We start from the raw sequence: 72,089 nt of genomic DNA, 5'->3' as shown, positions 1-72,089 counted from the left end.
GCTTCATTAATTAGCAATTTATATACTTATTAAATCTCAATAAAGGCCATTTAAACAATCAATTGATCATGAGCTGAAGTACAAGAGCTGTGTCATTTTAAAAAAGTAAACACCGTCTTCACGCCCTTGGATAATATATTCTGGAAGAGGCAGGTTTCTATGCCCAGTATTACATGTTATTACCAAGTACCACCTATGCAACACAGCATTGTCTCACCTGGCCACTGGCCTTTTCCACTCAAATACACTATAAAGTGTCTTATATTCTGCATTTTTCCAATTAGATTCAATGTGGATTGCATCACAAGAAGTCCTCTAATTAGAGAAAAGTTACAGTCCTTAGCAGTTTCTATAGAATGTTAAAAATAACAAAATATAACATTTTCTTTCAAAGCAGTAGCACTACAAAATCCTGAGTGGAGTAGAACCAGTGGTTCGAGTTTATTTTTTTACTCCATCAACAATTAGAAAGACTCAATGAAGTTACATGAAAATACCCTTAAGACCAAGAGGAAGAAATATTTTTTCACTCAGAGAATAGTTAAGCTGTGGAACTTGTTGCCAGAGGATGTAGTAGCAGTGGTTAGCATAGCTGGGTTTAAAGAAAGGTTGGGACAAGTTCCTGGAGGAAAAGTTCAAATTCTGCCGAGACAGACATGGGGGAAGCCACCGCTTGCACTGGATTGGAAGCATGGAATCTTGCCACTCTTTGGGATTCCACATGGAATGCTGCTATTCTTTGGGGATTCTGCATGGAATTTTGCTACTCTTTGTGTTTGTCAGGCCCCTTCATGAGACACAGCTCAGCCTTGAAAGTTAGAGCCCAGGTCAAAGTATATAAACAAAGCAGGTGGACAAATATAAAAACGAGGCCTGTTGAGAACAAGATCCATTAAATCTTTTTTCAGCAAGAGCTCAGTGAGGCATGCACACTGCAAATACATTTAACAGCAGAGGAAGGTAGTTAATGAAAATTATAGGTATGAGCTTTATAAGGTATATAACTAACTCAACATGGATGCCGAGTCCACCTCTTTGTCAGCACTACTCAGCAACGTATAGTACCTGCACAGAGCTATTCAAAGTTAAGAAAAGTCACTGATTATTACCTCCACAAATTTACCTGACTCAGTCATCCTGCTCAATTACTTAATGAGCCATTGGTGCCTCTCTTAGCCATTATCCTCATTTAATGCCTCATTGAGGCTGCAAAAGCCACACTCCTTCTCCCAGACCTAGTACAAATATTCTCCCAGAACATCTCTGCAGGAAATGCACTGAAACAGTCTGCTCCTGTACTTTGGCAACATGAAATGCACAGCTCAGGCCCATTCGTAGTTTTCAGAATAAAAGAGAGCAGAAATTGAAGAGAATCAGCCCTGCAAATCCAGTGTCCTGTCTTTTGCCGTGCAAGACTTTACTTTCTAATGGCGATTCCTTATCTCCAGTTAAACACACCCACTGTGTTTTATGCATGCAAAAGAAATGCTCTAAATAAGTTTATATTTTTTAATGCTTCTGTTTATCTGTCTTAATTGTGAAGAAAATGCTCCGAGAAAAACAAAAAAAAAGACTGTGGATATAGATGTTCTGAAAAATGATTTATTATCTCTCTTCACAATAAAATCATAAAACTACAAATGCAGTAGTCCAACCGGACCTTATGCGGTCCATGTTTCGGTGAAAATGCCTTCCTCAGGGGTCCAACTGATGTAAGATACACAAATAAAAAAAATGGACTAAAGGCAATATACTTGTCTTTGAGCAGATAGCCGGGAATGACTGGAGACAAGCAAAGTGTCGCGAAAAATCGCTATGAAAATGCTCCATCATTAACTTTATTCTAGATATATATTTGTTTATACAGTAAAATAAAGGAGCAAAAAATTAGATAGATAGATAGAGACCAGGTGCGGCAAAGCTGGGCTCAGCAAGTGGTCTAACCCAGTGCACAGCAACCTTGGCCAAGCGGATTAAGAGTTCAAAAAACAATGGTGTAATTTCTTTGTATAGTTTATTGTTCATACACCACAAACAAACTTTCAAAAGTGATTTTCCAGGTTTGTATCTTCTGTTCGTATTTTCCAATACAAACAAAACAATTCCAGTATAAGCCAAAATACCAGAAAAAAAAAAGCCCTATTCAAAATAAAAGCTTTTTCTTCTGCCAGGCAAAACTCCCTTGGGGTTAGGCTTAATGCCCCAAGGATGGGATCCTCTCCTATAATTTCCCTCAATGGATCAGCTTGGAAGATCCCCTCCCAAGATCCCAAAACAAAATGGCTGCCTGTGGCTTCTATTTTAAAGTTTAAAACAAAACTTCAGCTTTATAATAATCTTGTGCAGACTTTACTTTCATCCAGCCTCCTTTATCATCAAAACATCAACTTATTTCCATTCCTTCAGAGCTGGGCAAATCAGTTCCTTCTATTTCCATATCAAAGGAACTTTCACTATCAGCCATTTCAAAATCTGGCACAAAAACAGCGCTCTCATTAGCATTATTCTCTTTCTCACAAATTTCTACCTTAGTTTGCTACCATGGTGAGGACTGCTGCTTTCTGAGTCTCATAAGCTGTAGACTGCTGAATGGTGGCTGGAGCTGCCTCTGTGTGAAAGCTACTCCCTTTTCTTTCACTGCAGGGAGCTGATTAGCTCTCACTGCAAGTGTGTTACTCTGAAGCCTTCTAATCTGGCCTGAACCAGTATCAGTCTGATTGGGTGTGGCTTATATTCCATCCCTGCTTTTCCATTTCCTTGGCCCTGTGGCTGCCGGGATGTGTAGTCTTTCTGGCTGTTTCCTTACAGCTGGCTTGGGAAAAGCTAAACCAGTTCTGGATGTTTTAGGCATGGCTTGAGGAGGTTTTTCTATAGGAAGGCTTGGCTTTTGAGTACTCCTAGGTGCTGCTTTGGGAGCTAAATTAGCAGGCTTAGGATTACTTTTAATGTTTTTAACTTTACCTCTCTCTTTTGGCAAGGCTTCCTCACTAGGAACAGGGGCAGCCCTGTGACAATATGTATTGTTTCATGGTTTTGTTTTATTAAAATTTGATATACTGTTCCAGCTTCCAACAGTTCCAAGCGATATTGTTGATAGGAAAGTCAAAGGAAAGTAAACTGAAAACACATGATGGAGATTAAGAGAGACCCAAATTCTGGCCCAATATTTATGTAAATTTATGGAAATTCAGAATGAGGTCCACAGAATGGATGAACCCAGCAGTCTATAATGAGGCAACAGTGGATATAATCAACAAGCACAGCACATCATGATAAATATTCCATAAACGAACCACAGAATGAATTACATAACATAATACAATTAAGTAAACCAAAATACAATGTTCTAAGGCAATAAAGTGTCAAACAAATAGAAAAAATGGGATTGTAATCATCATAGCAACAGTGACTGCATGTAGCATATCAAAATATCGATCAAAACACTAAGGGACTCATAATCCAACTTAAACACGTCTAAAAACCAGCCCAAGTCAGCACTTGGATGACCTAAAAGACAGGTTGGCCAAGTGCTGATAATCAAACTGAATTTCTGGACATATCCAGGGACATTTTAGGCCTCTGAATACCACTGTGCACCCAGAACTGAGATGTATCTGGAGAAGTGGTTAGGGTGGTATTTGGGTGGGATGGGAGCCAACCAACACTTAGTCGACCTGCAGGGATAATCAAATATTTCATGAGACTTCCTGGACAAAACTAATATGTGACTTAGACGATGTAAAAGCAGGTATAAGTGTCAAAAAAATATCAAAAGTGACCAGATTACCACTGCAGAGACAAAGCAAAGACCCACACACACTCCCCCAGTGTTCATTGACCCTCTCATACCTCCACAAAGATCAGAATAAAAAAGTACATACCTGTCTCCAGAACATAAGCACCTGGTATTAGAAAGCCTAGTAGAGCTGCACACAGGTGTCTTAAGTAGTTGGGGGGGGGGGAGGGCTAGTGAACCATAGAGAGGAGGATCCATGCCCATAAGCCACTCTAACCACTACAGTACATTTATGGTGGAACATTCACCAGACCTGTCAAATAAGAGCTTTCCAAAATATGCCAGGAATCATAAGAATATAAGAACAGCCATACTAGGCCAAACCAACGGTCTATCTCGCCCAATATCCTATCTTCACAGTGGCCATTCCAGGTCACAAGTACCTGGCAAAAGTCCAAATAGTGGTAACATTCCATGCTACTGATCCAGGGTGAGCAGTGGCTTCCCCCATGTCTGTCTCAATAGCAGATTATGGACTTTTCCTCCAGGAACTTGTCCAAACCATTTTTAAACCCATCTATGTTAACCATTGTTACCACATCCTCTGGCAAGTTTTTCCAGAGCTTAACTATTCTGAGTAAAAAATATTTCCTCCTACTGGTTTCCAAAAGTTATCTCCTTGTAACTTCATCAAGTATCCCCCTAGTCTTTCTAATTTTTGATGGAGTAAAAAAATCGATCCACTTATACCCATTCTACACCACTGAGGATTTTGTAGACTTCAATCATATTTAAACTAAAAGTAAACAAACTTAATTTTATAAACCGGGTCAACAACCAATTTGGAGCTCAACTCAGTTAACATTAAGAATGAAGTAATACAGCCCTCTCTTTTCCAAGCTAAAAAGCCCTGACCTCTTTACTCTTTCCTAACATGAGAGGAGTTCCATCCCCTTTATCATCTTGGTCTCTTTTCTTTGAACCTTTTCTAATTCCTCTTCCATGAAGATAGAAAGTTAGTTTTAACATCTTGGTGCTCATCATATATTTATGTCTTCATAATCTCAGGGAATATTAGCCAATACTGAGATTTCATCAATTTTTCTAAAAAAATTTTGTTTTTTTCCATCTCTTATGACTTTATCCAGAAGTTTAGGTGTATTATGAAAAGATGAGTTTGGGCAGCATTTAGCCCATTATCCCTATCCCCCTTTCTTGTGGCTTGTTGTTAGGTGTCACTGACTCATGCTTGAGTTCTAGCAACTTGATGAATTGCAGATCTAAAAAGAAATCGTTTTTGTGCTAGTCCAGGAAGGTCTTCCAGTGTCATCTCTGTGGTTGCTTTCAACGTGTCCAGCCATCTGATTGCAGGTCGCCTTCTTCACCTGGTTCCTTCGATCTTCCCAAACATGATGTCCTTCTCCACTGATCTCTCTCTTCTGATGTGACCAAACTAAGACAGTCGTAACTTCATCATTTGGACTTCAAGTGACAAAGCTGGTTTGATGTCTTCCAGAATCGATTTGTTAGTTCTTCTGGTGGTCCACAGCACGCCTAAAATCTTGTGACTAACTACTCTTTTTCAGTTTTTAGCCTGAACAATGTTTACGTTTATAGTTGTCTGCCTTCTTTGATTTTATGGTGACATTCTTTTGAATGTTTGCTATAGAGATCTGCAAGCATCATCTTCTCTATTGATGATCACCACCTGCTCTCTATCTGCCTGTCTGAAATGCTTTTGTACTTTCCAATATTTGATTTATTCACTTTTTTAACCACCTTTCCATGAAATGCTCAAATAAGTCATTGGAAAATGTATTCATGCGTTGTTTAAATACCAGCTGTTTGTGTGTTCAACTTCCTACTGTGTAATTTTCTTTTCATTCTTATTATCGTTGCTTCAAAGGATATTGAGTTCTATGAGGCTTTTGGGGCCGGATTCTGAAACGGTGCCATTATCAGCAGTCGCCTAAAAAATGACCAGTCACACATCAGCACCATTTACAGAATCGCGGGCTTCATCAAGAGTTTTATAGGCCTACATTTTTGGTACCTTCCTTTGGCATTAATTGTTCTACAAAGGAGTCTTAAGATGCCCGAAGTCTTTTCCAGCATCAACCACACCTACTTTGACCTTGGGCATTCGAAGGAACCTCCATAGACATGATGAAGGCGCCATTTTTCTTGGCGGCGGTAGACACCTCAATTTTTGTTTTAAAAGGGTTTTTACTTTGCTTTTAAATGGCTTTACCTATTAAGTTTGGCGCTGGTAGGGCTAACTTAAGGCATTGTTGTATAGAATATGGACCTTAATGATTATCTTTTTAATGAATACCTGATTCTTTTCTCAGTAAGCAATTATCAACTCTATAGAGGGGCATTTTAAAAAAAAAAAGTCTACATCCAAAACAACCAGCTAATGTCCATCTCAGAGCTATAATCAAACAGGAAAAACATCTAGATTTCCTGTTTGATGGCTGTGAGGTGGACAATTATACACTGAAAACATCCAAAATTAGTAACCATTTCCCAAAGTGAAACATCCAACTACTGAATAACAAAAAAACAGGGACATGAATGTCTGTCTACTACTAATGAATGTCTGTCTACTATTAATTATTTCTATAGTGCTACCAAATGTACGCAGCACTGTATGGAGTCACGAAGGAGACAGTCCCTGCTCAAAAGAGCTTACAATCTAAACAGACAAACAGGATGTCATGGATATAGTTAAGGGGAAGCTGGCTGGGTTGGAGGGCAGTGGGGAGGAGGGTTATGGATTGAAGGCTATATCAAAAAGGTGGGTTTTCAGTCTGCTTTTAAACAAAGGGAAGGGAAGGGGCGTGGCAGACAAAGTCGGGTAATTTATTCCAGACATGGGGGGCAGCTAAATGAAAGGAACAAAGCCTGGAAGGGGCAGTGGAGGAGAAGGGTACAATTAAGAGCAGCTGATCTGAGGAACAGAGTTCTCTGGAAGGTGTATAAGGAGAGAGAGGAGAGATATTGAGGGGCAGCAGAATGAACACATTAGTAACAGAAGTTTGAACTGAACTGTATGTGAAGGCGGAGAGGGAGCCAGCGAAGTGATTTAAGGAGAGGGGAAACATGAGTGTAGCAAGGTTGGTAGAAAATAAATTGTGCAGCAGAGTTTTGCACAGATTGCAGGAGGGGGGGAAGAGGCGGAGCTGCGGGAGACAGTCTAGCCTCATTGTCAAAAATATGGCCTGACAAATATCCCTGAAGAGCAGAAGAGTAAACCAGTGGTTGGTGCAATGGATTGTAAACCAAGAGAAACAGGCCCAGGCCCTATAACAACTCCTTTTTCTGTAAATGTGATCCCTCCAGGACCTAAAAAATACCTTCCGTACATGTATGTCCACCACTTCAATAGCCCTCAGGCTTACAGGGGACTTATATATTTGGGTACAGTAGGTATTTTCCTGCTTCTTGAGACAAACCTGCAGCTGGCATAGAACCTAGTTTCCCTTTCCAGTTTCACTTTCAGGAGGGAAGGAAGGTGACAGCATAAGGCTACCAGACTTCCGGATTTCTCCAGACGGCTTTTCAAAACCTGGCACTTTGTCCGGGTTTTGAAAAGCCTCCTCGAATCGCATCAGGCAGGGAGGAAGTCCGCGCATGTGTGACATCCGTGCATGCGCAGACTTCCTCCCTGCCCAACGCAATTGGTGGACAAGAGCAGGCCGCTGGGGGCGGGATTAGGGTAGGGATGGGCAGACCTGGGGGCGGGTCTAGGGATCCAGATTTTCCGCTTGGAAAATCTGGCAACCCTATGACAGCAACCAATGGGGGATTAAGGGAGGGTCATACCTTAATCTCTTCAGGGGTCAGCTGCTCAATTAGAACAACCTTCTGTAACCTTGAAATTGACTAAAACAGGTCTAGATAAAAGCATCTTTCTTCTTTCCATCCAAAAATCCCCATTAGACATCCCTGTTGGACTTCTGGGTCCTCTCTAGTCCCACCCCCTCGTTATTTGGATGAAAAGCATCATGAAGCATCTAAATTCTGACCTTCCAGTATCAGGATCTGGACATTTTTAGCAGATGGATCCTTTCCTAAGCATTTTAAAACATCCGTCTGCTCTGAAAATGAGCGCAATTGTGTCACAAGAATGCCGGTACAAGAATAAATGGGGGAAATTTTCAGCAGTAAAGAGCCCAGATCACATCAGAAGCCGACGTTAAATTATACAAAAATGTTGAAAAGAGGAGAACTGCAAATTATTGCAAGACAATGAATGGTTCACGGTTCCAGATTGTCACGGGTAAGGTTGCGTCAGTACGTGCTGCGCTGTGCATGCCAGACAGCGCCTCAGTTGCTATCTCATTGGCAAGCAACAATGTATTCCCCTAACAGATTAGGCTTTTGACAGTTCAGTTTTCAGTCGTAGGCCAGCCTTTGATGCATTGTATGTTTATTCTTTTAACAGGTTGATTCTCTTATCACTTGCTCATTTTATTTTGTCATATTTCAGTGTGGTGTAGGACAGATGCATCATTTGAACAGTTATAACCCTTAAACAGCAATACATTTACAGGGACCAAGCTCAGCTGTAATTGCTTTCCCTCTGTTTAGCTCTGCTGTATTTTTTTTTTTTTTTGAGCATGGAAGGGTTTGTTTCTCCTGCATGTAATAATAAAGGAATTGACACACGCATGATTGTGCATTTCACATTATTCATATCATCTCCTTCTGCTGGATCTTTCGCTGATGGAGCTCTCGCTCATCCCACAGAAGCACTGGCCTCGTTTACGAGACCGGTTTTAAAAACACCATTTGCAATTGATTTACTGATCAGTTTCTTATTCCGCTTTGCCCTCCTCCCTCCCTTTCATTTTGGGGATCTGGACTTCTTGTAAACAAGGCGTTAGATCTTACTAGGGCCTTTATGTCAGAAAATGAGCCAAAAAGCTATTGACTCCTTCGCGGAAGAAACCTATTTTCTTTATGCTGAGAACATCAGCAAGTTCTTTTCCTTCCTCCCATGAAAAAATATCTTAGTTTACATTAGTGAACCTGTGATGATTTTTACATGAAGCCTGGATCTCTAATTACAGATTACTAATTATTAATCATGTACTAGAAAGTATTAAAACCAGCATGATAACATTAATTATCTACTAGTTTTCACACTGATAGGATATTGGGCTCTAACCCCAACATACAAGACTATTAATATGGAAAGTTACAGGGAAATACATTTAAAACCAATAGGAGGACATTTTTCACTGAGAGAATAGTTAAGCTCTGGAACACATTGCTAGAGGTTGAGGTAAGAGCGGATAGCATAGCTGGATTTAAGAAAGATTTGAACAAATTCCTGGAGGAAAAGTCCATTGTCTGTTATTGAGAAAGACATGGGGGAAGCCACCACTTGCCCTGGATCGGTAGCATGGAATGTTGCTACTCCTTGGGTTTTGGCAGGTACTAGTGACCTGGATTGGCCACCATGAGAACGGGCTGCTGGCCTTGATGGACCATTGGTCTGACCCAGTAACGGTAGTCTTATGTTCTTAAGTGTAGAAGCATCATCAAGTCCCGAAGGCAGACTGTATAGACATGGCTTCCCTATGCTAAGCAACTCAAAGTAAAAAGCAGCATGGGACACCTCCCTTATCCCCCACCCTGGGCAAATCCAACCTCCCCAAATAAAGAGATGGACCATCCCCCATCCCTCAGTTCTTCATTCAAGGCTTCCAGAACACCCCCACTGGGAAGGAAGCCAGTACCCGCTCGTTGTCTAGATATCCAAATTAATGGAAGGTAACGAATCATTAGAATGCGGCCGTTCATGGACATCACTGCTGGGGTGTCAAAGAGCATCATTTGGGCTTCTCGGACGTCGGTATTGAGAAATAACTCGAATTTGGGTTTTGCTCACAGTGGCTGCTGTGAAGAGGAAAACAGTACGAGTCATTTCAGTTCAACTAGGGCCAATTGTGAGGGTATTAAGTACCCTAAACAAACTGCTTGGCCTGGTAGCATGGAATGTCGCTACTATTTGGGGGATCCACATGGAATGCTGCTACTGTTTGGGATTCCGGAATCTCACTATTCTTTGAGATTCTAGAATGTCGCTACTATTTGGGGGATCCACATGGAATGCTGCTACTGTTTGGGATTCCGGAATCTCACTATTCTTTGAGATTCTAGAATGTCGCTACTATTTGGGGGATCCACATGGAATGCTGCTACTGTTTGGGATTCCGGAATCTCACTATTCTTTGAGATTCTAGAATGTCGCTACTATTTGGGGGTTTTTTGTCAGGTACTAGTGACCTGGATTGGCCACTGCAAAGACAGGCTACTAGGCGAGATGGACCACTGGGGTCTGACCTAATATGGCTATTCTTATGTTCTTAACTTTCAATTTTATCTCTCTCTTTCCCCCCATTAACTTTCAGGCCCATAAACTCCCTGTTGAAAATTTGATAATTAAACATAACAATTATTATCACTTCTTTTACTAAAGAATCTTGTAAAAAAAAAAAAAAAAAAACACCCAGAAAAAAAATCCCCACATCATTCTGTATCAGACTTTCAAAATATTAAACTTTCTTTCACAGCTAAATACACAAGTCCAATCCTATTTGCAGTGGTGCATGGTTAGGGCTTTTAGGGGATTCACCCAACCCCCTGAAGACCCTGAGGAAAGTGCTGAATTTGATTGGTTGAGCAAGCAGCAGGCAGAAGCTGCTCAACCAATCAAATTCAGATCAGTACTGTCAGGGCCTTCGGGGGGGTTTGGGGTGAATCCTCAGCCCTAGAGCCCTACTTTTATTTTTTGGTTTATATTTTGCTTGATGCAGTTTGACTGGTTGAGCAGGCTGACTGATCAATAAATCAAACTGCATGAAGCAAAAAATAGACAATTTTTTTTTTTTTTTTTAAAAGCAGGGCTGTAGAGTTGGGGATTCACTGAATCTCATGAAAGCCCTGACTGCACGCCACTGACACTTATCTCCTGCCCTCACCCCCCAGTACACACACAAACATGCTTGCTTATATTTACAAGTTAAATTAAATAACCTAATCTATTTCTGCATCGCTCATACCTAGGCAGGCTCAAGGCGACTTATAGAGAGGGGCGAGAAGGGGGAGAAGAGAAGAGGTAGGTAGGAGGGGGTAGGGAGAGGGGTGGAGATGGAAGGAGAGGACTCATGTGATTAAGTATCAAATAGATGAGTTTTCAGTTTCTTCCGGAATATGTTGTGGTTAGGTTCTGTTCTGGTCGTTTCTGTAAGGTCATTCTAAGTTTTTACTCCTAGAAAGGTGAGCATGGAATGGAAAACACGTTTGTATTGAAGATGTTTTATGGAAGGGCAATTTAAAAGTATTCTGTTGAGGGTTCTGTGGGAAGTAGACCATGCCTTGGAGAAGAGTTGGATGAGAGGAGCCGCGGAGTTTCCATAAAGTATGTGGTAAATGATGCATGAAGTTTTGAAGATTATTCGTGATGGGATGGGTAGCCAGTGCAGTTGCCTGGTGAAGGTTGTAATCAAGTCATATTTTCTCAGGTTAAAGATTAGTCTAACAGCAGTGTTTCGGAGGAGTTGCATTTTGTGAATTAGAGTGGTGTTGATTCCCATGTAGAAGGAGTTGCAGTAGTCCAGCTGCGATAGTATCATCAGTTTTACAATTAAGGCAAAGTGGTTTTGGTGAAAGTATGGTCTGATTAATCTTAGTTGTCTCAAGGTGTAGAGCAGGGGTGCCCAACACGTCGATCGCGATCGACCAGTAGCTCAGGAAGGCAACGCGAGTCGATCGCGGAGCCCATCCCGGGCTCCGTGATAGACTCGTGTTGCCGTCCTGATCTACTGGGCCGATCAGCCTTCCTCTCCAGTGTTCTCTCTAGGGCCTTTTAGCTGGGCGGTCCGCCCAGCTGTCATCTGCTGCTGCCGCCGCTGCTGAATATTAAAAAAAACAAAAAAAACGGCTTGGAGATTTCAGCCCCTAGCGAACTTATGCTCCGGGCTCTAACGTGTGCGTGCCGGCGTCTCTTCTCTTCCCTCCGAAACCGGAAGTTATGTCCGGGGGGGGGGGGAGCCGGCACGCACATGTTGAGAGCCCTGAAGCAAGCGTTCGCTACGGGCTAATGCGGGAGACAGGTAAGTGAAGCATTTGTTCTTCTTCCTGCCGGGTCCTGCCTACTTTCTGTTTCCGCGAAGGCAGGACCCGGCAGCATATCCCCAATAGGTCCATCGCGATCTTGGGCCAATCAGCCTTCCTCTCTCCGACGGCAGAATTGACGTCAGGGAGAGGAATGCTGGTCGGCCGAAGCAGGGACAGCTTGGGGCGGCGGCAGCTTTCGGGCCTGTTATTGGTGGCGGTTTGGGTCCTGGTCCCCGATGGCAGTGGCTTGGGGGAGGGCAGGGAGAAAGAAAGAAAAAGGGCAGGCAGGGAGACAGAAGGAAAGAAGAGAAACAGAAAAAAAAGAAAGGGAGGCAGAGAGAAAGAAAGGGCAGGGAGAGAGGAAGGAAAAGTTGGGGGAGGGAACGAGGTCTGGAGGAGAGGAAGCATACAGGCTAAAAGAAGGGAAGAAAGATTGGATGCACAGTCAGAAGAAGAAAGTGCAACCAGAGACTCATGAAATCACCAGACAAGGTAGGAAAAATGATTTTATTTTAAATTTAGTGATCAAAATGTATCTGAATTTATATCTGCTGTCTATATTTTACACTGTGGTCCCCTTTAGTAAACCTCAATAGAGGTTTTTAGCGCAGGGAGCCTATGAGCGTCGAGAGCAGCGCTGGGCATTCAGCGCAGCTCCCTGTGCTAAAAACTGCTATCGTGGTTTAGTAAAAAGGGAGGGGGGTATTTGTCTGTTTTTGTATGGTTGTTACTGAGGTGATAGTGCATAGAGTCATCTGCTTTGACCTCTTTGAAAAACCCTGGAATAGGAATGATAATTAACATTTTCTATGCGTACAATGTGCGTTGTGTTTTTTTAAAATTTTATTGTTGGTAGATCATTTTGACTTGGTCATTTTAAAAGTAGCTCGCAAGCCCAAAAAGTGTGGGCACCCCTGGTGTAGAGGGATTTCTTTCGGAGACTGGAGATTTGTGTTCCATGGTAAGTGTGGAATCGAGTATGCAACCCAGGATTTTGGAGGATTCTTCTACAGGGAGGGTCTTGCCTGATCGAAGAGTGATGCTTGTTGGTGCCATCTGTTGGGGTGTGTGGAAGCATAGAACTTTGGTTTTAGTTGTGTTTAATTTTAGTTTGTTGGTAGTTGCCCAGATTTGGATTCTTTCAAAATTTTGTGAGATTTTGTTGGTGATGTCCGAGTGATTGTTGTTTATGGGAATAAGATGAAAGATGTCATCTGCGTAGGACAATATGTTTTCATCTTCAAATTTGATGTTATCAAGAGAGCTCATGAAGAGGTTGAATAGGATGGGGGAGAGTGGGGAGCTCTGTGGCACACCACAGAAGGCCCTCCAGGGGATGGAGATCTCTCTGTTCATTTTGACGATGTATTCCCTGTTTTGTAGGACATCTGAGAACCATCTTAGCACTGTGCCTGTTATGCCAATTTCTTACAGTTTTGTCTGTAGCAGTCGGGTTTGCCAATAGTAAAGCCCGATTCGAAATAGCCAAGCAATTGTTAGTGAATCAATCGCTTGGCTATTTTGCATAGGGTTTTACTAATTTGCATGGAAGGATCGGGATCGGATCACTCTAGGCGTTAGTGAATGGGGTTGGAGGGAAATTTGGTCGCAAAGGGCTCGCAAACCGATCGGTACACAATCGGTTTGCTTAGTGACTCTAGCCCTATGGTTCCTTGTTTCTGTACTATCGCATGTCTCACTTCTTTTTCACTTTCCATTTCACTTCTTTTCTTTCTTTTCAGGCCTGTCATTTGTATTTAATGTGGTTTCACAGTTTCCATGTGAAAGTCTAGGATGTGGTCTCATTAGCGGGAAAGGCTGTGAAAGCTCACTCCAGTCAATCATGCTGACTAGTCCCAGGGTCAGAAAAAGTCCCAGGCTTCAGGATCAGAATCCCAGGGGTTTTGTTAGCGAGGTCCCATATGCAAACAAAAAAAAACCCCAGTTAAATAAGTGACATGAGCACTCCAGCAAAATGCTGTAGAGCTCTGACCTAAATAGAAGAGGCAAAACATGGCATATGTGATGGATTCAGTTACCGGTAGCGCCTGCATTTCCATATTTCTGGAGGCTAAATACAATTTGTGAAATGTGACGGAAGAGATATAATTAATGACACCCATAAGGATGATCGCAGCTATGAAGGTTCACTGATCATGCTGTCCTGCGAAAATGTGGAATAAGGAAGCCCCCTGACCCGGAATGCCGCCTTTCTATACCTCATCTCAAAATAGACTAAAACAGTTCTTGCAAACAAGCTACAATTTAATTTAAAAATCAGGCTATAAAATCTTGGGCTCTACTTATTTTTGCCTCGGAGTTGTCTCCGTGGTGGCAGCTCACCTTTGGCTTTCAGCTGCCAGAGGGAAGACTGGAGGACTCATCTTTCCCCTAAAGCAGTGTCAGTGGAGTTTTCAGCAAAATGTAATCCCTTCCCTTCTCCCCAGCTAATGAACTGAAAAGCGTAGCACAGTTGGCTTGCTTTTTCAGACGCCATGGATTTTTTTTAATGGCAGCTTTACAGGACCCTTGCAGAGAGAATGGCCATGAGGCCAGAGAAGACGGGTAGGGGGGGGATAGTCACTTCTGCTGCTCAAATGCAAAATATATTACATTGCATTAAAAAGTCTGAATGAATTAAACACAGGAGCAACCTGAGGGTCACCAAGAGCTCTAGATAAACAGTAATGATGGGCCAATGACTGAGATACCAAACACAGAACTTTGCAATAATTTTACTGTACAACCTGTTATGAAATATTTCAATACTGTACATAATCAAAAGCCTTTATTACTTTTTGGACTAATGGAACCCATTCCTGCTCCTTTATGCTTTGCACTTGGTTGGAATTATATTGCCTTCGGTCCCTCATTTTCCATCCCCCATTCTAACGATCAGCCAGAGTCACAAACGCATGCTGTGTTTCGAGTGTGAAATCATAGTGGGAGTGTGTGGCAAAGGGGTGAGATCTACAGCCTCAGCACCCTGAGGTTGTGGGTTCAAAACCCTCGCTGCTCCTTGTGACCCTGGGCAAGTCACTTAATCCACACACACACACACACACCCTAGCTGGTCCTGGAAATAGAGGCCTGCTCCAGAAATCTAAACTAAGGGGCCCTTTTACTAAGCTGTGGTAACAAGTGTCCTTAGCAGGCCCTTACGCAGGTCTTTCCTGCACGCTAAAGGCCATTTTTACCGCAGCCATAAAATCCTCAAAGCTTTCTATTTTTTTTCCACTAATGGTCATTAGCATTCAGCCATTTTTTAAAAATTTCTGCAGGAGCTCTTACCACCATCTGGTTTGTAGGCGGTAAGGGCTCCCACATTATTCCCCGCGCTAACCGGTTAGTGCGCAATAATATAGAGGCGCTAACTGGTCAATGCGTTAACCGGTTAGTGCGCAATAATATAGAGGCGCTAACTGGTCAATGCGTTAACCGGTTAGTGCGCAATAATATAGAGGCGCTAACTGGTCAATGCGCTAACCGGTTAGTGCGCAATAATATAGAGGCACTAACTGGCCAATGTAGGAAAGCCCATTCTCTGCCCGGATATACCCCCTCAAAAAATATTTAGTACATGGTTAGTGTACAGACACGACAGAATTATCGCAGAATACTTTAATGCATCTTAAAATAGGGTCAATTTTGCTGTGTCAGGCACATATTAACGTCTAATACAGCGTACTAAAAGGGTTCCTAAGTCTTCTGCATAAGTGTACGGCGCCTAGTCTCCGGGTTTGTCCAAAGCAAGAATGCAATGATTAACCCCATCATGTTTCGTGGCAATTAAACTCACAGAGATAATAATTTGCCCATGCCTTCTGTACAAAGAGAGTCTCGGCTAAGTGTGCTACAGAAGCGCGGACGGACTTTTAAAGTGAATGGGTTCATGTGGAAGTTTTCTGGAGTTATGGTGGACTCCACAAATGAGAGAAATAGGAACAATTATGGTTATTAAACGCCAGTACCGATTAGGTAAATTAGGACAGTGTTTCTCAAGTCGGTCCCGGAGTCCCCCCTTGCCAGTCAGGTTTTCAGGATATCCCCAATGAATATGCATGGAAAAGATTTGCATTCAATGAAGGTAATGTATGCAAACCAATCTCATACCTATTCATTGTGGATATCCTGAAAACCTGACTGGCAAGGGGGTACTCCAGGACCGACTTGAGAAACACTGAATTAGGATGAGTAATTACTCACTAGGGTGAGTAATTTAATTGAGTAAGCGACAATGTGAATGGAGTCACACGTCTCACGAATTTCCACCTGAACATCCTCCATCCACACATTTAAAGTCGCATCACCTGAAAAAGGTGAATTCTTGGAGGCTGCACCCGGTAGCCCTTTAACAAAGGAGAGAGAAAAATACTAGGCCAGCGGTTGGGGAAAACTTTTTAAAAAAGGGAAAGGTGCCCTTACCGTCCTATTTAGCTCTCCATATGGAAGACAGAAGCTCCTGGATTCATTCGCTGCTTCTATCTCATTCATCAAACTACCAACCCCAAACTTCACCTCCAGCCCAGCTGCTAACTGCACAGGGCTGTATTGCTGAGAAAGTGGTATCTTTTTGGCTGTCTACCTGCAACGTTTTCAACTATTTCTATTTGGAGAACTATATAACAGCTGTAACAGGAATTGCATTACATCAGCACCGACTTGTTGTAATTCGCTTAATCATTCAATAAAGCTCTGAGCAAGGAATTCTAAGTGAGGGTCAGCGTAATTTCTTAAAAGCACCAGCTCTTCGTTTCACCACTTATCTGTACCGTATTCCTCTGCCAAGGTTAACTAATCCTCAGCAAGAGCTGGGCGGTTGCACTCGCAGAGCTAGCATGAGAATGAATTATTGCCATTTGCAGATGGTTTTCTTTTCAGTGCATGTATCTTTGATGTTTCACTTGTTCTAGAACCCGGTGCCCTGCTATTAGGCATCAAGTATGCACGCAGTCTACAGAACGCTGGTGCTTGCGTACATCAGAAGCGCCGATAATGGAATTAATGCACCTAAGTGCTAGCCTTATTCTATAAAGAATGTTCCAGAGCCACTTAGCCCAGATTCTATACATGGTAGCCACATTCGAGTACTAAAATTCCGTGCATTCATGAGCAATTAACATAATTAATTGAGGTTAATCACTGAAATTCAATGGCATTAATTGGGATTTATAGTGCCCGCCTGCCTTGTGATTTTATTTATATAGTCCAAACCTCACACTCCTTCCGTACTAGAATGATAGAACATAGATCTTGTATACGCACGAAAAAGGAAGAGGCCCCTCCGTTGTACCATCATTAAACAACTAGACTTTTAATTAGAAGTGGTGATATGCACCGGCAACAACAAAGATTTTTGAATTACAAATGGCTGAACCGGCTGGCTTAAATGTTTCAATAGAATGGAAGACTTTTTTTAAAAATAAGAACTTATGTATTGTAACACCTTTACTGAAGCTCATGCAAACAGCTCAGAATTGGCAACCCAGTCATTAGTAGCGGTATATAAGCTTCCGAAAAACAATAATTAAATATGATTGATATGCATTGAGATATATTGAAAAGAAATAACAGAGATATAATACCCCTTTAAATACTGATCTGAAGGTCAGGATGCTGATGTTGACGTCAATGTTGGCGTCTTTAATGCTGTGGAGCCATGTTGCCAGACTAAAGCAGGGCGGAACTGGTCTAAAGCAGAACGGATTCGTGACTGTTCTCCTGATGCAGCAACAGGCGAAACAAGGTCTCTTGTCAAGAAATGTGTGAAATGAGAATTGTGAGAAATTGAACATAAGAAATTAAGGCTGATTTGCGAAGAAGAATGAAGAGCAAGTAATTGCAGAATCCACCGTTCTAGGATTTAAGGGTAAACTAGATGCACATCTCCTTAAAAGTGGCATAGAGTGATATGGGTAAGGGTAAATTAGATACACATCTCCCTTGAGAAGCATACAGTGATATGGGGACTAAAAACTATGTCAGGGTACACCTGGCGGGACCTCCGCATATGCGGATCACTGGACTTGATGGACCCAGGGTCTGATCCAGAGATGGCAATTCTTATGTTCTTATGAAAAACACTACTCCCAAGCTAAGTTTGGGATTGTTTTTTGTTTTGCTTGTTTGTTTTTTTCCTTGTTCTTGTCTGTTTCTCAGAAAATATAATTTGCGCTCAGTGTCTTTCATGAGCTTTTTGATATTGAACTCCGGTTCTTTGGTCTGAGAATTTTTTTCTCCTATTTGTTGAGTTTTTTTCTTATCTTATCTTTTCCCAAGTTAGGAACCAATGATAATACTGTAACTCTGGAGGGAGAGAATTCTTCCTCCTTAAGAGATTTGATCCTTTCGGATTCTGAGGCCTTTTTGATATACTGTAATTGATAAATCTGTAAATACTTTGGTATAGTCACTTTAGACAAATTATAGTTGGACACAATTTATTAATGTTCTACTATTAGGTAAAGTGTCCTGTCCTCTGATATTATTGACAGTTTTAACTCATGTCTGTCGAGTGGTCATGTTTTCATAAGCACATAAAGACCTTTTGTTCAGTCCCAAGCTGCCAAAATATTAGTAGAGTTAATGCTGGGCCTACCAGCAAGAGTCACAGCTTTAAGAAATCTCTGAGATTGCACCATTACCTTTTTATTACATGCATTATTTTTCTTCATTGAGCATAATTTGTCATACTTGCAGCATGCATAATTAAAGCATTTGGTAGGAAATTTCATCTAGACTAAAGAATGACACTGCTGAGAATGGTTCTGGATTACTTATTTCTCCAGCAGCGCTGAGAAGGAGGTTGCCAATCTGTTAAACAGAGAGCAGTGCAGACAGTTTTCTAATTGCTTTTCTTTAGGATCCGTCTCATTCCTTTCTTTTTTTTTTTTTTGCACTTATTACAAGGGCATGCAGGGTCATGACCCTCAGAGAGCTGTGTAGGGGGAGGGGGATGGACCCAGGAGAAAGGGCAAACTTAGACTGGACTGGGTTGTGATGAATGCCCATTTTGATTGTACAGTGTTAGACTTGTGAGAAATGACCCTGCAATACTAGTTATTTTTGTACATATGTGGAATTTTGTACAACATGAAAAATATTAAACTAGAAAATTAAATACAAAGAAGGGATATGGTCACAGCCCCAAAGTAGAAAGCCTGTGGGATCTTCAAGATATGAGAAGCACCAAACCTACTATCTAACACTTGAAGAATCCAAAATAAATGAAACTATGGAAATCCAATGTTCTTAACACTCATTTTATTCAGACATTCCTTGAAAACCCTGTCCACATTTGTCTTTGAACAACTCAACACGGGCCGTGTTTCGGCATAACACACCTTCCTCAGGGAAACAAGATGTTAAATACTGTTGAGTATGCAAATTTGGAATAACATTAATGGCTTGGCGAACCAAGTGAGAAAACCACTGGAGAAGCTAAACACTGACGTGCAAGAAGATGCTGTGAAGATAATGAAGAATCCACCAACCCAAGGAGAGAGAGAGATCAAATATGAGAATGAAAGCACCCAAGAAATAATTTCTTATTTCACTTCATTTCTTATCCACAGAGCAGAGCTCTCTACCTGCCTAGAGTCGTTTCTTCTTCATTCTTAAAACTTCGACAACTTCGTTCTGTTTAGTCTCTCCTAAACTGTAATTCTTTTCAGATTCTCTTATTTTCTTTGGTTCTCTCTAAGCTTGATTACTGTAACGCTCTTAATTGGTCTTCCCCAATATCAACTTCGTCGACTTCAACTTGTGCAAAACACTACACTCTGTCTACTTTATTGCTGCTCTAAATATGATCATTTAACTCCTTTACTCAAATCGGAACCTTTCAGATCCAGGGCTTCCCTCATTTTTGGCTATTTACCTAATCCCCTATTCAACTAAAAGGAATCTTCGTTCCTCTCATCAGTATTTGTTATCTGTGCCATCTTACATTAATCATGATTCTAGCTTTTCTGTCATGGTTCCTACATTGTGGAACTCTCTACCACTATATTTAAGGTCAGAAAAATCTTTCAAGAACTTTAAGTCACAATTAAAAGCCTATTATTCGTGTCAGGGATTTTTTTTTTTTTTTGTCCTGGTCTATTCACCCTGTCTGATCTTATTGATTTTTAACCATCGCTGTTTGTTTTATTATTGTAAACTGCTTTGGTTTAACATTTTTTGTTAATAATTGCAGTACATGAAATAAAATAATTGTAACTGTCTCCTCTCACTGGTAATGGCAAAGTGGTGGTGGTGGTGGGGGGGGGGGGGAACCGGTGGGCAATTTGTACAGGATGCAACGATAACTTACTACACTCCTGGAACAGAGATCGCGTCCCCATACTGGAATCTGCAATGGAATGATCATAGGGGATTGCATCTAGCATATTTTCTCAGATTGATATCAATTGAAGTGGCAGGTCAGGTGTCCTTTATTAGTCATTTAAACCCCTCTGAATCCAGAAATCTAAGTTTCATCACCACAGAGCTCTAATTGTCTCCTAAATCGTGATTCGTTTGCTTTACAAAATCACCTGGATGCCTTATAGTAAGCTAAGGATTTCTGAGCACCTACTGTGGTCATTAAAATCTTGTCGAACACCTCCAGATGCCTCCTTGACTCCGAGGCAGCTGCATAAATTGTTTCTAAGAGGAAAACACTTAATTAAAAAGTGAAACAATCTTCCCTGCACGCCACGTGTAGCTTGGTGGGAAAGTGAGGTCTTGACCAAACATTTTAAGCAGTAACCCCGGGATCTTCAAAAAACTAATTAGCAGCATTGTATTTATTTCTTGTCCAACAAAAGGCACACAAATGAATTTTTTAAAAAAGCAGAAAGAACCATCTGGTAGAGAAAAGACTGTAACTTTCGTGGTATCTTATTTCCATAAATTCATTCTGGCCAGTTTTAACTAATGAACAGTAATTTAGCTTAATATCAGCATTTATAGACTGCTTTCCTCCCCCCACCCCACCCCAAATGAGCAATTTACAAATTTAAAAGGAAAATAATAATCAAAGACCAATAATTAACATTTAGCCAACAAATTTCAAAATAAAACATCTGTATCTCATTGATGAACATCTGGCATGATAGCTCAGCTCTTTTTCTCTTCCCATTACAGACACCTATTACATAACATAATGTAACAACACTTCAGTTCTTATACACCACAAATAATCTATTCAGTTCCATACAGTTAACAGACGTCCAACGTCGGTCCCCAAGGGCCGCAATCCAATCGGGGTTCCAGGATTTTCCGCAATTAATTTGCATGAGATCTATTTGCGCGCACCGCTTCCATTGTATGTAAATAGATCTCATGCATATTCATTGGAGTTATTCAGAAAGGCCATGATAATTCAGAGCATTTGTTATCCAAATTTTGATTTATCTTGTATTCTTATGTTAAAATTTTTAGAATATGACTTTTGTTGTAATTCCTGGATTGTCGCAGTCATCTTATCCGCTAACCACATGGAACTGATATCAATTGAAGCAGCGGACCGGGTGTCCTGTATAAATCATTGCGACGCTTTGGGTTTTTGCCAGGTACTAGTGACTTGGATTGATCACTATGAGGAAGGGCTACTAGGAAAATGGAATAAAAGGTTACAGCTCTTCAGCTTGGAAAAGAGATGGCTGGGGGAGATATGATTGAAGTCTACAAAATCTTAAGTGGAGTAAAACGGGTACAGGTAGATCGATTTTTCACTCCATCAAAAAATACAAATAATAGGGGACACTTGAAATTACAGGGAAATACTTTTAGAACCATTAGGAGGAAATTTTTTGTCACTCAGAGAACGCATTGCTAGAGGTTGTGGTAAGAGCGGATAGCGTAGCTGGTTTTAAGAAAGGTTTGGACAATTTCCTGGAAGAAAAGTCCATAGTCTGTTATTGAGAAAGACATGGGGGAAGCCACTGCTTGCCATGGATCGGTAACATGGAATGTTGCTACTCTTTGGGAATCCGGAATCTTGCTATTCTTTGAGATTCTGCCTGGAATTTTGATACTTTTTGGGGTTCTAGAATCTTTTGTTACTCTTTAACAAAACATAACATAACTTTATTCTTCTATACCACCATTCTAGAATGTTGCTGCTCTTTGGGTTTTGGCCAGGTACTAGTGACCTGGATTGGACACCATGAGAACGGGCTACAGGGCTTGATGGACCATTGGTCTGACCTAGTAAGGCTAGTCTTATGTTCTTAGTAAAAGGAGGGGATAATTATAAACACAAAACTTAAAATTAACAAAATTCCATTCACTTCTAACTAAATTATATAAGTTCATTCACTCTCAAACAACCAGTTCACAACCTAGAAAATCCTACAGATCCAGCAACTAAGGTTCAATGTGGATAAGCGCAAAGTGATGCATGTCGGGAACAAAAATCTCATGCATGAATACAGGATGTCTGAGGTGGTACTTGAAGAGACCTCCCAGGAAAGGGACTTGGGAGTTCTGATCGACAAGTCCTTGAAACCATCTGCACAATGCGCTGTGGCGGCGAAAAGGGCAAACAGATTGCTAGGAATGATCAAGAAGGGGATCACGAACAGATCAGAGAAGGTTATCATGCCACTGTACCGGGCCATGGTACGCCCTCACCTGGAGTACTGCATCCAGCACTGGTCGTCGCACATGAAGAAGGACACGGTACTACTCGAAAGGGGCCAGAGAAGAGCAACTAAAATGGTTAAGGGGATGGAGGAGTTGCCGTACAGTGAGAGATTGGAGAAGCTGGGCCTCTTCTCCCTTGAAAAGAGGAGACTGCAAGGGGACATGATTGAAACATTCAAAATACTGAAGGGAATAGACTTAGTAGACTGTTCACCCTCTCCAAGGAAGGGAGAACGAGAGGACACTCTCTAAAGTTGAAAGGGGATACATTCCGTACAAACGTAAGGAAATTCTTTTTCACCCAGAGAGTGGTGGGAAACTGCAATGCTCTTCCATAGTCTGTTATAGGGGAAAACACCCTCCAGGGTTTCAAGACAAAGTTGGACAAGTTCATGCTAAACTGGTGAGACTGGACTCATTTGGAGCACTGGTCTTGACCTTGGGGGCGCCGCGTGAGCAGACTGCTGGGCAGGATGGACCATTAGTTTGACCCAGCAGTGGCAATTCTTATGTTCTTATGTAGATGTTCAAAAACAGTATGCTTATGGACTCCCGAAACCAATACAGGAACTACTTATTCATAAGGAGCAAACTTAGCATGGACTGGATTAGCTCTACAAGTAAGCATCCATAAACAGTTTGGGTTTCAACAGTTTCTTAAAACTAAAACGGTCAGTGCATAAACTTAAGTGTCCCGACAAATTATTCCAGAGAGACCCTCCAACAATTGAGAACGTTTTCGATTTTGTGGCCACATATCTCACACCTTCTTCTGTTTCTGCCTCTCCCAGGACTGCCATGCATTAATTATTCAGGTATCCATTATAAGGTTTTCAGTCATGGCTTCATATGTATCAGCTTTTCTACCTCAAATGGAGACACTTCATGACTTTGTCATTATTTTGTGATGGCCTCCTGATACAACATCAAGAGTGGGTTCTCCGGCGTCTACCACAACATGTGATTTTGGAGCGGGACCCTCTATTCCAGCCAGCCATGATTTTGGAAGAATCGAGGATGCCCTTCTTAACTACCACCACCACGACTAACCTCCACTCCACCCCTCAAGAGAAGTGGTCAACAAGCATTTGCTAGGTTCAGTAGGAAAGTTAAATCCACCTCTGTTTGCAATTACAGAAGAAACACATTGTTAGACAACCAGAGACATCTTTAGTTGCCAATAAAATTATGTGGTAGTCCATTACAGCTAGCACCAGAAATACACGTCTATGTATTTATTCTCTTTAACATAAAAATCACTGGATAAGTGCTCAGCAAGGACAGGATGGGCAGCAAACAAGATAAATATTTCCTTATGGTTATCACAGCGGGTTCAGCACTAATTATCCCCTGAGCTAGGGAGGAGGGGGCATCCTGGGCATTCTTTTCCCTTCATGTTTGCGTTACTACTCAGCTCCTCTGTCTTAGCTAAGGGATGGACCCCAGAATCCAAATAACAATGTTCTACACCATAATGAGAAGCCTGACAGGATTTTGTTCTATTTCGGCAGATACGAGCACATCAACTGTGGCAGCTCTTAGCCGGTTGCTTAGTGCAGTTGCTGAAGCCAAGAGAGATGAACCATGAACAATATTTCACAAACAATTGAAGGAGTAATTTTAAAGCCATTTATGCGCATAAAACAGAGGTATTTGCGTGGAAATAGCTTGCCATAAAATTGTCATTTAGAGGATAATTTTTATAGAGGAGGCATAAAGGTCCCTATTTCTTGTCAGCCTATTTTATAAGGACGACGGAGAAGCCTCTGCATAATTATTTATTTATATGATTCTCTGGGTAGCCCATCTTCCCAACAGCGCTCACAGTGGGTTCCAAAGGCAAAGGATATAGGCAGGTTTTAGAGAGGGGTGATACAGATGTCCAAATCAGGAGGTGTGAAGTCTCAAATTGTTTCCCCAAGAGTTTCTGCTAAACTTAGAGATTTTGTCAGCCGTAAGCCCGAGGTCATAATGCCATTGTATAGATCCATGGCGAGACCCCATCTAGAATACTGTGTATAATTCTGGAGGCCGCATTATCAAAAAGATGTGCGGAGAGTTGAGTCGGTTCAGCGAATGGCCACCAGGATGGTCTCAGGTCTCAAGAATCTCCCGTATGAGGAAAGGCTGGGTAAGTTGCAGCTATACTCACTCGAGGAACGTAGAGAGAGGGGAGACATGATCGAGACGTTCAAATATGTCATGGGCCGTATAGAGGTGGAAGATCTCTTTTTTCTTAAAGGACCCATGGCAACAAGAGGACATCCATAGTCTATCAGGAGTGGGAAAATCAGGAGTGGGAAATTTCATGGCGACACCAGAAAATATTTCTTCACCGAAAGGGTGGTTGATCGCTGGAATAATCTTCCACAACAGGTAATTGAGGCCAGCAGCATGCCAGATTTTAAGAAAAGATGGGATTGGCATGTGGGATCTCTTCATGGAGGTAGTTAGGGGGTGGGTCATTAGTAGGCAGACTAGATAGGCCGTGGCCCTTTTCTGCCGTCATTTTCTGTTTCTTCATGTACGGCGACCAGTACTGGATGCAGTATTCCAGGTGAGGGCCTACCATGGCCTGGTACAGCATGATAACATTCTCCGATCTGTTCGTGATCCCCTTCTTAATCATTCCTAGCATTCTGTTCGCCCTTTTCGCTGCCGCCATGCATTTGTCAGATGTCTTCATCGACTTGTCGACCAGTACTCCCAAGTCTGTCACATGGCGGGTCTCTCCAAGTACTGCCCCACCTTACACTTATCCATGTTGAACCTCATTTGTCATGTCACGGCCCATTTCTCGAGCGTGTTTATATCACGTTGCACATCTTCGCAGTCCTCCTGCGTCTTCACTACTCTGGATAACTTTGTATCATCTGCAAATTTAATCACCTCACTCGTCGTACCAATTTCCAGATCGTTTCTAAATATGTTGAAGAGCAAGGGTCCAAGCACCGAGAACTGCAGCACTCTGCTAGTGACACTTTTCCAGTCCGAGTATTGTCCATTTACCCTCACTCTCTGTTTCCTATCCGCCAGCCAGTTTTTAATCCACGTGAGTACTTCACCCTAGATTCCATGGCTCACAATTTTTCGAAGTAGTTGTTCATGCAGAACCTTGTCGAATGCCTTCTGAAAGTCCAGATATACAATGTCAACCAGGTCACCCTCGAAGAAGAGCAGCAAGTTCGTCAAGCAAGATCTTCCTTTGCTGAAGCCATGCTAGCTGGTCCTCATCAGATTGTGTCCGTCAGGGTGCTCAATGATGCGGTCCTTTATCAGCGCCTCTACCATCTTTCCCGGTAGAGAGGTCAGACTCACAGGTCTGTAGTTTCCCGGATCACCCTTTGAACCTTTCTTGATGATCGGCATAACATTCGTCACCTTCCATCTTCCGGAATCCTCCCTGATTTGATTGACAGATTGGCTATTAGTTGAAGCAGTTCAGCTATAGCCCCTTGATTACCCTCGGATGGATGCTATCCAGTACAGGGGATTTATCATTTTTAAGCCTATCAATCTGCTTGCATACCTCTTCTAGACTGACCATCAACCCTGTCAGTTTCCCATCTTCATTTCCTGTGTATAGCCTGTCAGCTTCCGGTATGTTGTGTACATCCTCTTCGGTAACCACGGATGCAAAAATGTCTTCAGTTTGTCGGCGATAGCTTTGTTCTCCCTTTATTCCATGGTGATCCAACAGCCCCACTGTTTCCTTTGCAGGTCGTTTCCCCTTAATATATTGAAAGAACTGCTTGACGTTTTTTGCCTCCTTGGCTATTTTTCCCTCATAGTCTCTTTTGGCCCCTCTTACCACCTTATGGCACCTGCTTTGATGCTGTTTGTGTTTTTTCCAGTTTTCGTCTGTTTTTTACCTTTTCCATTCCTTCAACGAAGCCTTCTTGTCTCTGATCGCTTCCTTCACCGCTACAGTGAGCCACGCGGGTTCCTTGTTCTTTTTCCTCTTGGATCCTTTGTTGATACGTGGTATATACAGATTTTGCAACTCGGTGACTGTGTCCTTAAAAAGGGACCATGCTTGCTCTAACGTCTTTACAGTGTTTATTCTCTTCTTAATCTTCTTCCCCACTATGAGTCTCATCCCTTCGTAATTCCCTTTTCGGAAGTTCAGCGCCATGGCTGTCGTTCTGGATCGATGTTTCGTTCTTGTGTCCAGGTCGAAGCGGATCATATTGCGATCACTGGTTCCCTCTACATTGGTGTCTTCTATCCCGCCAATACCTTTCAGTTCTAGGCAGTTTACAACATGAGTTGGCCTGGGCATTTCCAGGAAGAATACATGGTTAATAGATGTCGTATGCATCCGGATCTGTGGAGGATCAATCAGATTTACTTAGATCATTTGAGAAATTTCTTGAATAGAAAAGTTTTAAGTTCTTTCCTGAATGTTTTGTAGTTGGGCATCATAGTCAGCAGATAGGAGAGGTGGCGGTCTAGTTTCGCTGCTTTGGTGGCTAATAGTCCGTCGTATGCCTTACATGACTTCCACAGTAGTATGAGTGTTGGCATAATTTTTTTTTTTATTCAATTTTCTATACCATTCTCCCAGGAGAGCTCAAAATGGTTTACATAAGTTTATTCAGGTACTCAAACATTTTTCCCTCTCTGTCCTGGTGGGCTCACAATCTATCTAGTATACTTAGGGCAATGGGGGGGTTAAGTGACTTCCCCAGGGTTACAAGGAGCAGCGTAGGTTTGATCCCACAACCCCAGGGGGTGCTGAGGCTGTAGCTTTAACCATTGCACCACACTATCCCTCCTAATAAAATCTGATAATTTTAGTAGAGAGAATTAAAAAGTCCAGCAGAAACTGCTTGGCCATAAGATCCCCCCTCCCCCATCCCCACCACTGAATAAAGATAAAAATGTGAAATCTGTTTCTCTGCCAATTTACAAATTCCCATTTGATATGGGCATCTTTTCAGGCCTTTCCTCGGTGCATAAATCATTTACATGTCACTGCAGACCAAAGCAGGTAAAGGTAAAAGTCCAAGCAATAATCATAGCATTACTCAAAACGCTATTGTTCACCTCCAGAACCCGTCTGCTGTGGCTCGTGCTTTCAAATCATATCCTAACACTTTCCTCCGTTATCTAGGCCTTCAAGGGATTGCTCCAAGCAGTTTTGCATCATGTTTCTGATTGACTTAACAACAACAGAGCCACAGACATATGGCGAGAGGCACCTCTGATGGGAGCAGATAATGAGTCAAATCATTAATGCAAGACCTGCTCAAAAACGCATGGTTCCTTCAAGCCCTGGAGAATTCCTGGATGTATAAATAACTTGACTGATTGAAGCACGCCACTCTTACATCAAAACTGAAGATGTATAAATCATTCATAGCCGGTAATCAATAAAATGAAACCTACAAAGAAGGAAAGATACTGCTTGGACAAAATAAGTTGGATGCAATTAAAATATCTGCAGGAACATCTTAGTAATGAGGAGACAAGCTAATAGAAATTTGCCTCGACATGACATGCTCAATAATTGGTTAATGCTCCAGCGCATCACACAGCAGCAGCAGGAAAGATGTCATAATTTCTGCCATCCAGAGTATCGTCTCATGGTCAGTCTCAAAACAACAAATACCGGGGACTGAACTACACAAGGTTATCAGCCTTGGTCATACTTCAGGAAGCGTTGGGCAAGACTCTTCTCTCAAGAAGCATTTTATTACGTTTTAGAACTTTTTTGTGGAGTTTGGCTAATCTTTTGTTTAATGTATTTTATGAATATTTTTTTTAAAAAAACATACCGAGGCAAGCCACCTACACTGCAGGCATCTGTCACTGTTGAGGGAGATGCCTAGGAACGTTTAAGCTCTCCTAAGGCTCACCTAGGGCCACAAAAGGTGCCTGAAAGGTAGGCCAGCAAAATGCTAGTCTACATTCCAAATAGGTGCAGCCGCAATCAGTTTAGTGGCTGCAGCAGGAGCGGGGCAGGTACAGGAAAAGAACTCGCAGGGATGGGAAAATGAGTTCCCACGGGGATGGGGAAAAATTTGTCTCCGTGTCATTCTCTGCTGCAGACTCCAGAGCAACACCCTGAAGAAAGCCACAGCATGATGGAAATCATTTCAAAAGGGAGCCAGGCCGGCGTGAGCAGCAGTCCGGAGAAGTTGATTATGCTGGTAAAGATATAAAGACATATGGGGGCCATGAGCAGGGTGTGGAGGGTGGAAAGGTGCTGTCATCCCCACCAAAACAGCGCCCAGGGCAGCCCGCCCTTCCCCCCCTTACTACACCACTGTATGTGACAGAGCTTTTCTATCATTTACTGGATTCACTCTTTTGTCTTCTTGTTTAATCTTTTTTATAATTATTCATTGTACACCGTTGTCGTCTTCATTTAGAGCCAGGCAGTAGAGCAAGTTCAATGTACTGTAACCTATACAGTGCAAGCTCTTCAGATGATATGATAATACAGAGGAGTGTAAAAACGGCTCCCAGCCCGCAGTCTCATCTCATGGGCAGTAGCAAAGGCAGCAGGACAGACAGAGGGACACCAGTGGGCGAGTCACACACAAGATGCAACTCTCGCTCAGCCCTGTCCTGCCCAGATGGATGACTTTTGGCCAGATAGTGAGAGGTTGGACTATAAGCTATTCATTTGGTTTTAAATCAAGACAGATGCGTGGCTAGCATCAAATGCAAAGAGCACAAATGCTTCTGAGTATTGATTTATGTGCGTTTCCACTAGAATCCTAATTGCACGAGTAAAGAATAAACAGACCATTGCACACTTATGCAGGGCCGGCACAAGGAGCTTCCTGAACCCTCACTGCAAACGCTTCCACCACTGTGTGCCTTCTCCATCCTCCCTGCACCCTCTGTCATCCCTCCATGTGTCGTCAACCCCTAAACTTCCCTTGGGTTTCTGCAGCTCAAATGCATGACTTTGTATGTTTGTTTTATTAACATTTGATATACTGCTTAAGCATATGACAGATCTAAGCGGTTTACAATAAAATACAGATAAACTAGGAAAAGAACTCCATTAGAGATAGGAAAGCTAGAAATAAGATAGAGATTAAGTGGCTCAGGTCAGACCCATTGGTTGGAACTATGTACTAGATGCAGTTACATAACAATTCAATTAAAAAAGAGAAGAGAGTGTTGATTATGAAAGCTAATCTTTTTTTCCTTACCTTCTCAGCTACTACTTTTGAGAAGCAAAGTGGTTTTTCTTCCCCTTACTTTAACTTACAAAATGGTTTGTTGCCCTTACAATAGCTCCTTTCAGTTTTTCCCACTGCTTCCAGATGTTCCCATCTAAACAATTCCTTGACGTAACCCTCCCTCTGAACAAAGTTAGATTTTTAAAGTCCAGAACCTTTACTTTTGAATGAGCCCTCTCTATACCTGTCTTAATATTAAACCATTAAATATCCTCCAAAAAGTCGTGAAACACACAAAAAAACCTTAAAAAAGGCTAAATCGCAAGTAGGAAAGGATTCTAATAAGAGCTCAAGGAGAGTATAGAAAGGGTCTCAAGTGCTCACGGCTAAAAGCTCGATATGTCTTACAAGCTGATAACCATAGGGTGAGCTATCATCGATCTTTATTCACTGCTCCAATATGTGCTCCATATTATCAGAAACCCTCTATAGATAGTTTTTTTTCCAAAATTTTAATTTTAATGCTTCTATGAGATTCTATAAATTATGATTCTAAAATAGAACTGTCGGAGTTTATAACTTCCATATATAGATCTTAATATTAAACCATACCATGTGGTGGTCACTGGATGCCAGATGATCACTCACTATAACATCCGAAGCACTTTCTTCATTTGAAAGCACTAAGTCCAGTATGAGCCCATCCCATGCGGGTTTCCATGACCAACTGCTGGAACAGTTCTCCTTGTAGAGAATCCAAAATCTCCCTACTTCTAGGAGATCCTGCACTAGGGATACCCCAGTACACATCTGACCTTTTCATAATATACAGACCCATAAAAACATTTCAGTATAACCTGATCTTTACCAAAGCAAATATCTTTCAAAGAATACTTGATTCACTTTGTTCCTCGACACAATGGAGCTTTTTTTTTTTTTTTTTTAATGACTGCTATTGAAACTGATTTTGTATTTTGGTATATCTGAACTAAGCTTTGATGGAGTTTTATCAAGGACAAGTGATGGTGATTTTTCCCAGTATAATTTGTTCGTAATCTGGGTTTATAATCTGAAAATGACTAGTTAGCCCAGAACAAGGGATTTTAATCAGTCAGAAGCCATTTCTGGCCAGTTACACTGCATTGAATATCAATCCCTTAAATTTATTATCACATAAAATATCCCCCCCCCCTTTTTTTACTAAACCGCGATAGCAGTTACTAGCGCAGGAAGCCGACCTGAATGATCTGCGCTACTCCCGATGTTCATAGAATTTCTACGAGTATCAGGAGCAGCGCAGAGTATTCAGTGCAGCTCCCTGCACTAATAACCGCTATCATGGCTTAGTAAAAACAGGAAGGGGGGGTGTCACTTAGTTAATTTGTTTTCTATCATGTTTTCTCCAAAAGCTCAGAATGGGTTACAGGTTGAACGTACATAATATACACTTAATAGGTTACAATTTGACATAATTATAGAACAAGTTTACAATACAAGGTTGTATCCTAACTCGATAGAAACTAGGGGTGTAATATCAATAGAGAGTACATTATGTACAGTTTATAGATTAAAATTGCCATAGTTACAGTACGATATTTTTCAATACAAGTTTTTATCCTAAATGTGACACATACCAGGATCTAGTACCAATATATATTTCTTTGTAATCCTTCGGTCATGGACAGCTAATGGCTACTACTCCTCCTTTTTTGTGTGTATGGGCGGGACAAGACATATACCTAGTACAACTCCATTCTTGTCTGCATCTCTTTCATTGGTCTAAAAACCTTCACTAATCAGGACAATGTCCCAGTTTTTATCCGTCAGGAGGTCATTTAGTAGAATGTCTTTGTTATTTACCGAGGGCAACAGATAGGTTTCTTGTTGGGGGGGTGTATGAGGAAGTGGGGATTTCGCTTAGTTTGTGGGGGCTATGTTGGGAGGGTTTTCAAGGTTTTTAGACCAATGAAAGAGATCCAGCCACAATACGACACTGCATTGTTAGTATCAATGGCTTCTAAGGCCTTTTCCTGCAATCACTCTTGATATCTGTTTTACTACTTGGGATCTTGCCAGGTACTTGGGACTTGGGTTGGCCACTGTTGGAAACAGAATACTGGACTCCATGGACCTTCAGTCTGTCCCAGTACAGCAATTCTTATGTGAGCCAAGCACAGGACAATCAAGCCATTGTGACATCACTGATGAGGTTGGCTCTTAGGCATTGGTGAAATGAGGCTTTAAGACATCACGATCCCAGCTCTGGAATGTTGCTACTCTTTGGGTTTCTGCCAGGTACTACGGACCTGGGTTGGCCACTGTTGTAAACAGGATACTGGGCTTGGTGGACCTTTGTTCTCTCCCAGTATGACAATTCTTATGTTCTTATGACATTCTTATGTTTTTAAGACATTTTATTGATTGCCAATATTTTCTCTAGTAGTACTTTTTATTTTTTTATATTGTATTTATATTCTGTTTTATGTCTGAATTTGTGTTTTTATTCCATATTATGTAGGTGACTTAACTTGCCTGGATTTTGCACACAGCAGACTATATATTCAAATAAAAATAATACATATGTTACGATATAGACTGCTACTGCCCCAGTCGCTGAGCCTGGAACCGGCATCAAGGGCTTTACCCGTCTCCAAAGCTGCAGGCCAGGGAGGATTGCATAGCAATGGGGAGAGGGGGGAGGGTAGAACCCCAGGCACAGTTTTCACGGTTCCAGCACTTCACCTCTTTTTAACGGGAATGTCAATCTACATTTCTGCTTCTGCTGCTCCCTCAACTGATTGTCTCATTTCTTTCCAAAGCCACAGAAAGAGAGAGACAGATTTTTTGTTTATTGCAATAGCAAAAGAGGAAACCTTCACATGTATAAATCATCTGGCTTTAGGAGAGGGAGGAAAGCGGGGTTTCCATGGTAACGCGCTATATGCTCTGCTGAGAAGACCGCCCTTTGTTAGGTGTCATTGTGATATGAATCCTGGGTATGTCATCTGGCAATTACCCAGAACTCTAGTGCTTAAAATTGTAGCATAGAGCAGGAGGTTCACCCTTTCCCATACACATTGTTTCCTGGAAATAACAAGGTCCTTCCATTTTCTGAATACCAAATGCAGGCAAATCACTCCGTTCCACCACTTCCCTGGGGACAGGCATGTCGGCAGTCACTTTTACATCCCAAACTTCTAAAAAGGGGCCCATCTCCTGCGCCGCGCTGATCAGCGGCTTCTCGGGTTACTTCCGCCTTTGCAGCTCCTTCTGACTTCACTTCTGCTCCTGTCACTCCCTTGAAGTCCTTCACCCTCCTCAAAAGTCTCTGTCCAGCGGTGATTCTCTTGGTTTCCCCATCACATATTCCCTCTCCCCCTTTTTTTAATCTACAATTTCAGTTCCACACTAATGAATGTGGAAATACCAGGGCAGCAACCGGATTCCGAGGGAGACCCAGGGATGAGCTGCCAGAAAATGTTTGTTTTGGGTCGTTTTTCCATGTCATTTACAGCCATTTTCATTGTTAGTGACTTCGGTTTAGTTGTTTTGTCAGTTTCTGATCATTGTGTAAACTCTTTGGAAATAGAGCAGTGTGTGAAAAGAAGGGGTACTAGTTCAGAAAAAGAGAGCTCTGTTTCTGGTTTTAAACCATGCCATCCAGTGACTGATTTACCTAAGCCGACCATCTGTATCAACACCACGTCCCCCCCCCATTATTGTCCCTTATGTGTGGTTTCTCCATTACTAACTGCCTGCAGAGAATGTAACACATCCCTTCTCACAGCTGCTATTATAGCTAGGAAAATCCAACCGATATCGAGAGACTAAAGTCTCCTCTGAAACAACAGCTCCTCTTTACTTCCTATTTTATGGGTAGCATCTCCTCATCTGTGCCTGACTCTTCTTCCAGTGTTGGTGGTTGGCAGATATTACCAATAAAAGTGTGAGTTCAATACCCATCTCTGAGCTAATCCTAATTGCGTCTTCCAAGTTACATATTCTTTGAAATTCTGACGTTTCTTTGCCTGTCTTCCTGTGCTCCTCATCCTTTTGGCATATCTGCACCATGCTTTCTAAACAATGTTGCCAGTTCAGTTATATTACCATCATGGTTCTCATTTTAAAGTGACAAAATCCAGCCATTGGCCAGCCCGGACCTTCAGTCTGACATCAGAATTAACATCAGGGGGTAAGACTTCTGGGCCGGCGGCATACAATCGCTGCACCCGCCTTTCCCTTTCTGTTTTTTTATGGCGACCAGGAGCAGCGGCAAGAGTAGAGACCAGGCGCAGCAGCAGGAGCAGAGAGCGTCCCTTCCTCTACTTGCAGGAGCCACAAGTAGCAGCGAGCGAAGGGCAGGCGCCGATCTAAATAAGGAAATGGGGAGTTGGATATTCGCTCCATAGGATGCACCCTTTTTCCACCCACTTTTTTTGGGGAAAAAAGTGCGTCTTATGGAGCAAAAAATACAGTAATTTATTCCAGGCATAGGGGGTAGCTAGATGAAAGGAACAAAGTCTGGAATTGGCAGTGGAGGAGAAGGGTAACGCTAAGAGTGACTTATCTGAGGAACGGAGTTCTCTGGGAGGTATATAAGGAGAGAGAAGCGAGGAGAGATATCGAGGGGCAGCAGAATGAACACACTTGTAGGTCAGCAATAAGATCTTGAACTATATGCGATGGCAGATAGGGAGCCAGTGAAAATGAAGAATGTCTATGGCATAAAAGCCCAAAAAGATAGACAAAGAGGAGCGTTTTCAATATAACATTCAAATGTGGGGATAAACGTCACATGCGAAATGTTGAAAAACCAGACCCCTAATCAAAAATAAAGAGAAATGTCCAAAATGTTTTTAAAATACTCCACAGAAATGTAAATAAAATACTCATCTAAAGGAAGAAGTATTATTCAGTGATAAACGTCGCCATAGGTCATGAATACACTACTGTATAGATAGATGTCACTGTATGAGGAACATCTCCTTATTGGAGTCTAACATTCTCAATACCATTATTTATACTGATCTTAGAATAGGTCATCAATTGGCACCATATGCATGTATAAACAAGAGTGTTTTACGCTTTTTCTTAAATTGATCGAAGCTAGACAAAGCATGAGCCTCAACTAATAAACGGTTCCAATATTTAGGACCAACAACTCTAAACAAGGATTTTCTAAAAGTTTCCAACCAGAACAACCGAAAGGAGGGAATCTCCAATAACAAATTATCAGTAGAGCGTAAACTTCTTGGTGGATGATATAATCACAGGAGAGGTCGTGCCTCTCAGTACTTTGTAAACAGTACAAAATATCTTAAACACAGTCCTTTGTAATACATAGAACTTCGTACTCATATCTTTCCTTCCATAAAAATGTAAAACCTTACTTATTTAATAGATTCTTTTTCTATGTAATTTTTTGATGTCTTGTGATGACATATTTGCTGAATATTCTGCTTTGAACCACTTTGTTGGTGGGAGTTGACTGAATATAAGAGCTACATAACGTAACATAATATAATATAAGATTTCATTTAATTTAATGCAGAGACTGCTACTGGGTCAAAAGGTAATTTGCTCCTCACCTTATTTGCTTTTAAAGTAGGTCTAAATCTGGGTATGTTTCAGGAGGCCCAAACAATTCATTTTACTCTTCATTATGGCGACAGGACACACATCTCCTAATGCCACCCACATTACACCTACACCATGCCAACAGAACGCCAACATTACAATGATTTTCTTTGGGTGACTAGCACCGTGAAATGTCTTTCCTCTTGCTTTTGATTATGCTCTTTGGATGTTTTCCACTGAGACTGCTGTACTGCTCCCCCATTTTCACATTCTGGAACTTTTTATTTTTTTTGAAAACAAGTCCCAAAACTCGAGCGTTATAAAGTCAATTGAATAGACATCCACTCATCAAAGAGCTCACTAATTCTACAAGTCTGACAGCTAATCTGGAGAAGAGGTTGCCATCCCTGGTCAGGTCTCACAGGGTACTATTATCAGCAACATGTAACTCATCATGCATGTCAAAAAATATCCTACAAAAAGCTTAAGAGAAGGAAATGAAATCCTGGCGTATGCTGAGTGCAATTTCTTTACACTGATGTTATCTAGCACTTTAGATATTCCTAATAATAAAAGTTTGGGCATGAAGTCCTCAGATGTAGCCGTTATCATAACAATGCAATGCTCACTCTTTATTTAATCTTATTGACATTTTTGATACCAACCGACAGACTTCGTCGAGTCCGTCCGCTTTGCCTGTGCATCTTTCATATCTCAGATGAAGCCTTAGAAATTTATCTGCATCAAATAAAAATCCAAAGGGAAGCTACGTCTACATTGCGGCGTTGTAAGAAAAACTGTGTGTGCCATCTAGACATGAGTCAATGTGATTTTGTTCCTGTGAGCTATTTCCAGCTGTTACTTTTAATGGAGTCTTTTTTTTTTTTAAAGCAGGCCACCCTTAAGCTTATTGGTTTCGTATGGACATTGTACAGAGCCGCTCAGAACTTCAAACGTGACACTGCAACTAATCTTACTGAGGGGTCTTTGCTGATCAAAGATCATCTTTTATTTATATAGATCCAGCTTAACGGACTTTAAATGGGAGCAAAACATCAGAAGAACAAAAATTGCAATCATGAAATTAAACCCTACATGTTTCTTCAACCTTTATTTAAATTGTAACTTCTTCCCCATCCTTTCCCTTTGTTTCTAGTTTTTGTCAAATTTGTCATTAGCCTTGTTAGTTTTATTTATTGTGATTTTGCTTTTATATTGTAATTTTATCATTATGTACATCGCTTTGAATTTAGATAAAGCGATTAATCAAATCTGTATTAAACTTGAAACTGTTGCTGGTCTCAAAAGGCACTGGGGATTACAACATGGTGAGGATGGATATGAAAGAACACAAACACATGTGAATCACAACCGACTAAATAAACATGACATCGAGAATGAGAGGGACAAAAAATACAGATGAGGGACAGAAGAAATGATCAAATAGGTGCTTCCAAATTATGCTGGACATTTTAGTTAGGGAAAATGTATGGGGTAAATTCCATATAGAGAATGACATGGGGGATGGGTACCTGTTATTAACTGTGGGATGGGGCCAGAGCCTGCAGGGACAAGGCGAGCATGGGGTCAGGGACAGGGATAAACTTTTTCCTGTGTCATTCTCTAAAAACTTGACACTAGTATCAATATGTAAACATAAGAACATAAGCAATGCCTCTGCTGGGTCAGACCTGAGGTCCATCTTGCCCAGCAGTCCGCTCATGCGGCGGCCCAACAGGTCCAGGACCTGAGCAGTAATCCTCTATTTATACCCTTCTATTCCCTTTTCCAGCAGGAAAATGTCCAATCCTCTCCTAAATCCCAGTACCGTACTCTGCCCTATAACGTCCTCTGGAAGCGCATTCCAAGTGTCCACCACACGTTGGGTAAAGAAGAACTTCCTGGCATTTGTATTGAATCTGTCCCCTTTCAACTTTTCCGAATGGCCTCTTGTTCTTTTATTTTTTGAAAGTTTGAAGAATCTGTCCCTCTCTACTCTCTCTATGCCCCTCATGATCTTAGACAATTGGCAACTGAATTCAACAATTAATAAAAACTGCAGAAGCTGCTTTTGTATTTCAATGAACTACTGTTAAATTACATCATTTGTGTTTTGTCTGTCTTTAATGTGTCAATAAGAGTCTTGTCTGCTGATCAGACTCTTACCATCTGCAACATCCTTCCATCATGTGCCCAGCTGCCTAAGCATCTTACTGTTACTGCAACAGATTCATCAATCTTTGTTGGCATCAAGGAGTGTTTCCATTTACTAGACACTTATTTTCCTGTTCATTCACTACACAGTGTATGTTCTCTTCTACATCTATGTCTGAAATTACCTTCCTAGATTATGTAAAAACATAGGAAACTGAAATTTTGGAACGGTTGTACCAAACCCAGACTGAAATGGAAGACTATCTATTGTATAGAACATGGTCCATTGTTATGCATTAATAAAAAAAATTAAATATAGAATCGTAAGTGTACTCGATCTACCTGAACCGGAAATGGTTTTCAAGGGTGATGATGCAGAGAAACTGAAAGAAATCTCAGTGAATCTGGAAGATGTACTAAGCCAAATCCACAAGTTAAAAAGTGATAAATCACCTGGACCAGATGGTATACACCCCAGGGTACTAAAAGAACTCAAACATGAAATAGCTGACCTGCTGTTAGTGATTTGTAACCTGTCGCTTAAATCATCTGTAGTACCTGAAGATTGGAGGATGGCCAATGTTACGCCAATTTTTAAAAAGAGATCCAGGAAATTACAGACTGGTAAGTCTGACTTCAGTGCCGGGCAAAAACAATTATAAAAAATAAAATTGTGGAAATCGTAGACAAACATGATTTAATGGGACAGAGTCAGCATGGGTTCAGCCAAGGGAGATCTTGCCTCACCAATTTGCTTGACTTCTTTGAAGGTGTGAATAAAACATGTGGATAAAGGTGAGCCAGTTGATGTAGTGTTTCTAGATTTTCAGAAAGCTTTTGACAAAGTTCCTCATGAGAGGCTCCTGAGAAAATTAAAAAGTCTTGGGATAGGTGTCAAAGTTTAGTTGTAGATTAGAAATCGGTTATCGCATAGAAAACAGAGGGTAGGGTTAAATTGTCATTTTTCTCAATAGAGGAGAATAAACAGTGGAGTGCCGCAGGGACTTGTACTAAGACCGGTGCTATTTAACTTATTTATAAATGATCTGGAAATTGGAACGACGAGTGAGGTGAGTTCAAAGTTGTTAAACCGAATGCAGATTGTGAAAAATTGCAGGTGGACCTTAGGAAATTGGAAGACTGGGCATCCAAGTGGCAGATGAAATTTAATGTAGACAAATGCAAAGTGATGCATATTGGGAAGAATAACCCAAATCACAGTTACTAGTTGCTAGGGTCCACCTTGGGGGTTAGCGCCCAAGAAAAAGATCTGGGTGTCATTGTAGACAATACGATGAAACTTTCTGCCCAATGTACAGTGGTGGCCAAAAAAGCAAACGATGCTAGGAATTATTAAAAAAAGGGATGGTTAACAGGATTGTTAAAATGCCTCTGTATTGCTCCATGGTACGATCTCACATGATGTATTTCATTCAATTATGGTCTCCTTATCCCAAGAAAGATATAGCAGCACTAAAAAAGGTTCAAAGAAGAGCGACCAAGATGATAAAGGGCATAGAACTCCTCTCGAATGAGGAAAGACTAAAAAGGCTAGGGCTCTTCAGCTTGGAAAAGAGATGTCTGAGGGGAGATATGATTTAAGTCTGCTAAATCCTGAGTGGAATAGAATGAGTACAAGTGGATCGATTTTTTTACTCCGTCACAAATTACAAAAACTAGGGAACACTCTGAAGTTAGAGGGAAAGTTTCAAGTTTCAAATTTTTATTAAAATTTGATTGTCGCTTATCTAAATTCTAAGCGAGATACAAATTAATATAAATAATTAAGAACATTAATACAAAAAAGCATAAACATATTTAAAAATAAAAAGCAACGCCAATAACCAAATAATTAAAAGAGTTAAGTAAAACAATGGTTGACAATTTGACAGACAAACATGAAACAGGAAGGAGGCTGGGTTAGAACTACAAGTTATACAGGAAAGAAAACCAAATAAGGAACAAACAAAAGGGAAGGGAACCCTGCTACTTGTTTCTTTTGGAGAAAATTGAATAATAAAAGAATGAAAAAAATCAAGTGTACGCTTCTTTAACTAGGTGGCTCTTGAGTAGGCCTTTGAAACGAACAAGGTTATTCTCCTCCCTAACAGGAGCTGGAAGGATATTATAAAGTTGCAAGGCCACCAATGAAAAGATTTTATTCCTTCTTGTTCCTATTATTCAAAGAGAAGGAACCAAAAGTAATTTACAATCAGATGAACCGCAAGGCACAGGCGGAATAGAAATCCCTAATGTAATGTAATGTAATGATCTGAGACTTCGGGATGGCTCATATGGAACAAGATAATTGTCAATGAATTGTGGTGATATAGAATGTAATGTTTTAAACGTTATTAATGAAATCTTATAAGAGATTCTTTGATTAATCCGCCTTGAACCGCAAGGTAATGGCGGAATAGAAATCTCTTTTTTTTTTTTTTAATATATATCTTTATTAGCAACTGCAAGAGGCACACACAGCCAGTAGGAATGTAATTGGTAACCAATGAGCATTTAGGAGTTATGGGGTTACGTGATTATATTTCCTAGTTTTTGTTATTAATTTAATTGCAGCGTTTTTAATTATTTGAAGGTGCCTTAACTCTTTCTGAGTTGTTCCTATGAATAAGCTATTGCAATAGTCCAATTTTGTAATGATTAATGAATGAATTAATATGTCCAAGGATTTTTTTACTCTTAGAACATTATTTGAAAAGGAAATGCTTTGAAAAGTATGAAAGTAAACTAGTAGCTTCCAACATCTCAGGGAATTCAAATAGGGGCATGTTTAATAGTTAGCACAAGCTCATACCCATAAGCTCAACTCCATAAGCCAAACTTTGCCTTGTCTAATTGTTTAAAGGACACAAGTAGGGGCCAGCATGCTTTTTCATACTTTATCTTGTAGAAAGACAATCAATAGACCATTTGAGATACTATAACGTACATATAACAGAATAACAGCCTGGCACAATACACAGTGCCTGCATGAGAGAACCACGAGGAATGTAGTAATGGGAGACAGCAGGATTATGACCTTTACAATGCTCTGGTAGAGTCTGACTTCTGTTGGTGTATTATGATACATGCTGATGCTTTTTAAAGCTATGATACTCCCTGCTTCAAATCCCACCCACCCCCAGCAACACACACAGGATGCTCAAATAGCTTTAAGGGAAGGGGTCCTTTCTTTTTTACTCTCTATGAGATGCTTGGGTTAAGGGAGGCTAGGAGGAAACCCAGCAGCAGCCGAAGCCTGACCTTTTGTGGGAGGCAGGGAATGAAAAATTTCAGAGGTATATGTGAATGTGTGTTTGCATAGCTGTGTGTGGGAAGCAGGAAAAAAAAAAAAGAGAGAGAGTGTGGGTGACTCATTAAAACCTAACAAAGCAGTAATCAGCTGTTCCTGGTGTTTTCTTACTTTGCTACTAAGAAGGTTTATTTTAAACTATGGCACTATAGGTTTCAAACTTAATTAAAAAATAATTTAGCATTTCAAACAGACTGACTCTCTTTAGAAAGAGCTGTCTACAGGCAATCAGGAGAAGTGGGGTGTATGGTGGGGGTTATCGGGACTACTGATTCCCGTTAACACTGGTGAAAAGCTTGAGGTCAGTGAATGATCATTAGGGATGGAAGGTAAGTCCAGCAAGTACAGGGCTTTCGCTCCAGCTCAAAAAGTGGGAGATCCCCCTCCAGCTCAAAAAGTAGAAAATATCCTCCAGCTCAGTAAGTGGGGACCCCCTCCTGTTCAGTAAATGGAGAAACCCATCATCTAGATCAGAAGGTGGGGACTGACCTCTGATTCATAAAATGTGGACCTCTCTTCTGACTCAGAACATGGGGAACCCCTTCCAGCTCAGAAAGTGGGGACCTCTTCTCCAGCTCAGAAAGTAGAAAGGGTTAAATGGTCATTTTTCTCAATGGAGGAGTATAAACAGTGGAGTGATGCAAGGATCTCTGCTGGGACCAGTGCTATTTAACTTATTTATAAATGATCTGGAAATTGGAATGACGAGTGAGGTGATTAAATTTGCAGATCACACTAAACTGTTCAAAGTTGTTAAAACGCATGTCGATTGTGAAAAATTGCAGGCAGATCTTAGGAAATTGGAAGACTGGGTGTCCAAGTGGCAGATGAAATTTAATGTGGACAAACGCAAAGTGATGCACATTGGGAAGAATAACCCAAGTCACAGTTACCGGATGCTAGGGTTCACCTTGGGGGCTAGTGCCCAAGAAAAGGATCTGGGTATCATTGTAGTCAATAGGATGAAACCTTCCACTCAATGTGCGGCGGCGGCCAAAAAAGCAAAGAGGATGCTAGGAATTATTAAAAAAGGGATGGTTAACAAGACTATTATAATGCCTCTGTATTGCTCCAAGATGCAACGTCACCAGGAGTATTGTGTTCAATTCTGGTTTCCTTATCTCAAGAAAGATGTAGCAGCACTAGCAAAGATTCAAAGAGTAACCAAGATGATAAAGGGGATGGAACTCCTTACGTATAAGGAAAGATTAAAAAAGTTAGGGCTCTTCACCTTGGAAAAGAGACGGGCGAGGAGAGATATGATTGAAGTCTACAAAATCCTGAGTGGAGTAGAATGGGTACAAGTGGATCGATTTTTCACTCCGTCAAAAATTACAAAGACTAAGGGACACTCGATGAAGTTACAGGGAAATACATTTAAAACCAATAGGAGGAATTTTTTTTTCACACAGAGAATAGTTAAGCTCTGAAACCCATTGCCAGTGGTTGTGGTAAGAGTGGATAATGTCTCTAGTTTTAAGAAAGGTTTGGACAATTTCCTGGAGAAAAGCAGAGTCCGTTATTGAGAAAGACATGGGAGAAGCCAGTGCTTGCTCAGGATTGGTACCACAGAATGTTGCTACTCTGTGGATTTTGGCCAGGTATTAGGGACCTGGATTGGCCACCATAAGAATGGGCTACTGGGTTTGATGGACCATTGGTCCGACCCAGTAAGGCTATTCTTATGTTCTTAAAGTAAGGAGGCATTTGTTAAGTCACCCAAACCTCCAGTGACAATGGAGGAGGTCCTGATCATCTGCCATATCTTTGAGCTTGCTCCACGGTATGTGACCACAGGAGAGTGGATATGGGTGCATGCCTGAAGTGGCATGCCCCTTAGGAGTCCTTTCGGAGCATTGAGAAGCATGAAGTGTGGTACTCTGGTCCTCTCCGATGGGAAAGAGGAAGGGGAGTTTAAAGGGGGCAACTGCTCCAGTGGTAGTACATGGACCTATGAATAAACACCTTGCAATGATTATAAAAATACCAATAAAGCTGAATCCTTTGTCAGACACCTCCCTTTTGTCTAGGAGTTCAACCCCTCCCCCACAACCTATGTATGTAGGAGAAGATAGTCATAACCTAGTAGAAAATGCAGTGATTAACCCTCAAGAATCAACAGTGGGGCAAGTATCTTCTTCTCTCCAAGTGAATGGAACTACTAAGGTCAGAAATTTAAAGGTACCTTTACTGGTTAAGTTTACAGTTTCATCTCTTAACAGAGTCTTCTTCTAGGAGATTTCTGTAAAAGATATTTGGATGGCTATAAATAAAATGGATCAATCTTTGCAAAATAAATTGTCACAATATAGTAAATTTGCAGAAGGTTTGGCAAAATGTTCTCAGCAGGATGAGAAAATAATCTTTTCAGAACAGAATCTATTGAAATGTGAATCTCTAATAAAAACTTGTCAATTGGTTGTAGCCTCGTCAGTAAAAGATAATTTGAGGATCCATATGCAAATCGAGACTCTGGAAAATGCCTCTATTGTAGCCAATTTAAGACTGCTTAATTTTCCTGTTATTCATTATCTCTCTGCAAGAGAGTTTTTGAAATTATATGGTCAAAGACATTCTTCAGTTAGTTCTGGTCAAGAAAGATATAGTGAATGCTTATTTCCTCTATGAGGTTGTAAAACTGAAATGCAGGTGGGAGAGATAAGTACTCCAGCTAGTCTAGATCTTACAAAGTTTACGGAGTCTTCTCAGGATTCCGTTTCTAAGAGATCAACTTTGTTGGTCATGATGTCCTCAGTAGAGAAAAAGATGTTAATTATGAACACCTATTTTCAAAAAAAGCTGTACCTTTTTGTGGTTGAATAATTTAGATGTTGCCTGATGTGACCAGAAGACAAAACAACAAAATCTAAATACCACCAAGAGGTTCCACAAAGGAAATGAAGCAGCAAAACGACAAAAAGATTGTGGAACAGAAGATCGGATGTACCAGTTTGTCGTTTAATAAGCATCCAAATAACTTACAAACAATCCAAAAAGGTGTATACGGTCCACAAGTGACCCACAAAATATAACCCACATAATATATAAAATACAAATGGTCCAACAGGGGCCATGTTTCGGCATAATGAAATGCCTTCCTCAGGGGTCTTAACTATAAAAACATAAAAGTCACAAAAAAAAATCCAAGAAGTTAAGAAGCTACTAACAAATAGCACAGCACACATGACACCAATGTAGGCTGGTGTCATGTGGAGGCTTGTGTACTGTGCTGCTTGTTTGTAGCCTCTCCACTACTTGGATTTTTTGTGACTTTTAGGTTTATGACTTTTATGTTGTTCAGCCAGTAACGGACTGTGATGGAAGTCTCGCCATCTTCATTATTTTTTTGTTTAAACAACCTGCGGTTCCTGATGAAGGAACTGCTGCCCTGAAACTGAGCTTGGTTGGACCCACAATAGGACTTGAACACAAAGGAGCGGAGAACACTTCTTAATCACTTGGTGTCCTGCGTCCCTGTCATCGGACTTCATTCTCAAGCTAAGTCTGCTTTAAGTTGCAACATTGCAGTCTCCCACGTACTGGCTGGAATACGGGGGGGCTAATCCATTGAACTTGGGTGTGGATATATAATACTATTCTTGAGAGATTTATTTATAAAAAGTTTTCTAATTTTGGCATTTCACTTTGGAACTTTCACTGTTTAATTAACACAGTGAACCTGATGACGGTGTATGGCTGAAATCTTGGTTTGATTTCTAGGTTGGTTGTTATCTTGAGCAACTGAGTGGTTTCCAAAGAGAAGTTGCACCTCTGAGCTCACAACCTCACACTGAGACCTCACCTTATAAATTAAACTATGCTGCCCTAAAACTCTGCCACCCTAAGTTCAGTGGATTAACCTCCAGTGATCCTTTACTATTTTTGGCATTCTTTTATATTTAAGACAGGCAAGGACCACGTAAGACCTCTGATCTGGCCAGGCTGACACAACTGCATTGAAAAGCCTTCCTTTTGCTATAATCTACGGTTTTGGCAAAGCGAGGTACATTCTTTTTAAAGTTTCTCTGTAAATGTCTGGAGTATTTTCTTTTAATAAAAAAGATATTTCTTCTAAATGATTGTATCACAGGTAATTAAAATTAAAGATATGTAAGTGTCTGCTCTCTTATCGATAGTTATTGGTTTAATTGGATTTCTAGATTATAAATGCCCGACTAGTTCCTCTAGATGTGGGCTTGTAGATAATGATGTGGGTTTAATTTGTACTTTGAAATTCTTTAACTTTTTATTTGAAGTTACTTATAATTTAATTTAATTTTTAAATTTTAAAAAAATAAAATAAAATGCACAAACATTTTGGTTTAGGCAATAAACTCAATCAATGGGATTTTTCATGCATTAAACGTCCTGGTAAGACAGGTTCCTTGCTGCAATTAGTTTACTAGTTTTGTTTCCTCATTCCACAGAAGTGTAAATTATGGGTGAAGAGCTCGAGCGTCTTTCCTTCTGGGCATATTGAAAGTTTGTATCATTCAGCATTATCTGCCCATTCTATCAAATTAAGAAACCAGAAGATTCATCGTTACAGCAAGAAGAGGTGAAGGTCCTAGAAGTGGGAAAACTCAGCTGAGGAATGCAGAGCAGAAACTTTTAAATAAATCACTCTGCCATGAACGGTGAGGGCATTTCCATGTCTCGCAGCTATTTTTATCTGCCATCTAAACCTGATGATACGGCATAAAATGGCACAAGAACGAATGTGCAGAAAAAAAAAAATAATTGCTTTTGCTTCATTTGGTGCCCATCTGTATTCCCACCTCCTTCTCTTCTTGCACATCAGATAGGAAAGAAAAACAGAACGTACTGGCAGAAAAAGGACCACTTCATCCACCCAGTGAGTTTTCTGTCTTAAGACTTACAGTAAAACACAGCGAATAAACAACATAACCAAGACAAAACGCACACGAAGACGGCAGGATAAAGCAGGATATAAAATTATAAGAATACTTCAATTGGGAAAATGGAGGGAGGGAGGGAAGAGCTCCTGCTATCAGCTACCTGCGAACTGCTGTGGATCTTCCAGTTACTTCATTCAGTCAAGTTTTCAGAACTGACTTAACCAAGAATACTGTCTTTACACCACTGGCAGCTATTTCACTGAATTCTTTACGACCTACAAGATCAAGACTGTTTCAAATGCTCAAACTCTCATTCCCTTCTGTTAAGGGTGTTAAAACCATGGGATATATTTCTCGATCTTTTGCACAAATTTTTGCAACTATTTGGAATGTATTTCCTTACGAAATTAGATCTCCTGTCTCACTTCATCTATTTAGGAAATGCCTGAAAACCTATCTTTTTCAACAAGTCTTAGATGAATATAAAACTGATCTTATCTAGTATTACGGTGAGCAAATAGATTTGACTCCTTCTATGTCCTATTGTTCTCCTTTATAACAATAATGTAAACCGAATCGAACTCCAATATTTGTGGAATGATTCGGTATATAAACTTAAGGATTGGATTGGATTGGGGCGGATCCAAGATGGCTGCAGACCCTGCTGGCTGAGTAACACACCGCAGGTTCTTACCTCCAATAACTTTTCTGCTGCTGCCCTGGACTATTGCTTCCTCTTCAATGTTGAAGCGAAGAGGTGGTACTGCCGCTGAAGCCTCGTAGCAGTCTGGAGCGGCGGTGTTCGGCAACATCGAGAAGCTCTTGCAGCATATGCAGGAGATGCTGTGGGAGTCGGTAGACCCTCTGTACTCATCCAAAATTCTTATCTAAAGTGGTTTCGGAATTTCATCTCAATCCATTGTCCAAAGCCTCATTTTCATCCTGGAGAAATAGCTCTTCATAATCTGGACTGTAAACGTGCTTTGGCTTTCTACTTGCAATACACTCAACCTTACAGAACTGCTCCTCAACTTTTCATCTCCTTCAATCCAAATAAGTTGGGGCATCATGTTTCCAAGCGAACCATCTCCAACTGGATGGCTGCTTGAATCTCTTTTTGCTATATATACTCAGGCTGGTCTCCTTCTGCAGGGTAGAGTCACGGGCCATAAAGTTAGAGCTATGGCAGCATCTGTAGCTTTCCTCAGATCAACTCCTATTGAGGAAATCTGCAAGGCTGCCACTTGGTCCTCAGTTCATACATTCACTTCTCATTACTGTCTGGATACTTTCTCCAGACAGGACGGCCATTTGGGCCAGTCAGTTTTTACAACATTTATTCTCCTAAATTGCCAACTCTCCCACCATCCCATTCTGGTTAGCTTGGAGGTCACTCACGTGTTGAGAATATGCTGCCTGCTTGTCCTGGGATAAAGCACAGTTACTTACCATAACAGGTGTCCCTAGATAAGAACTGTTACTGTTAGCTTCCAGATGTTTCTACTTGTGCGATGGCCTTATGAGGTAGACAAGATACTGGCTAGATTAATGGTTTCCAACCCTGTCCTGGAGGACCACCAGCCAGTCAGGTTTTCAGGATAACCCTAATGAACATGCACGAGGCAGATTTGCATGACTTTCATTCTCCGTTATATGCAAATCTCTCCCATGCATATTCATTAGGGCTATCCCCCAAAACCCAACTGGCTGGTTGGGAGCCATTGGGCTAGATAAATGCTTCCTGGAGATTTCAGTGAGGATTTTCAACCTTATTGCATCAACGAGACATTTTACATATTTGTTTGATTTTGGTAAATAAGATCAACAGGAAGCATTTTAGAGGATTCCAATGTAGGATCAACAGCATTTAATAAGTAGCTTTGTGATCTTTTAAGAAAAAAAACACACAGGCTCAAGAAGAAATTCACTGCCCCCTGATTAGAGCACCATAAAGATTAATCTGGTTCGCAATGTTTTATTTCTTGATTTCACAGTCTGAATTCAGCACACCAGATTATAGACTTTCAACATGTAATTGAAGTTGACTGAAGAAGCCAATTGTGTTACAGGGGGATTTAAAAGAAAGAACAGTATGGGTGAAAGTCTTCCCACAATGAATGCAATTTCTATGTACGGAAATCAATTCAATTGACATCAGTGGAGCTTTAATGTTGAATTAAAGAGCTGCCAGGTTTGCCCATGGGGGTTTTACAGTCAGGGTTTTTATGAATTCATTAAAATACACACAAACTTTTGGGGAGATAGCATTACACTGTAACAGGAGTGGCAATACAGCAATGTTGCACTGAGAACTATGCCTTGTTGGCAAAATTGTTTTCCATCATTTTTGCATTTCTTATTTTTCCCTTATCTGTAAACAGAAAATGTAAGCAGACCACGAATGCTTTTGCCTCTAAGAGGCATTTCTGTAAAGGGGCTATTTGGAGCCTGTACTATAAAGAGGGGTGGGCACCCACTTCCCTTTGTGGAATACTAGGGTAGCAGGGCAAATACAAGCTTATGTTGTAGGCATGACCAGTTACACGAGCCAAAAAACACTGGTCTAAATGCTCACACCTAGATTCCTCAGATAAGCCTCTCTTAGCTGTACCCTTCACCTCCACTGCCAATTCCAGACTTCGTTCCTTTCATCTAGCTGCCCCCTATGCCTGGAATAAATTACCCGAGTTTGTCCGCCAAGCCCCTTCCCTTGTTTAAAAGCAGACTTAAAACCCACCTTTTTGACATAGCCTTCAATCCATAACCCTCCTCCCCACTGCCCTCCAACCCAGACAGCAGATTAACTGTTCCCCTTAACTGTATCCATGACATCCTGTTTGTTTGTCTTGTCTGTCTAGATTGTAAGCTCTTTGAGCAGGAACTGTCGTCTTCTTTGTGACTCTGTACAGCGCTGTGTGCGTCTGGTAGCACTATAGAAATCATTCATAGTAGTAGTGTGAAGAGTTTCAGTCTTTGGGAAGCAGAGCTGAGATTGTGATGTCATAATGCCTCATTCCACCAATAAGAGCGGACCTCATCAGTGATGTCACAATAGCTTGATTGTCCTAATCTAATCTAATCTAATCCTTAAATTTATATACCGCATCATCTCCACGAGTATGGAGCTCGACACGATTTACAAGAACTTAAATAGTAGGTAGAGAAGAAGAAAAAGGTTTACATGAACTTATGTGTAGAGGGGAGGAGAAGAAGGGGGGAGGATAGAGTTACAATTTGTTGAAAAGCCAGGTTTTCAGTTGTTTGCGGAATAATTGAAGGGAGCCCAGGTTCCGCAACGGGATGGTAAGGTCGTTCCAAAGACACTTGGCTCACATAAGAACAAAAGAGTTGCTGTACTGGGATAGACCAAAGGTCCATCAAGCCCAGTATCCTGTTCTCAACAGTGGTCAACCCAGGTCACAAGTACTTAGCAAAATCCTAAAAGAGTAAAACATATGGTAAGCTGTTTATCCTAGAAATAAGCAGTGGATGTTCCCAAGTCTCTTCTATAAGGAAATTATCCAAACCTTTTTAAACCCTGCTAAGCTAACTGACAGTGAATTCCAGAGTTTAATTACAACTTCAGTGAAGAAATATTTTTTTCTGGTCATAGTTGCAGGGTGTGTGTAAGCTAGTCCGGATGCAAAATGACTGGATAACCAGTCATCACGTGCTTTAAAGGCTTGGGAGAAGAGCCAAGTTTTCCCTAACGTGGAGGGGCAGATGTGGAGTACTGAGCCAAGCAAAGAATAGATTTAAAAAAAAAAAAAAATCATCATGCAGTGCACCAGAAAAGCAGGAACTCAATCCTGGTAATATTAAGGGAAGGAGACAGTGAGAAAGTGTGTGCCTGGTAATGGCGAGAGCAGGTTCATACTCTCCAGTAAGTGCCTATGATTTTCCCAGCAGGTTTGGAAGCCATCAGGCAGTGCGTGCTGATTTTTTGACATCAGGTAGACGAACCAGTGCCAAACACAGTCTATTTCCCCAGCAGAAACCTTATAATTATGACAGCACATTTTTTTACTAGAATATATTTCAGCTTTGTCATGGGAAGCGAGGAGAAGCTGGTGCCTTTTAAATAGCTAAGAAAGACCAGGTCTAGCATCCTGCTGCCTATACCTTGAAATTATTTTACTGGACAACTGACAGCAGCAGAAAAAGGCAAAAGATGATGGAGTCATTTTTGGTTTTATTTCAGGTTCGAATTTAGCCTAGAAGGGAAATTAAAATGTTGAGAGTATAAATACTAGGATACAGTCACTTCTTTTTTCCCAGCTGATGTTCCCCTGTTGTAAAACGCGCTGGATCACGGCTGAGACAGTCAGGAATTACAAATACTAGTGCGGTGAAAGACGTGCAACTGAATCTTTGAGAGTTAAGATTTACTGGGTTGTATTCTCCACTGTGTACTAAATCCATGACTGGGCTCCTCTATAGCACATTTAGCAGAGCTGCTCTGCAGTGGACTATTAGCAGCACCCAGTGGCCACCAGGTGTAATTGCTCAAAGCTTCTGCCTTTGTTCTGAGTCACAGAACCCTGCAAAAGCTGAATTCACATTTCTACTCAGTTTCCCTTGACAGAGCAGCAGGGATCTGTTAGAGCACTCCTGTGGGTCTAAAACAAGCTTAAGCAGAGGTCAGTCTCAGATGCTGACTATACAGAAAATCGGGCAGATGTATGAAATACATGCACCGGAGCTCAGTGTGGCTTAGTGGCTATTACCCCTGTTTCATTTGGGCTGCATTTGAGCTAACATACTGTACAGTTAAATTAACAATGTGAACACAATACAGACCAAGGAACAGTCCTTTCTGATCCTCATCTGTTTTGTTTTGGGTGTGTTTTTTTTTTTCCCACAGGGGAAATTTATCACGATCAATTCCAGCACAGGCTCTGTGTTTGAGATCTGCAGAAGATATTAGCATTTAGACACCAGAGAAAAGTGCCAGGGAATGTTTAATGACTACAGAGCAGACAGATTCATGGTTTAAAGGCTCATTTGATAGATGTTGTTCCCAGCAGCCTAGTACCTCTCAGGATATTGCTCGGACAAGTCAGAAGGAAGAAAATGGAAGACGTCATCACCCCCAGACCATATCTAGTGTACCACCCGCCTCAGACTCCCTTCCTGCAGCAATGACTGATCAATGCCTTGGCCATACTTAATCCCACTTAGCTTCTGAGATCTGAGAGATATCACAGGCCAAATGACAATGAAACGACTCCTGCAACATGAAGCACTCAAGACAAAAATCAGTTTATGATCACTGGTTGCTGCTTGTTAGCTTTGTCTCTAGGAAATAAACTCGCTCCTACATGACTTAAAACATACATAATTTTTCTCTCTAGTCCTTCCTGGAAATGCACTTTGGTGAAAGACAAAAAAAAGATAGATACTGCCACCATCAGGCCTCTCAAAATGGACACGTTTTAAGTTATCATGTTTCAGTGGACAGAGAGTTCGGACTAATTTGAACTTGGAATAGTTTGCTGTTTGGATACTATGGAGTGAGAGCTCTCATGTTTTTCTCGGATGAGGGGCTAAAAGAGATGGATGCCGAGTGCTGGATTAAGAAAGGGATAGTGTGTGGTTATCACAGTGACTAGAAGTCATAGCTGATACATAGGCTCTCGAAACCACAGTCATCTGGCGTTCTAAACCTTGAAGGCTGGGCCTTGGAGCAATGACTGCAGGGCTGGATTCAGCTTGTAGTTGGGTCTTTGTGGATTCAATGAACTAACTGCTGGGTTTGTGTGGCAGGTGGCGAGTACAGTAATAGATGAATATATTATCCTGTGAAAATGACTCAATAATACATTATGGCAGATAAAGATCCTTGTGGTTCACCAAGTCTGCCCAACAAGATGGCCACAGCTACACCTGTCACTTCGCACAGGCCACAGTCACTCATGACGAGACACTGGTTGGTAATTTGCCAACATGCTAGTCACACACAGACAGTCCAATATGATGCAGTCTTGGAACAATATATAACCAAAAGGGGGGGGTCTGTGGCGCAGTTAAAGCTACGGCCTCAGCACCCTGGGTGCAATCTTTGTAAGGGCACAGGCTCCCATCCTCCTCTCCGATACCACTCCTTCCCAACCCCTCTGCCACGCCTCTTCCCTCCCCTCCCCTCCCCTCATACCTCTTAATTTTCCCTGCACGAGCAAGGTTGCAAACTTTCTGTTCACGTTGGTGTCGCCTCTCTCTGACGTCACTTCCAGGCCCCGTCCCTAAGAAGTAACATCAGAGGGATGGCCGACATGACGTGGGCAAATTCGGAATGTTGCTAAACACCTGGAAAATTAAAAAGGTATGGGGGAAGTGGGGGCGGGAAGAAGCAGGGGGCGGAGAAGGCGGGAGAGGGATGCCACTCACTCTCGCTACGCCACTGCTCACAGCAGATGATAATAAAGCACAGTTACTTACTGTAACAGTTGTTATCCAGGGACACCAGGCAGATAGTCTCAATCTGTGGGTAACGTCATCCACTAAGCCCCGAAGCGGACAGCTTCGCAAGCAGACTTACTTGCAGAACTTCCAAAAAGTTTGCGAGTGCTGCACCCCGCATGTGCTAGTTCCCTCCCACCTAACGTAGGTCACGCGTCTCCTTTGAGGTACCTCAGTTCAGATAGCTAGCTAAGAAGCCAACAAGGGGAAGTGGGTGGGTTGTGAGAATATCTGCCTGCTGTCCCTGGCAGTTAGGTTGAGAGGTACCAAGCTGTTAGATGTAGAGACTGGAGGATTGGATGAAGCAGAGACCCTAGAGTAAGCAGAGAGGGACTGGTAGAAGTAGAGGCTCCCTGGTGCAGAGTTGAAGTAGAAGAGAGTACCATGGTTGTCAGTGCCATCGAGGAGCTATCAGAATCATAGTGGCATGCTCCTTCTTGAGTTTGCAAGAGTCTTGAGAATCAGAGGGATTGGAGGAAATGCATAGAGAAACTGATTCGCCCAGTCCAGACGAAAAGCATCTGCCTCGAGGCGGTGAGGAGAGTATATCCTGGAGCAGAACTGAGGCAGTTTGTTGTTGTGGGGAGATGCAAAGGGGTCTATCTGAGGAGCTCCCCCCATTGGGCAAAATGTGATATAGAGGCGAGGAATTGAGTATCCATTCGTGAGGTTGGAGAAGACGACTCAATTTGTCCGCAAGACAGTTTTGCTGCCCTTGGATGTAAACTGCTCTCAGGAAGGTGTTGTGAAGAATGGCCCAATTCCAAAGCTTCAGAGCTTCTTAGCAAAGAGGGAGCGATCCTGTTCCTCCCTGCTTGTTCAATCCTCGAAACTGATGCAATTACAACCCTCATTCACTCACTGGTCATTTCTCATTTAGATTACTGTAACTCTCTATATAACGGAATCACTCAAAAAGAATTACATCGTCTGCAGCTCATTCAAAACACGGCAATTAAACTTATCTATAAAGTAGGGAAATATGATCATGTCACTCCTCTTCTGCGAGAAGCTCACTGGCTACCCATTATGCACCATATCACCTATAAAACATTAATGCTGGTCTTCAAACTCAAACTTTCATATCTCCCATCTTTTCTCGATAAACTCATCATTCCTTTCTGCTCTTCTAGGACTCTTAGATCGGCTGATCTCCGTTGTAGCTCCTACTTTATGGAACTTCAACTCCGTCATGAAATTTTCTAGACAAATTCAGGATTAAACTAAAAACGTTTTTATTCAAAGACGCATACTATAGCATTTAAATATTTCTTCTCCAATAGCCAGCAAATTAAATATGAACCACTTTTAAGAAGCGATCCCCTCCCATGATGTTATACCCTCCCCCCATCTTCCCTTCCTTTTAAAGTGTTTTCTTTTTACCAATGTATTTATCAACTTTCCTTTTTCCCCTTCTTCCTCAAGCTCACGTTTGTACTTGTAATTTGTCCAATTAATGTTTACACTTCTCCCCCCCCCCTTTTTTTAATAACTTACTTTTAACCTTTTATTTTTAACATTGTAAAGCGGCCAGGTGTCCAATGGTCGGTATATTAAAACTTAATAGAAAAAAAAAAGCAGCCGTAGCCAAATGAGGGTCGGTGGCAGGGCCTGAGCCCAAGCCCCGCTGGACGAGAACCGACAAAAAAAAAAAAAAGAAACTTTTTTTTTTTTTTTTTAAAGAGTCACACTGCACAGCGACTACGAAATAAAAGAACAAATTAAGAAAGAAAAGCAGTGGTGCGATAAGGCAGAACTCAAAGTCAGGAAGAGCTGAGAAACGCAGGTGCTTCTTGGCTCCGCGGAAAAACGAGAACTGAGGTACCTCAGAGGAGACATGCAACCGACATTCGGCAGGAGGGCACTCGAGCATGCGCGGTGCAGCACTCGCAAACTTTTTGAAAGTTCTTCAAGCAAGTCTGCTTGCGAGGCTGTCCGCTACGGGGCTCCGTGGATGACGTCACCCACATGTGGAGAATATGCTGCCTCTGCTTGTCCTGGGATAAAGTGATATACAATATACAAACTGGATTTTCACGTAGCCTGTGTGTCTTTTCCTATTTTCAGGACACAGACCATAGACGTGTGTCAGGCATTGACCTTTATTCCCAATTGATGGAGCTGCTGAATCTTAGGGTTACCAGACGTCCAGATATGTTCTCCTTTTGAGGACATGTCCGGGGGTCCGGACAGCTTTTCAAAACCCGGCTATTCTTTGGAATTATACATGGAATGTTGCTACTATTTGGGTTTCTGCCTGGTACTTGTGATTGGTCACTGCTGGAAACAGGATTCTGGGCTAGATGGACCATTGGTCTGACTCAGTATGACTAGTCTTATGTTAATTTAACTAGTTATGGGGCACCACATGAAGATAGGACTGACTTATATGCTACTTAACTAGCCAGTGCCAATTCCACACCAGAACACCCCCAAAACAACTGATTATTTTCAATAGTGCTAACCAGTTAAGTACTGCTGAAAATTTGCAATTAGCCTCATACAGGGGATTTACCCTGCCAGGAGCCATTTCTGGCCAGTTAAATCACTTTAAATCGACCCTTTAGTAATTCAAATGGCCCAATACTACCTGTGCAGTTATTGAAAATGCACAGATAAGCAAGTTGTGCCCTCACGGTGAATGCATAATTTTCTCTGCATTATTGGCCACGAATTTGAATTCGGTCAGAGAGTAAAAGAATCAGAGCTTGAGAAAAACATATGGAAATGCACCTTCCTCCCCTCCTATACAGACGTCCCTTCTACTGAGGTCATCCTCACTGCCTGTGCCTATGGTAACCAGTCTAAGTGTGAAGACAAAGCACTATAGCCACAAATAAAATAATATAAAACCATTTAGGATGATAGATTAAAGCATGGAAACATCTCATAATGGTGTTTGTAACACTGATGAAGTATTTGCACTGTGCTTTAATTTCCAATGACAATACAATTAAGCATGCTTGGCTTGCATTTTTTTAACTACTTGAAAAATTATTCTTATCAAAGAGCTTAGAGCAAGCAGGGATTTAGGCAGTGCAGCAAGTCGGTATTTCCATTCCTTTATCAGCAGTGATCATTTATAAGCATACCAGGTACCAAACATGCCATGCTGAAATTAAGAGACTGGTGCAAGAACTTAAATGAAATCCTCCAGAGTGGAGGAGTATTTGTGGGTAAATTCGTCTAGGCCAGAGTTTCCAAACAGGTTATTTTGTGCACCACAGGACAGGAGTGAACCTCACTCTTACATAGGAGTCCATTGGTTATGAACCAGGGAACTGGTCTAATAAAGCACACTAGGCTTTGCGCACTGGTTAGTTTGGCTTTAGTGCAGAATTTTGTGGGTGCCCTCTGCAAAATGAGGTTTGCGCTTGGCGCTAACCAAGTGCAAAGTCTTCTGCAGAAACCAGCACACAACACATTAAAACTCATGCTAATTATTAGCTATTCAGCACAGGGTTTACAAGGTTTAGATAATTTCCTAAAACAAAAGTCCATAAGCCTTTATTAAGATGGAATTTGAAAAATCCACTGCTTAGGATAAGGAATATAAGATCTGTTTTACTCTTGTGAAATCTTACCAGGTACTTATGACTTGGATTGGCCACTATTGGAAACAGCAGTGTATCTGCAAACTGTATGCCTTCTGAGATTTCAGGTGTGCCACGGCACACTGGGGAGAAGGAGAGGCACCGGCTGACTGCCACTCACAGGATGTGCCACTCACAGCCAGGGGTGCATTCTGTAGGCACTCAGCCAGCACCAACGCTTCACCTTCTCTCCGGCCCTCTTCTCTGCTGGCACCCCCCACTGGTATCTCGGGGCCCGTCTGAAGGGCCTTTACACATGCATGGATGTCGACGTGATGATGTTGTGTATGGGCATGATGTCATTACCATGATATCCGCACAAATGAAAGACTCGACTCGTGCGCATTTACATTACGTAGGTATTTAAATGTCTATCATATCTCCCCTCTTCCGCCTTTCCTCCAAAGTATACAGATTGGGATCTTTAAGTCTGTCCCCATACGCCGTATGATAGAAACAAAGAAACATGATGGCAGATAAAGGCCAAATGGTCCAATCTAGTCTGCCCATCCACAGTAACCATTATCTTTTTCTCTCTCTCTCTAATAAATCCCACGTGCCTATCCCAGGCCCTTTTGAATTCAGATGAAGATCACACACCATTTCAGTAGCCTTCCTCTGGACCGACTCCATCCTTTTTATATCTTTCTGAAGGTGCGGCCTCCAGAATTGTACCCAATATTCTAAATGGTGTCTCACCAGAGTCTTATACAGAGGCTTCAATACCTCCTTTTTCCTACAGGCCATACCTCTTCCTATGCAACCTAGCATCCTTCTAGCTTTCGCCGTCACCTTTTCAACCTGTTTGGCCATGGAAAGAAGAGAAGAGTGCAATGAGGAGATGAACACAGCCTAAATTAGTGTGTGTAGTTCAAAGCACAAGGCCGGGCCACACTTTTCTACCTAGGCTGTGACAATCCCAACAAAGATTTTCACCAGTACACCAACAGGAGTATTACCAGTTACCTTTCCTAACCCATAAAAAAAAATCCAGAAGCGTACCATTCTACGGTTTTCCTATCAAGGGAGAGCAGAGGAAGAAAAGACTTGTGATCAAATATGACATCATCATCATGCTTTGGATAAAATGATGAGGGTTTATGAACTCTCAGCTGACTCAAGACATATATAACAAATTACACCGTTAAGAGGAATTGTCATTTCTTTATTACTGCAAAGAACTTTTAAAGCAATACGTCAACTCAGCCAACATACTCCCTTGCTGCTATGTAGCTCTAAATTATAGACTCCACATGCCCAGAAGAAAAGCGATTGCCTTTGAGTGAAACGTTATTTTCTGCATAATTTGTGGACTGGAACACCAGAAGTACTGCAGTATTCCTCACCTTAGCAGTGAAAGGCCAAAGGAAGGGGGTCCAAACAAATTTAAATTAAAGCTCAATATTAGGTCAGTGGTCAAAAAAAGCTACTAAATAAATTTACTGTACATACACATATATTTTGTCTGTAACTGTTTTTGTATGTGTCTTGTTAAGATCATGTTTATGTATGTACTTGTGACCCGCTTTGTGTAAAGCAGGATACAAGTAAATAAACTATAAATTATATATAGAGAGGGGCATTTAAAAAAAAAAAAATGGTCTGTCCAACTAGGATGTTTCCAGCAGTATGTTCAAAGTTGGAGGAACAGAAACAGCCATTTTCTAATGCAAATTGCTGGACATCCAAAAAAAAATATCATCTACTTAGACATCTTGGCCACCAGAATGTCTAACTTTATACCCCATTTTCAATCAGAAAAACATCCATGTTGAAAATGTCCAAATGCAGACCATCTTTATCATGGCTTTGCATCTGAAAGTGAGATCCTGCTTCCGCCAACAACATTTTGCTGTCCTTGTACAATCAATCATTCTTTCCAGACTGGACTATTGTAATTTCATCTAAGTCTAACCAAGAAAAATCTTCAAAGACTTCAGCGGATCCAGAACACTGCGGCTAGGTTGATCTTCACAAAAAGCAAAATTCAATCATGTTTCCCCACTTCTGTCAAAACTTCACTGGCTTCCGGTAATTTCTAGGATTCACTTTAAATGTACCTGCCTAATTTTCAAGATCCTACATGGCATTCTTCCTCCCCTAATCCCACTATCCTGGAATTCTTCGAGACCTGAAACTACCAGATCCACTCACATACTCAAACTATCTTTCCCCTCGTTAAAATGCTGTCATGTATGCAGGTAAATTAGGGAAATCCCTTTTCTTCAAATGAGCTTTGGAATAACCTCCCTGCCCACTGCGGAACCTAGGCTCATTCCAATTATTCCGAAAGCATCTGAAAACCTGGCTTTTCTCCAAATCGAAAAGCTATCTATTTAAAATGTAAAGCTAGCTATCCTCTTCATAATATCTAATTTCTTATTATGTCCTTCCCTCATTTATTGAATTATCTGTAAACCGTGTCGAGCTCTGTCTTTATGGAGATGATGCGGTATACAAACTTAAGGTTTAGTTTAGTTTGCATCTAACTTGCCAGTGCTTGTGTTTCTTCTTATTTTCTTCATTCGGATCCTTTTTCCATTCTTTAATGGATTTTTTTGGCTCTAATAGCCTCTTTCACTTCACCTTTTAACCATGCCGGCTCTCGTTTTCTCTTCTTTCCACCTTTGATGATATGTGGAATACATCTGGTCTGGGCTTCTATGATGGTATTTTTAAATAACATCCACACCTGGTTTACAGTCCTAACCTTTGCAACTGATCCTTTTAGCTTCTTTTTAACCATTTTCCTCATTTTATCATAGTCACCTCTACAGTAGATTTCTTTTGCAATGTTACCCCTGGTATCAGCTCAATTTTGATCACGTTATGATCACTGTTTCCCAGCGGACCAAACACAGTTAACTCCTGTACTATGTCTTGCATTCCACTAAGGGCCAAATATAAAATAGCACCTCCCCCCCTCTTGTCAGTTCCTGGGCCAGTTGCTCCAAGAAGCAGTCATTTATGACATCTAGGAATTTTACCTCCCTAGCACCCCTCCCCCCCCCCCCCGATGTAACATTTAATCAGTCAATGTTGAGGAAATTGAAATCATATAGATATCAAAAAGTCATATGCTAGACACGTATCCCGGTCTAACTAGTCACTAGAATCCACAGGGTGTCTAAAGAACAATACTATCAAACCTCCGAGGAGCAACCAACATTAATGAAAAAAATTTTGGGGAGAAAAAAAAAATTACAAAAACCACAACCTCAGCTAAAAAGGCTTCACGGATCTAAAAAAAGACTCCAAAATTGGTGCTCAAGTCTTAAATTCACACCCTTAAGGGACAGTCCCAGAAGACTGTTGATAATAAAAATGTGCTGTAAATCACAAAAAAACAGCACTGCTATTTATAGACAAAAACAGAAAGGAGCTCAGCACAGGATCCAGCGATGTTCTGCTTTCTGCTGGTCCACTCAAAATCCAGGCTACAGACGTCCCTTTCCTGCCAAAAATGACCAAGAGGTGTTTGCCCAAAAGCCCATGCCATTAGCCACAAACACCAGAACCATAAAATCTAAAGTCTTGCATGTGTTTTCAGTTCCAAGGAAATACAATAGAGAATATTGCAAACAGTTCCTAGCTCTTCCAAGGGTAGCTATTATTTTAATTAATGAGTGCAGAAACTTGAAATATATGAAACAAACTTACAAAACAGAATGCGTACATCCTCAGAATGGATTGACATTTTCCCCTAGGCCCTTCATTAAGCAGGCATATTTTTTTTTCTGGGTTACATTATATCATTTAAAAACCACCAGCACCTCTCCCAGAGGTCTTCATTATTTCTCATAAGACTTAAATTATAACATGGAAAGGGAAAGATGGAACTTGGCAAAAGTGAAATTATTGAAGCTCCCAGTGACATTTTTGCTATACTAAAACCGGAGCTGGAGTGACCATAATTATCTGAAATTGCAATGCAGGAAAGTTTTTTTTGGGGGAGGGCGCAGAGGAAACAGGTTTCTGATTCTGAATCCATCATAAAGAACAGCCATTCTGGGTCAGACCAATGGTCCATTTAGCCCAGTTTTCTGTTACCGCTGCATAAACCTTGGAGGGATTAGATTTTTTTTAGAGATGAGTCCACCATCAAGGATTGGTGAGACAACTGCAGCTTCTCAAACCCCTTGCAAGGAACCGTACAATAATGAGATTCCATCTTAGAGGGAATAGCCGAGATTGAATATGGAGTCTTGAGATCCCTGAGAAAAGTCTGTTTTAAGACAGGATTCATGGGAAGTCTCAAGGATTCTTTTGGCGAATGAGGAAGCTCCATTTCAGCCAAATATTCAGGAGTATACTTAGACTCAGACTGAAGATCAAGTTGAAGAGCCGTACTCATATCAAAGCTGAATCTTGAAAAAGATGTTGATTTGGAGGCTGAGGACTCCTCAGGAGGCGAAGAGGAGCGAGAGCGAGGCACCACCGAGTAGGATGGAGAAGCTTCTCTGGAGTATTGAGAAGGCAAGTCTGTATCTAACGTAAGAGTCACAGAAGAAGCTCCGCTATGTGATATAGGCGGAGTCAGAGTGTGCTTACGTTTCAGAAGCCTTGATGGAGAAGTTCCAGGAGTACGAGGAATTGAGAGCCTCGACTCATGCCTCGTACCTGAGGGAGGAGTCCTCGACCTGGACTTGCCTCACGGTGGAGAAGCAGGAGCTGTTGCAGGCAGGCTTCGGAGGCCGAGACCTGGGCTTCAAAGGGGTCTCGATGGGCTCGACAATCGAGGCATAGGAGACCGTATAGCCTTGTCTTTACTTCTACGAGGAGACTCTTTAGTCTTCTTCGAAGCCAAACGAGGTCTGACAAAAATTAATTAAAGCTGCAGTGCGAGAAGGCACTTAGATTAATCGGCAGAGCTGAGAAACAGGGCTTCTTGGCTTCGAGGAAAACTAAGAACTGAGGAGACGCACGACCTCACTATGGTGGGAAGACACTTGCGCATGCGCGGTGCAGCACTCGAAAGATCTTCAAGCAAGTCTGCTTGTGAGGCTGTCCGCTGCAGGGCCCCGTGGATGACGTCACGCACATGTTGCTTGTCCTGGGATAATATTCTCGGTCTTATTTACCATCCCTTTCCTAATAATTCTTAACATCCTGTGTGTTTTTTTCTGCCATAGCCACTCACTGAGCAGATTTCAGTGTAGTATCTTTTCAGCATAGATCTATAAAGAAACATTGAAACATAATGGCAGATAAAGGACAAATGGTCCATCCGCAGCATCCACTATCTCCTCCTCTCCCTATTGGCTAAGGCTCTTAACATTTGCATCTCCTCTTCCTATAGGCTAAGGCTCTTTACACCTGCATTGTGAGGTCATAGAGCTTTATGGTTATAGAAACATGATGGCAGATAAAGGCCAAATGGCCCATCCACAGCATCCACTGTCTCCTCCTCTCCCTATTGGCTAAGGCTCTTCACATTTGCATCTCCTCTTCCTATAGGCTAAGGCTCTTTACACCTGCATTGTGAGGTCATAGAGCTTTATGGTTATAGAAACAGAGAAACATAATGGCAGATAAAAGCCAAATGGCCCATCCAGTTTGCCCATCTGCAGTAACCATTATCTCTTTCTCTCTCTGAGAGATCCCACGTGCCTATCCCAGGCCCTCTTGAATTCAGACACAGTCTCTGTCTCCACCACTTCTTCTAGGAGACTGTTCCAAGCATCTACCACCCTTTCTGTAAAAAAGTATTTCCTCAGATTACTCCGGAGCCTATCACCTCTTAACTTCATCCTATGCCCTCTCATTCAGAGCTTCCTTTCAATTGAAAGAGACTTAACTCATGCGCATTTATGCCACGTAGGTATTTAAACATCTCTATCATATCTCCCCTCTTCCACCTTTCCTCTAAAGTATACATACTGAAATCTTTAAGTCTGTCCCCATACGCCTTTTTGAGGAGATAGTGGATGCTGCCTATGGACAGACTGCATAGGCCATTTGGTCTTTATCTGCCATCATGTTTCTATGATCTTTTTCTCCTAAGATGGACCCTAGCATAGGATAACGATGATCTGAATTTTTCTTCCCTGATGTGCATCACTTTGCATTTGTTTATATTAAATTTCAAATGATAATGTTCCACAATTTCTGTGTGCTCTCTCATTAGGGTTACTAGATGTAAAGCCCACACTGTATTACCCATTAGAAATGTACAAACACTGCAGTAAAATACCTTCCCATTAATCACTGTCAAGCAAGAGTGTCCTTAAGAGTTTGCAGAATTTTGCCGGCCCCTGCCAACACGTCAAAGACCTGCAGTCTACATTTCCTGGTGTCCTCTGGCATTTAAAGTTACTGCATTCTGCGGCTGGTTGCAGTCTCCAGTATAAGCATTTGAGTATTCAAGAAAATCAGCAGATCTTCTCTTTGTGTCAGACCTCCCCATTTTTGCTCTCTCATCTAGCCCAGTATCCAGTCTTCATGGAGGCCAATCCAAGTCACAAGTACCTGGCAAAAACCCAAATAGTAGCAGCATTCAATGCTACCGTCCCATGTCTGTCTTAACAGTAGACTATAGACTTTTCCTCCAGGAACTTAACCAAACCTTTCTTAAAACCAGCTACGCGATCTGCTTTTACCATAACCTCTGGCAATGCGTTCCAAAGCTTAACTATTCTCTGAGTGAAAAAAATATTTCCTCCTACTGCTTTTTAAAGTATTTCCTTGTAACTTCGAGTGTCCCCTAGACTTTGTAATTTTTGACGGAGTGAAAAATCGATCCACTTGTACCCGTTCTACTCCACTCAGGATTTTGTAGACTTCAATCCTATCTCCCCTCAGCCGTCTCTTTTCCAAGCTGAAGAGCCCTAACCGTTTTAGTCTTTCCTCATACGAAAGGAGTTCCATCCCCTTTATCATCTTGGTCACTCTGAACTTTGTCTAGTACCGCTATATCTTTTTTGAGGTAAGGAGACCAGAACTGAATGCAATACTCAAGGTGAGGTCACACCATTGAATAATAGAGGCATTATAACATTCTTAGTCTTGTTAACTATCCCTTTTCTAATAATTCCTAGCATCCCGTTTGCCTTTTTGCCGTTGCCGCCGCACACTGGGTGGAAGGCTTCAGCGTATTGTCTACGATGACACCCAGATCCTTTTCTTGAGCGCTGAGTTAATGCATGCAAATCCATTCATCTATGCCAGTGACTTTCAACCTTCAACTTGTAGCACCCTTACAAGGCGCAAAAATTGTCAAGATGCACCAGATTTTTAAGAATATAAATATTTTTATCATTTAACAAAGTATTAAGAATACTGATCTTTGCCCAAAATACTTAGGAATGTCAAAATTGGAACTATGAGCAATTTATGAACTCGTAATTTATGTTTTTTTCCTCCATCAAGAGAAAAATTTGTAACTTTTTCCCCCCTTTCCCTCTTTTCATGTTTGTTTTTAACAATATATATAGGGATCTTTTCTGTTTTATGTAATTATTTAACAAATATTTATTTAGCTATTATTAATGTACTACTAATATGACTATGTGTTCCCTTATAATCTGTTTTTAACTGTACATCGCTTAGAATGTTTTAAATAGGCGATTCATCAAAAATAAAGTGAACTTGAACTTGAACTTCCAAAGCCCGAGACAATCTTGTTAAGCTTAATGGATCAATGGTAGGGTTACCAGACAAACGGATTTACCCAGACAGCTTTTCAGAACCCGGCACTTTGCCTGGGTTTTGAAAATGTTCCCGTTTGGGAGAACGTCTGTGCATGCGTGGATCCAATGCGGTGATGTCACACGCATGTGTGCATTCATGTAATGCAATTGTGTCACACCTTTCTCTCTCTCTCTCTCTGTAGTTGGCTGCAGAAGCTTTAGGCCTTTTCTTTCTGAAGGACAGGCCTATCTGTGCAGTGTCATTCAACCTTCCGCCAGGGTCTCCTACAGCACAGATAGCGGTGAACTGACAATTAATGGAAGTGCCAAATGCTTCTGCTTGACAGGGAACAAACAGTCATAGCATGAAAGATGGGGGTGAAAAAAGGAGGAGGCTAAGGGAAAAGGGAGCAGTTAACCGCTCAGAAGCTGCTCTGCAATTTCAGTGTCAGCAGTAAAACGTTGATGATTGAACATTGGGCCGCGATGTAGAGGAACCATCAGAGAGCCACGGCAGCTTACTTAACCGGGGAAGCAGATAGGAAAATATTGCACAGTGACAAGACTTTTGTGCACTCAACAAAACCTGGAGGCTGGAGCAATGAACTTGAAGAATGACAGCACTGAACATCTCCTCCACGGACCGAGATCGCCTAATCCTTCATTCATGCTGGTTCGGCCAACTGAGTACTTTAAATCCCCGACAACAACATAAAAAATTAATTCTGTCACTTACCCGACTTCATGTAATGCAGAATTTGTTAATCATTTACCCACCCCCCCCCCCTTTTATAAAACTATAGCGTGGTTTTTAACACCGTCCGCAGCAGTAACAGCTCCGATGCTCACAAAAATTCTATGGCCATCGGAGCTGTTACTGCCGCAATCAGAGCTAAAAACACTAACAGAGTTTTATAAAAGGGGGGTTTAATTTGCTTTCATTTATCGCTCTCTAACAAGCCCTGGTATCATAACAACACAGTAAGTAAGAGTGGATGGAACTGAAGCTTGATATGTTCACACATCAATAATTATTTGCAAAACTTCAAACGTTCTTCTTCACCCAACGGGTGGTGGACACCTGGAATGCGCTTCCAGAGGGCATGATAGGATAAGGTACGGTATTGGAGTTCAAGAAGGGTTTGGACAATTTTCTGAAGGAAAAGGGGATAGAGGATTACTATACAGGTCCTGGACCTGGAGGGCCCCCGCGTGAGCGGACTGCTGGGCATGATGGACCTCTGGTCTGACCCAGCAGAGGCACTTCTTATGTTCTAACTCTTGTCATAGAAGCTGTGAGGCCAGGATACGGAGCATTGCAGCAGACAGAATTAACTGTTTCAGCTCAGTATGAAATTCACGAGCTGGAAGAAAAAACAACCAACCCGCATACTAAGACAAGGTTTAAGAAATGAATTTTGTCCAGCTGAGTTGGCTGTCTTTGCTGCCCAGCATTAAGCCTCTCTTCCTCTCAGGGATGCAAAACGAGATGAGAGTTGCTTGTGACATCCATTCCTTATTGATAGTGTTGAAACCATTTTTCTGTTATGTTGACATTTATTTAACATAGTTTCAGTCCATGCTTCATTGAGGGAATGTCCAAAGTAAGTTAAAATAAAACAATATAATATTAATTAGAAAACCATTCACCTCCTTAAGAGACAGTGTGCATGAATGAGCCTTTGTCCCTGAGGTGCACAAGAAGAAACATTGTACAGGTTTGGTTGTGTGATCAGTTGCATAGTAAAGGTGAGCAGTAGCGCCACTCCACTGCCCTCTTCTCCAGCCACCCCCCGCCACGTGTGCTCCCCCTTCCCTTTCCCTTTTAAACTTCTCTGGCGTGAGCATGCCCACGTTGGCGTCGGCTTGCCCTTTGATGTCACTTCCTAGGCATGGGTCCCGAAGTGGCGTCAGAGAGAGCGCCAATGCCATGTTAGCAGTAACCTCACGCCAAGGAAGTAAAAAAAAGGGATGAGGGAAGGAAAGGGACATGCACGCGGCAAGGAGAGGAGCGGCGGTGGAGGGGGCAGAGGAGGAGGGGATGCCATGCCCTTAGGAAGACACCCCCCCTTACTACGCCACTGTGCGTGACACACATTTCTATCTCCGTTATGGGATGTTGGGATGAAGAATGTGAAAACCAGCTGGCTCCTCAGTTCTGAGACTAACCCCCTCTAGCGCAGAGAGCCACGCTGAACGGCCTTGCTCTGCTCCCGACGCTCATAGAAACTCTGAGCGTTGGGAGCAGCGCGGGCCATTCAGCGCGGCTCACCGTGATAAAAACTGCTAGTGCAGTTTAACAGAAGAGGGAGCTAGGATTCAGATTAAAGAGGAAATGTTGCATCAGTTTGTGCTCATACAGAACACTGGGACAGATTTTTCCCCCGACCCCACAGGAACTCATTTTCCCGTCCTGTCCCCGCGAGTTCTTTTCCTGCCCGTGCCCCGTTCCTGCAAACTCCATCCTCATCTGCACAAGCCTCAAACACTTTAAAAAAATCGAGGCTTGTGCAGTTAAGGCAGAGCTTACAGGAACGGGGCAGGGACAAAACTCGTGGGAACGGGGATGAGTTCCTGCGGGCACGGGGAAAACCTGTCCCCGTGTCATTCTCTGTGTGTTCTTTAACAGAATCTTTCTGTTTCCTCCCCTCCCCTCTCCACCCTCTGTGCCTTTATGTCCTACTTTTGCAATCCAGTTATATACTTACAAACAAAGGAATTGTCACTTACCTGTTGACACTGTGGCTCGCTTCCTGCCTTAGTTTTTACACAGTTTTAACAGAGCTATAATTTTTTATCAGCAATTAGTTCCCGTTGCAAAAGACAGCTGAGCATTTCAATGCAACAAGTCGCACAATAAACATATGTTGTGGCACTATTTTAATTGCTGGTTACTGCGTGTACTGTAAGTGATATGAACGCACCAGAGCGCCTGTACAAATATTAAGGACAGACAATCTAAGAAACACAAGAAGAGGGTGCACCTTCTGTGTTTAAAAAGGTGCACGAAATAACTTGCAATCACAGTGGTCTGGGCCATAATATTTTGACTAGCGATCTACTTTGGCTTGTGAAAGAAGGAGTAGCCCCAGCAGTTAGAGGAGCGGGCTAAGAACCCGGAAAATGAAGGTTCTTTTTTTTTTTTTTTAATTAATTCTTTATTCATTTTCAAAAATACATTAAGTGTTAAATATATTCATTCATATTAACAATAAATACATTACGTACAAACAATCATTGATATATTTCATAAATTTTTATCCCTTCTCCTTTCCCATCCCTCCCTCCCATATATTCCATTATCATATAAAACATATAATAATAAACTTCCCCCCCTCCCTATACCTTAAGTTGATAAATTTGTTTCCCTTATATTTATCAACTTAAGGAAAATGAAGGTTCAAAGCACACTGATGCTCCTCGTGACAAATCATTTCATCACCAGTTGCTGGGGTGGAAAATTAAAACATAAGCCGCTCCTGAGTCAGACCAGTGGTCCAAACCCGCCCAGCAGTCCACTCACACGGCGGCCCCCAGGTCAAAGACCAGTGCCCTAACGGAGACCAGCCCTACCTGCATTCGTTCCAGTTCAGCATGAACTTGTCCAACTCTGTCTTAATCCCTGGAGGGTGTTTTCCCCTATAACAGACTCCGGAAGAGCGTTCCAGTTCTCTACCACTCTCTGGGTGAAGAAGGACTTCCTTACATTTGTACAAAATCTATCCCCTTTTAACTTCAAAGAGTGCCCTCTCGTTCTCTCTACCTTGGAGAAGGTGAACAACCTGTCTCTATCTACTAAATCTATTCCTTTCATTATCTTGAATGTTTCGATCATGTCCCCTCTCAGTTTCCTCTTTTCAAGGGATAAGAGGCCCAGTTTCTCTAATCTCTCGCTGTACAGCAACTCCTCCAGCCCCTTAACCATCTTAGTCACTCTTCTCTGGACCCTTTCGAGTAGTACCGTGTCCTTCATGAACGGCAACCAGTGCTGGATACAGTACTCCAGGTGAGGGCACACCATGGCCCGGTACAGCGGCATGATAACCTTCTCCGATCTGTTCGTGATCCCCTTCTTAATCATTCCTAGCATTCTGTTAGCCCTTTTCACCACTGCACATTGCGCAGACGGCTTCATCAACTTGTCGACCAATACTCCCAACTCCCTTTCCTGGGGGGGGTCTCTCCCAAGTACCTCCCTGGACATTTTGTATTAGTGTATGGGATTTCTGATACCAACATGCATTACCTTACACTTATCCACGTTGAACCTCATTTGCCATGTCGCTGCCCATTTCTCAAAAGTGGTTATGTCGCATTGCAGATCTTCACAAACCCCCTGCATCTTCACTACTCTGAATAACTTCATATCATCCGCAAATCTAATCACCTCACTCGCACCCATTTCCAGATGGTTTATGAATATGTCGAAGAGAATGGGTCCAAGCATCGAGCCCTGCGGCACCCCACTGGTGACATTCTTCCAGTCCGAGAATTGTCCATTTACTCCCACCCTCTGTTTCCTATCCGTTAGCCAGTTTTTAATCCATGTGAGTATTTCACCCTCTATTCCATGGCTCTCAATTTTCCAAAGTAGTCGTTCATGCGCAACCTTGTCGAACCCTTCTGAAAATCCAGGTATACAACATCAACCGAGTCACCCTTGTCTATCTGCCTGTTTACTCCCTCAAAGAAGTGCAGCAATTTCGGCAAGCAAGATCGTCCTTTACTGAAGCCATGCTGACTGCTCCTCATCAGATTGTGTCTTTTATCAGCGCCTCTACCATCTTAACCGGTACAGAGGTCAGACTCACCGGTCTGTAGTTTCCCGGATCTCCCCTCGAACCGTTTTTGAAGATCGGTGTAACATTCGCCACCTTCCAGTCTTCCGGAATCTTTCCCGATTTGATTGACAGATTGGCTATTAGTTGAACCAGTTCAGCTATAGTCCCTTTTAGTTCCTTTATGCCATCCGGTCCCGGAGATTTGTCACTTTTAAACCTATCAATCTGCCTGCGTACTTCTAGACTGACCGTCAACCTTGTCAGTTTCCAGTCTTCGCCTCCAGCGTATAGCCTGTCGGGTTCTGGTATGTTGTGTATATCCTCTTTGGTAAATACAGACTCAAAAAATGTGTTCAGTTTATCGGCGATGGCTTTGTCCTCCTTTAGCACTCCCTTTATTCCATGATCATCCAACGGTCTCACCGCTTGCTTTGCAGGTCATTTCCCCTTAATATATCGAAAGAACAGCTTGAGGTTTTTCGCCTCCTTGGCTATTTTTTCCTCGTAGTCTCTTTTGGCCCCTTTTATCACTTTATGGCACCTGCATTGATGCTGTTTGTGCTTTTCAGTTTTTGTCCATTTTTGACCTTTTCCATTCCTTGAATGAAGTCTTCTTGTCTCTGATCGCTTAGTGAGCTACGCCGGTTCTTTGTTCTTTTTCTTCTTGGATCCCTTGTTTATACGCAGTACATATATAGATTTTGCGCCTCGGTGACTGTTTCCTTAAAAAGGGACCATGCCTGCTCTAGCGTTTTTACAGTGCTTATCCTCTTTTTGATCTTTTTTCCCCACCATGAGTCTCATCCTTTCGTAATTTCCTTTTCAGAAGTTCAGTGCCGTGGCCATCGTTTTGGATCGATGTTTTGCCCCTGCATCCATGTCGAAGCAGATCATAATGTGATCACTGCTTCCCAGCGTCCCTTCTACTTCTACATCTTGTGCCTGTCCTCGGAGTCCATTTAGAATTAAGTCCAGAATTGCATTTTCTCTCGTGTTTTCCTTGACAAGTTGTTCCAGGAAGCAATAACCTAAGTGGAGTAGAACGGGTACAGGTGGATCGATTTTTCACTCCGTCAAAAAATGCAAATAATAGGTGACACTTGAAGTTACAGGGAAATACTTTTAGAAGCATTAGGAGGAAATTTTTTTTCACTCAGAGAACGCATTGCTAGAGGTTGTGGTATAAGAGCGGATAGCGTAGCTGGTTTTAAGAAAGGTTTGGACAATTTCCTGGAGGAAAAGTCCATAGTCTGTTATTGAAACAGACATGGAGGAAGCCACTGCTTGTCCTGGATCAGTAGCATGGAATGTTGTCACTATTTGGGGTTCCAGAATCTTGCTATTCTTTGAGATTCTGCATGGAATCTTGATAACTCTTTGGGGTTCTAGAATCTTTTGTTACTCTTTGGGATTCTGAAATGTTGCTTCTCCTTAGGTTTTGGCTAGATATTAGTGACCTGGATGGGCCTCCATGGGCTTAATGGACCATTGGTCTGACCCAATAAGGCTATTCTTATGTTCATTTTGATCACCTATTTTATTTTACATTATTTTATATTTTTTTTATATTTTTAATAATGTACACCACTTAAGTCATTTTATAAGCGGCATATCAAATTTAAATAAACCTGAAACTTGAGCCCTAAGTGGGTTACAACTAGCAGTCATACATTACAAAACCATACAACAATCAAATTAAAATATAAAATATTTTACAGCTCATTCCAAGGCATATGTGCTTGCTGAAACAAAACAGCTTTTAGCTGCTTTCTGAAAGACGATTGATGTTAATTTTCCTCAAATCTAAAAGGCAGACTATCCATAAAATAGCACCTCCCACACAAAATATCCTAGACCAATCTTCAGCTGAGTGGACTTGATGAAAAGACGGAATGTGTAATGAACACTTTCCCTGGAAGTGCAGCATCCTCTGTGGTTGATACATTTTCAAGCTCGTTGCTATACTCAAAGGTGCATTATCATTAAACGCCTTAAAAATAAAAAAAAGCAACACAGATTTAAAATGCCAACCAACTGTTAACCTATGAAGATCTTTCAATATCAGAGTAACACGAACATCATGGATGATGCGGGCAGCTGCGTTTTGAGCACTTAACATCCTCTTTGAGGAATGATGGACTAGAAGCTGCTGAAAAGACATAAAAAAGCAGTCTTCTATCTGAATAAAAGGATGTCTCTTGTGCGTGTTTTGCATGGGAACAATGGCGGGGAGAGCTGATTGGCATGCTGGGGGGGAGGCCTCGCTGTGCATGAGTAACTCCTCGGGAAGTTCAGCTTTATCACTGTAGGCACAAGTATTTATAAAACCTATAATAAACTGCATCAAAATTTATACAAAACAATTCTAACCCCTCTGGCAATTGTGGGAGGAATGCATTTCACCAGCTCTGTAACAAAGTCTTGCAGTTTCTACATGGGCTTATTGACAAATGCATGATTTTAGTACAACAGCAGACTTGAAGCTCATAACATCACCATTAAGGGAAAGCTTTTAGGCACACAGTTCCTCGAAACCCACAGATTTTTAAACGCATCTCATTCATTTTAATAGAGGCAAGGCAAGAGCGTTCTGCTAAACAGCCAAGGGGCTTTACCCAGGGCACAGATTGTAGGGAAAGGAGTCAAAATACTTCATAGCAGCCAAAGCAGGAAATGTGACTCTAGTCACACTGACATGGCATTCTCTTGCCCCTTGCCTTGACCCGGCTGTGATGTCCCCCCCCCCTCTCACAACTGAACAGAATGATAAACTGCTAGCCCATAAAACTTCCTGAGACCATAATGCCCTTCGACATCTTGGGAAAGGGCAAATAATGGTCTGTGGGATACAAAGAATTAAGCTTAACAGCAATGTGCAAAGCTGAGGAGGAGGGGAGAAGAGATGGCGGACCTGACCTCTTGCAGTCCAGTCCTATCGCCTGCTTCCTTTCGCTCACCTTTCTCCCTGTCCATCGCGGGCACTAGTGGTCACAAGTCTCCATTGGAGAAGGAGCCTATTGGTTACAGAAGAGGGTTCAAAATCAGGAAAGCCAAGGTCCACATCCCGTGTCTCCTATCCACACTGGCTGTGACCTTCTGCAAATCACTTTCCCCTCCAGTGTCACAGGTACAAGCTTACAGCCTCATGTAAAGCAATAGCAGTAGAGAAAAAGCGGGGAAGGGACCATACACATCAGATACTGCTTATTACATATTTGTCGTGGGGTTGTTTGCCTTATTTTTTGGATTACTTAAGCAACAGCAGTAACTGATACTTCTTTGATATTAATTTTTATTTTTATTGTACTTTAGCTGTAATAAGCTAATTATACCTAAAAAAGCAAACAAGCAAAACTTCACACTAAAACGGACGCAAAGTGAAATTATAGCATTTAACCGATAGAAAGGTTTACTTGAGAGTTGATTTTAGCAATTCAGATGGAATTAAAGCCAATTTCGAATTTTATCTTCACTAACTCTGAAGGCTCTTTGGTTCAGAGACTCAATTGACCTGAGCTCCATCTTCCATCCTCAACTAGAAAGCCCCAACCTCCCTCCCCCCACCCATGAATCAATAATGCATCCCTGGTCCCTGGAAGCATCAGATGTTGTCTTTTCTCATTACTACTCATCTTGGAAGTGGACAAGTGGCCTAGTAGTTAGAGCTACTGCCTCAACACCCTGAGGTTGCAGGTTCAATCCCAGCAGTGCTCCTTATGACCCTGGGCAAGCCGCCGCACCCTCCATTGCCCCAGGTGGGATGGGGTGTATATCCTGTCATGAGAAATGTAGAAGGAACCCCTATAGAAAGACTTGGTATAACAGCAATGAATGAGAATACTAACTGAACTTACAGTATTTGCATATTTATTTGCATGGAAGAGAATCATCACAATAAAGGCTGAGGAAACAAATGAATGAGGAGAGAGGAATTATCTGACAGGATGGACTGTGGAACACTATAAGAAATGAGATTCTCTTATCCCTCAGAGGTACGAAGGGCAGTGAAGACTGTCACCCTGAGTTGAGGAACCCACCTCTTCCACGGCCAGGACCCTTAATGCCCCTTCTTAACTAACCAAAAC

This window comes from Geotrypetes seraphini, chromosome 17 (genome assembly GCF_902459505.1).
Source record: "Geotrypetes seraphini chromosome 17, aGeoSer1.1, whole genome shotgun sequence".
Taxonomy (NCBI): domain Eukaryota; kingdom Metazoa; phylum Chordata; class Amphibia; order Gymnophiona; family Dermophiidae; genus Geotrypetes; species Geotrypetes seraphini.
The sequence above is the reverse complement of the archived record's forward strand: the minus strand, read 5'-3'. Positions refer to the sequence as shown.